General features: G+C 51.7%; 2 protein-coding genes across 3 annotated transcripts; one reads left to right on the forward strand and one right to left on the reverse strand.

The window, feature by feature from the left end:
- Positions 1–1,575: 1,575 nt before the first annotated feature.
- On the reverse strand, positions 1,576–36,463 carry GIT2 (GIT ArfGAP 2). Its single transcript, XM_056859248.1, has 20 exons — positions 36,396–36,463; positions 34,206–34,339; positions 32,561–32,673; positions 30,643–30,748; positions 28,962–29,048; positions 28,717–28,847; positions 28,228–28,322; positions 27,147–27,192; positions 24,407–24,458; positions 22,798–22,870; positions 22,258–22,355; positions 21,012–21,123; positions 19,651–19,793; positions 18,007–18,156; positions 15,495–15,746; positions 11,693–11,785; positions 9,502–9,584; positions 8,686–8,862; positions 4,098–4,161; positions 1,576–1,799 (listed from the first exon to the last, which is right to left on the reverse strand). The coding sequence occupies exons 1-20, from the start codon at positions 36,445–36,447 to the stop codon at positions 1,587–1,589; spliced, it is 2,274 nt and encodes a 757-aa protein (XP_056715226.1). The 5' UTR covers positions 36,448–36,463; the 3' UTR covers positions 1,576–1,586.
- A 1,259-nt stretch (positions 36,464–37,722) lies between these two features.
- Positions 37,723–55,938, forward strand: ANKRD13A (ankyrin repeat domain 13A). 2 transcript variants are annotated; one of them, XM_056859297.1, is made up of 15 exons: positions 37,723–37,806; positions 42,204–42,339; positions 43,705–43,829; positions 45,248–45,293; positions 46,671–46,814; positions 47,336–47,531; positions 48,753–48,819; positions 49,870–49,951; positions 50,671–50,732; positions 51,324–51,454; positions 52,809–52,966; positions 53,212–53,325; positions 54,001–54,152; positions 54,656–54,723; positions 55,715–55,938. In XM_056859297.1, the coding sequence occupies exons 3-15, from the start codon at positions 43,740–43,742 to the stop codon at positions 55,911–55,913; spliced, it is 1,509 nt and encodes a 502-aa protein (XP_056715275.1). In that variant the 5' UTR covers positions 37,723–37,806; positions 42,204–42,339; positions 43,705–43,739; the 3' UTR covers positions 55,914–55,938. The 2 variants fall into 2 exon arrangements, with proteins under 2 accessions (XP_056715275.1, XP_056715276.1); XM_056859298.1 differs by having other exon boundaries at positions 42,207–42,339.
- Positions 55,939–69,539: the final 13,601 nt, after the last annotated feature.

The raw sequence follows: 69,539 nt of genomic DNA on the forward strand, positions 1-69,539 counted from the left end.
TGCAGACCCAGGACCGTTTCTTTGGACGACAGTTTAGTCACACAGCTGAGCTTCTGCCTGGGAATACAGAATTTCCCCCACTCTGCGCGCCACACAACTGCTGTGACTCTTGTGGGAAGGGGAAAGGCCTGCTTTTTGCTGGGAGAACCAACCCAGGCCGGTTCCCGTGCGAAATACCAAATCGTTCCTTGGAAAGTGTCACGGGGGCACTCAGCCACTCAGTGTCAGGAGCACCACAACAGAAGGGCAGAGGCCTAGCAGGCTTTCGCCTCCGCCTGAAGCCGTGCTGAAGTCCCACAGACAAGACCAACAAGGCAGGTTTCTCACAACAAAGTTCAGCCTTCTTGATTTCAGGGAGACTTAAGAGGAACGGCACGTGCTCCTTTTAGAATTCCAGAGGGTTCTTCACATTTATACCCATCGTCTGAACGCACATGACCGAAGCAACCACTCCATAGATCTTGGAGACAACTCTCCAAGCATTTCTGGCAACCCTCGTCACCAACAGGCACACCAGAACTTTCCAAGAGGGCCTCAACCTCCCTGCTGGCACCCCATTCCCCACAGCTTAGGGTATCTGCTGGAACCCAAGTCCTGGCAATGGTATTTTCTTAGGATGCTTCGTGCAGAAGGACCACCAGGGCTGGATGGGAAAGTGGCAACAAGAACAAGGGCTCCAGCAGCCACCATGCAGAAGATAAGACGAGGCTGCAGAGGACAAAGAGCAGAAGTGCCTGAGAAGGAGGTTTGTTCCCGGCGAAGACAGCACGCTGGCCTCTCAACCGAGAGCCAGCCCCACACCCTGCCTGGGCAACTCTCCCCGCCCTGAGTCCCACTCACACATGCACAGCCAGCCCCGCTTTCCACCAAAGGTCCCTCCAGACATTCACGCTGCCCCACATCTACTGCTTCTCCCACAAGCCGTCACCTCCGCAGGAAGCAAGATTCAAAGGGGGAGGAGATGGGAGGACAAAAGTGACTTGTTGCAATGGACAGAAAGACAAACGCCATGATCCATGTCCAAGGGGAGGTCGTCCACTGGCCGTCGGTTCAACTCCCGGAAGAGAAAGCAACAGCGGGCCCAGATGGGCTGCACACCAGACAGAGGAGAAATGGCTGCAGCCCGTCTGAAGAGGACCAACAAAGGTTCCTCCTGCAGAAGAGGCGGTCTCAGGAGACCAAGCGGACTGACTAGAGGGGTGGGGCAGAAGCTAGTGGTATGAGCTACTTAGTGGTCAAGGGGTATCCAGCTGCTGCAAGACAGTCTCCGGGAGAGGTGCCTGGCCTTTGACACGGGCATTTGTGTTCATAACTGGGGCCAAGGGTACAAGGTATTCCTCTTCCCCTGCTCCCCCCAATAAATCTTGCAAGAACGTGAGGTGAAGACAGGGCACAAAAACCACACAGTCTCTCTCTCTACACTGGCAATACAGGCACAAAATAAGGCAGTGGGTTACATGGGATCCTGGGAAAGAATTGTTTAGAAAACATGCAAAAAAATAATACTGAAGTTCCTTTAAAAATGGTAATGCACCACCTCAAATATTCCCATGAAAACACGCCGGGCTCCCCGGCCGCCTCCTGCCTCAGTTGTTGTTCTCTTTGGTGGTGATGGTGACCAGCTGCTTGGCGGCCTTGGCAATGTCGTAGGCGCACTGGATCACCTGCTGGGTGACCAGCTGGATGTCGGCCGTCGGGCAGGACTCCGGAGGCAGCGCCTTCTTGCACTCAGAATGCAGGCGGTAGGCACTGGCAGTCAGCAGGCGCAGGGAGGGCCGCACCAGCTCGGACTTGGGTTTCTGGGGAAGACAGGGCACCTTGAGGACAGCGGGCACGGCTGCAGGGTTTGAGGGGCAGGAGGAGCACCCAGAAGCACCCAGAGTCCGACAGTCTACCCTATAAGTCTCAAGAGGCTTGATCTCGGGTTTAGGCGCAAATCTAAAAGCATGGCGAAGACATCTGTGAACACCCAGATACAAGTTCCGGAAAACTAGTAAAAATGGATACTAGTCATGATGCATACCTATTCTCTCCAGGATCAGAGGATCATGCCTGTTACATGAGCTGCTGTGGAACACAGGCAGGACAATGCTGCTGCAGTCGTCTTGCTTGTGGGCTTCCTGGAGGCACCTGGTTGGCCACTGTGTGAACAGACTGATGGACCTTGGTCTGATGCAGCATAGCCTTTCTTATGTTCTAAGGCTTTAAGAGGGGAGTGAACATGTTCAAGGAAGATAGGGCTATCCATTGCTTCTAGTAAAAATGGAACCTAGTCATGATGCATCCCTATTCTCTCCAGGATCAGAGGAGCATGCCTATTCTAGCAGGTGCTTTGGAACACAGGCAGGATGGTGCTGCTGCCGTCGTCTTGCTTGTGGGCTTCCTAGAGGCACCTGGTTGGCCACTGTGTGAACCCTGCTGGACTAGATGGGCCTGGGTCTGATCCAGCAGGGCCTTTCTTATGTTCTTAAGTCCAGACCAGTTTCAGCTCCTTGATGCAAGGATGTTTAGGCTCGCACCTCGATACAGTACTACGCAACATTAAAAAAGCCCCAAGCTGTAGATGTCAGTGGCAACACTGTTCTCCTTTCCACATACAAACTTGGCAGTTGAATGTCTTCTAGGGCGGGAGCCACCAACAGACCCAGGAGGGACTTTTGCAAACTTGGGGGCAGGCAGGATTAAAATGAGGATTAAGATGCGGGGTTGGAAGGATTAAGCGGGATGCTTCCCAGGCCAGCAGGATTAAAAAGATATTGGCCCGCTGCAATCGCCTGATGAAGGCAGAGCGGGCTCATTTATCTCCAGCTTGCCAAGGGCACCACAGGATCAGTTTCGGGGTGGGGGGTGAGATGGGGAGATTGGTCTGAAAAGAGGGCTGCAGCAATGCATAAGCAAGGAAGAGAAGGGAAAAAAGGGATGGTGCAGGAGGAAGTTTTGTTTCACTTAAGGATCCTCAAGTGACATTTATTCATTTATTTAAAACATTTTTTGTACCGCCTTGCCACCCAATCAGGGCCCACAATCAAATTTCCCACTGCACCATATTTTTTCTTCTCTTCCTCAAATCTGCTCAAGCCCCTAGCAGGCTATACTATCCTGAATGATGCAGGACATCTCTTCTGCATCATTCAGGATATTATAGCCTGCTAGATGGAGCACCCTTCTGCTCAGGTCCGAGCCAGACTGAGATCTTGCCCTCCAGTTCTCACTGTGAGCAACAACAGGAGTGCGGCACCACAAAGCAGGAAGAGTCATCTCCAGCCCCCAGGGGGGGGGGCATGCGCCAACCAGAAAAGTGGCACAACAAAAGATGGGCTTCTACGTACTTCATACAGATTTGACTTTGCTAATTAACCAAATAGACAAAAAAAATCTCCCCAGCACACCTGAAGAGGCCTAAGGGTGCTTCTGGAAGCTCAGAATGTTGACAGCAGATGAGCCACAGGAAAACTTCCCAAGGCTGCCTTGCCCACGAGCAGAGCACTTGTGCTGCCCAACGTGCCCGGGCTGTCTTCAGGTCTCCAACAATCCTTATAGAATCATAGAGTTGGAAGTGACCACCAGGGTCATCTAGTCCAACCCCCTGCACAATGCAGGAAATTCACAACTCCCCCCCCCAAACACACCCAGTGACCCCTACTCCATGCCCAGGAGATGGCCAAGGTGCCCTCATAGAATCATAGAGTTGGAAGGGACTACCAGGGCCATCAAGTCCAACCCCCTGCACAATGCAGGAAATTCACAACTACCTCCCCCCTCCACACCCCTAGTGACCAGAAGATGGCCAAGGTGCCCTCCCTCTCATCATCTGCCTAAGGTCACAGAATCAGTATTGCTGACAGATGGCCACCTAGCCTCTGCTTAAAAACCTCCAGGGAAGGAGAGCTTACCACCTCTCGAGGAAGCCTGTTCCACTGAGGAACAGCTCTGTTAGAAAATTCTTCCTAATGTCTAGACAGAAACTCTTTTGATTTAATTTCAACCCGTTGGTTCTGGTCCAACCTTCCCCGAAAGCATCCTGCCTCCCAAGCAGCCAGGCCAGCAGAGGCAGGGAATACTCCCCCCCCCCACTTTAGAGGGCCAAGGGTACTCACTTTTGAAAAGAGGTCGGCCATCTCCGTCACTGCCACGTGGATTCTTTCCGAGCAGGGGATGTAACTACAAGGAGAAGCAGGAAGCAGCTGACTCAACCATGGCAAGATGCCCCCCCCCCAATGCCGCAACAGGTGAAGTTAGTTGCACCCTGAAACAAGGGTGCCCACACAGCCAGGCCCGCCACTGCCACACACTCTGAGGGGCAACATAAGGGGCAGATGTGCATGCTTGCAAAGCAGCAAGGCCGAGACCCCAAAGGGAAAAGCCGCCTCCCCAGAGGGCAGGGGCTTCCATGATGGATAGGTGGGGGTGGACAAGCTCCTCAATGAAGCCACCATCCCCAGACCAGACCCAGGCTCCTCATGCAGGAGCTATAGCCCCAGAAGATGCAAAAAGTAAATTAAGGAGGCTTCTTGGATTAACAGTGAGTGAGACAGGAATGTGTAAGTTGTGGTGCTACACAGAATTCTTCGTGTTTAGAAGAGACCCTGTGATTCAGTGTATGATCTACCTCACTGGGAGCAGGCACTCATGCCAAAGTGATTTATTTTGGCCACACAGTTTGGCTTGTTTCTCAAGATCCGGGGACCTTTCGTTGCTGATTCTGTGCTAGTCAGCATCTTGGTGTGTGTGTGTGTGAAAAGGGGCTGCCTCTCCAAAGCCACACCCAACGGCCTGAGGCTGCTGCAGCCGCACCGAGCGCATCACAGCTCCTGCCCAGTGGGAGCATCTCTTGCACAAGCCCCGCTGGAAGGGCAAGGACCTGTGCAAGATTCTGCCACCTGAAACGTGGCGCTCCTTCTCGTCAGGCAAAGAACGGATGCCAGGCGTGGCAGCACAGCCTTTCGGATGGCAATGTCACCTCCTGAGAAAAGCCCGTCAGACATTCAGGTGTTTTGCCGGCTGCTGGGGAGGAGCAAGAGATTAGCAGGAGAGGACGGGACGTCACTCCCTGAAGATTTTCTTCCTAGATTGTGCCATTCTAAGCAGGTGGGGCTTTCCTCTCCGTCGCCCATCATTGCATAAAGGAAAGATTAGCAGTTTCAAGAGGCATGAGGCAATTCAGGGTGCAGGGCCCCTCGGGGCACAGCTGCCGACGCAAGGTTGAGATGTTGCAAAAGACACACAGAAGCCGAACTGCGGGTGCCAAGAGCGGGTTTTGAGCCAGCCCTTCCGTCCCTCAGAGGGCAGCCTGAGCTTGGATAGCCAGGGACGCCTGACAGGCCAAAGGGCAGCAGGAGAGCAGCCATCCTACCGGCAAAGGTCTGCAGCTCCACTGAGTGTATGTGTGTTGGGGGGGGGGGGCAGGATCTGTCCCAGCAAATGACCCTGCCTTTGCAGACAAAATACAGAACTGCCTCCCAGAGAGAGGCTCAGGGTTCCTTTGCAGCTGGTTTGCATTCAGTGCACGCGCTCTGGCCTGTTTTCAAAAAGCGTTCAGCGACTCATTCAGGGAATCGTGTGGACTCTTAACTCATCCTGATTGCATTTCAATTTGGCATATTCATGTGCTGATTTTACTGCCAGCCAGCCACATTTTAACTACACTCCAACATGCTCACTCTCCCTGCCTTCGCAGTTTGGGGGCTACCTAAACGAACAGATCTTGCAATTAATATGACCAGCTCCAAAGTATTTCTGCGACACCCTTAGCTTTGTATTTACAATAACCCCCTGAGACTGTTTTATGGCTGGAGAGCAGAGAGCCATTTTGGAGGTGCCACTCAATGGGGAGGAGCAGAAGTGGCACCGACGTGCCCTGTTGTGCCCACAGCAAAGGCTGGCCAAGTTGGCCTTAAGTGATTCTCTGCTTTGCGCAGCACCTGAAATTTATCTCAAACACTCCTGTCACAAAGACTCCTGGGAGTTGCCCTGTACCACTCTGCCTGCAAAGGAGCTGTGTGTCCCTTTTGGCATTTGAGAGGGGCATGGCTGGACTCTTGCTGGTTTCTGTATTTACAACGTGTGGCCACAAGAGCAGTCATCAAAAAGCCTCTTCCCAGGGACTGTGCTGTAATTGAACACCAGCAAGCGCTGTGCCCGAGGATGGTGGTAAGGTATGGTCCTAACACCATGGCCCGATACAATCTGCTTCCCAGCCCTCTCTTTTTCTATATCTTCGTACAACCGGCCCGATGAAGAGGTTCTGGTGAGCTCAAACGTTTGCACAATATTTTGTGCCCATCTGGTTGGCCCTAAGAAAAGGTATTGCATGGACGGAGTTCAACATTACAAAATGGCCTAACGCGGAGTCTGATCACTGGTCCATCTAGCTCCAGATGGTTCCCTCTTACTGGCGGCTGCTCTCCGGGGTCTCAGGCTGCAGAAAAAGGTCTTTCCCAACACCTGAAAGCCCCTTCACTGGAGAGGCCACTGGCGATTGAGCAGATGCTCAGCCTCCGAGCTGTGATAGATTCAGGAGGGTTAAGTCTTCAAAATCCAAACATGGGTGTTTTAAGACTTTAATGCCGGAAGAAGCATGGCCCAGCTGGATGGGAGAAAGGATATGTTTGTTGCAATGAGGAGGACTCTGAAAAAGCAGCCTCCGCCCCGCCCACCGCACAGCCACGAACCAAGCCTGGCCCCCCACCCATCAGGCCTTGCTGCTGCTGGTGAGAGTTTGGGCGGGGGGGGGGGACATCAAACCAACCTCTGCAAGTTAGTCCACACGCAAGAGACGCCCCCTCCTCACCACACTTGACCGCCACCACCCCTTTTCCCATGCCTCAACCGCAGGCAAGTCAGTTATTCAGAAGGTGCCGAGGTGTTGAACACGAGCCAGGAAAGCAAAGACACACAGGGAGAGGAGGGCAGGAACGATTATGCAGGAAAGTTGCCTGGACGCTTGGCTCACATACAATAGACCCACGCAGCAGGTTGGCGCTCCCGTTGCATGGCCAAGTAGAGTGGGGGGCGTGGCCAAGTAGAGTGGGGGGCGCGGGGGCGGGGAGAGAGCCTGCAGGGCTCTGTACAGATGCTGTGCCAGAGAGGAAGGGTGGGGGCCTGTGTGGAGCAAATTGTGGGCCCCGCTTCCTAAATCCTGATGGCTGAGACAGCTTCTGAGTGGTGCCTCAGTTCTAGGCCTGGGGGCTTCATGGACACACACTGTTCCTAATCTGAACTTAGTGGCCTCGATCTGTCCATCACATTTTTATCTTGTGGGCTCAATCTGTCAGCTTACTCTCCCTCCAGCCCTTAACTGTCACAGGAATGCCGTGAGGTGGGTTAGGATGAAAGACAGCGACTAGCCCAAGGTCATAATGACTGAGCAGGATTTGAACTTGGGTCTTGGGGTGAACTGCACAAAAGCGAGCCCAGAAAAAGCACCCTGCGTTTGTGATAACAGGTGGGGGGAGGTACACATGAACACATGAAGCTGCCTTATGCTGAATCAGACCCTTGGTCCATCAAAGCCAGCATTGTCTACTCAGACCGGCAGCGGCTCTCCAGGGTCTCAGGCAGGGGTCTTTCACATCACCTACTCGCCTAGTCACTTTAACTGGAGATGCCGGGGATTGAACTTGGGACCTCCTGCGTGCCAAGCAGAGGCTCTACCACTGAGCCACAGCCCCTCCCCTAAAGGGTTCGAAGGCGAGCAGACTATGTCTGTCTTGCTGATGCAGGAACGATCAGTTCAAGTAACCAAGGCAATGGGAGGGAAGACATCGTGGAGAGGGGGAGGGAAGCCCCAGAAGACGCCTTCCCACGGGAATGACAACGTGTCACTCAATCACGGACTGGAAGCAGAATGCCTGGTGAGGGGGCTGCATCCTTTCTTGCATAACCACTAATTGCCCGGTGCTTGGGGGAGGGGAGAAGGGTGTGGCATAACCAGAGAGAAAGAGAAAGAGGGCACAGTGCCTGGGAGGCAGGGACAGAGGCCAGAGTACCAGGAAGTGGGGTCGGGCTGCCGGAGGGTCAGAGGCTGCAGGGAAGCTCGCTCGGCCCACGGAACCAGGGCGCCAAAACAGCCCAGGCTGTGCCTGAGCTTGGGCACGCTGGCACGGCCTAACAGCCTGGTCGCCCAGAGGAGAAAAATGAGAGAGAGAGGGAGAAATAAAAGAGGCGTTTTTTGGCATTCGAGACAGCAAGGTGGCCTGTCCCGGCTAGGGAAGGCTTTGGCAGAGCCAGGCAGCGGCACGTGGGACGCGCAACCCACGCGCACGCCCATTTCAATGTGCCTCTTGAAAACTTCCCCATCAAAGCCCAGTGCCACTTCTGCCCCTCCAGCTCCTCCAAACTGGGAGGGACGTGGCAGAGGACACGGGCGACTACAGCGGAAGAGACTGAACGCAGACACTCCAGGAGACCACAGCTGAGGCTGGAGGGACAGGCATCTCCTCCGGGTCAGATGTGCGGGGGACCAGGTTGCACATCACACCCAGCCCAGAAGAAGGAGAGAAGCTGAGGGCTGTGTGGAAGTTACGGCTGCCTCTTAGGGCTGGTTTCTTTTTTCTTTTTTAAAGGAGAAAATGACCAGGGCCTACACGACTCCAGCGACAGACTGGCAAGCGGCCTGATCCTCTGGCCGGCCAAGCAGCCTCGTGTCCTGAGAAGGATGGGTTTTGCAGCGTCTCCGTCCCTCACCTGTCGTGTTTGTTCTCCTGGGCTGCCCTGAGAAGCTCCTGGATGTTCTTGGTGATCTGCTCCGTTTTCTGGATGACGTCCTCTGTACTGGGCAGGCTGGCGTCAGGGTCCTTGCTCTCAGGGGTGGGCCCTTCCCCATGCCAGAGGGCGCTTCGCTGCCGAGCTTTCCTGGAGGGCCTGCCAAAACACACAGCTTTGTGCTACTGGGTTCATATCCAGCTTGGTGAATGTGAAGACTATGGATCAGATCCTGTGAGCGATAGAGGCCCGAAAAACAACTGGAAAAGTTGAGAAACAAACCTATTTTTAGCCCAAAGCTTCCACCCCCACCTGCTTCTCCAGTAGAAAAATTTGAGATTTTGAGGAGCACTGGAAAACCCATTTATGACCTTTTCCTCTGCTGGAATTGGCAAAATGATTTTAAGACAAGTTTTTGCTCATTCCGGATGTGTAGTATGAAGGCATTTATGTAAGAATCATCAGCAAGAGGGAATGGGAACCATCGGCAACTCCCAGGGCGGGGCTCTCCCATCCCCTGGCCCTGCTTCCTCCCGTCTCTGCTTTCCACTCAGGAATGGAGTCTGCGGACTGCCCAGGCACTGTGCACAGGTTTGCAGTCTTGGCATCTTTCAGCATCATCTGGTGTTTGTTCAGACTGACTGGAAAAACATCCACAATTCCTGCCACCAAGCGTGCCCTCCCCACCCTGGCTGGCACTGCTGCCCATTTCTCATTCAATGTGGCTAATCCAGAAGGACATTTGACGGGGTGGGCACGCAAAGGGCTGGCCCAGAAAGGTGAGCCCTAGATACGCACCCCGTCTCGTCCAGCTCCAGCCCAGGGATGGTGTTGTCGTAGTCGCCCTCGGGCACACTGCTCTGTTTGTCCAGTTTGGAGGCCTGGAAGGAAAGCGGGAAGAGGCAGAGTGAGACCCGGACCCCTCCCACCAAGAGAGAGCAGGCAGGCACAGCTCCACAGATGCCCTCGGCCCTGAGGGAGGGAGGGGAGCTCCAGCCTGCGTTCCCAAAAGGCCACTCCAGCCTGTCTGTCAGTGATGGCCTTTTCCTCAATCACTGGGGGGGAGGGGCTTTAAAATAATTCAGACCCTCCCTCTGGGGGTCATTAAGAGGTGGGCCTCCCTAACTTCCCCACTAAAGCAGTTTGTGTGCGTGTGTGTATGGGGGGGGTGTCAGCCCAGCTAACGAAGTTACCGTCTAGAAGCCCCCTCAACTGAGTGATTTTAGCCAGAGTGGAAGTCTGAGACTTAAACTAAATCGAGCAACCTGCCGAGAACCTGCTCACTTGAAGTCACGGCAATGCTCTTCCTTGCAAGCTCCTGGCAGAACATCTGCCTCTGCTTTACATTTGCCTCACTGGCGAAAAGCCACTGAGAGGGTGGAGAGAAGCATCTTCTCGATGGCCCCACAATCCATTGCGAATTGGCCCCCAGACTTCCTCCCCACCCCCGCTTCCTCCTCCTGGGCAGCCCCTCTCCCTTTGCTGGCTGCATTCGCCTCAAGGCCCCTGGCTAACTTGCTCCGGCTTCAAGGGGCCCCTCTTCTGGCAGGGGAACCGCAGCCCCGGCAGCCATCGGCTCGACCACTTCAGTGTCACAGCAGGGACAGCCGCCAGCGAGGTCTCCGCTTCCGGACCCCTCCAGCACCGCCTCCCCTTCCCCTCGATTCCTCCTCCCTCCCCTGCCCTTCTCCTGTGCCGTGCTGCTCCAGACACCTGGAAGAGTCTCCCCCACCCCATCATCTGCTGAGCCCTTCCCTCTCCACTTTCAAGTCTCTGTCAGGGTCAAAGAGCCCCTGAACAGCTGCGGGGCCTTCTCCACCCAGGCCTACGAATTCATTTCTGTGACTATTCTGAGCTGCCGGCAAAGAACATCTGAACACCACCAAACAAAGCGTGTCCTTGGAGGCTCATCAAGATGGCCTCCCGCAAAGGCATCTTCAGCCCATCAGCCAAGCCCCTGGGCTGGCTACAAAGGACCGGCCATAGGAACACAAGAGCCGCCCTCCTGGCTCAGACTGAAGGCCCCTCCCCTTGCCCATGTCGGCCAACCACACACCCCTACAAGCCTAGAAGGAGGGCGTGGAAGCCACAGCTTCCCCAGGACTGCCCTGCAGCAACTGATGCCTGGGGTACACTGCCCCTGATCATGGAGGTTCCATTTAGCTGCCATGACTAACAGACGTGGATGGACCCCTCCGCCTTCCGTTTGGCTAGCCCCCGTTTAAAGCCATCTACAAAGAAGAAGAGTTGGTTTTTATATGGTGACTTTCTCTATCGAATAAGGGAGAATCAAACCAGCTTACAATTGCCTTCCCTTCCTCTCCCCACAGCAGACACCCTGTGAGGCAGGAGAGGCTGAGAGAGTGGTGACTAGCCCAAGGTCACCCAGCTGGGTTCATGTGTAGGAGAAGGGAAACAAATCCAATTCACCAGATTAGCCTCCGCCGCTCATGTGGAGGAGTGGGGAATCAAACCTGGTTCTCCAGATTAGACTCCACCGCTCCAAACCACCGCTCCTAACCACTACACCACGTTGGCTCCAGCAGCTGCTGCCCTATCCCATGGCAGAAAGTGCCCCCACTTAACTAGGTGTGGTTGAAGGAAGCCGTTTCTCCTGCCTGGCCTTCCCCCCACCCTCCCCGCGCAGCAGTGTTCAAGCCTCTTCCCAAATAGCTGTTAGCTACGAGACAGCAGTGGCCGCCCCAGATCTCAGCTGGTAGCCGTGGGTCAGTCCAGAGAGTGCTTCGCAGATCAAGTGTCCGAGAGAGAAGGGGGTGTGCGTTGTGGCTGAAGGTTCTGGGTGGCTGAGATAGGGAGGGAGAGCTGGAAGGGGAAGAAGTGAAGCAACCCTTGTGGCGCCAAGAGAGAAGGAGCGCAGGGGGGCAGCCCCATGCAAGAAGTTGGGGGGGGGGAGTTCTGCTAGCAGGTGGGGAGAGGGAGAGAGACCTCTCAGAGGGCAGCCTGCCACTCTGGGGAAGAAGTACTTAACCCTTCGTGTGCTTTCGTCTCTTGACCAGGAAAGCATGGAGGGGAAGGAGGGCATGGATGAAGAGGTGGTGGTCACCAGCCTACTCCTCCCAATCTAAAAACAAGGGAGAGAGAAAGATACTCGGGGGGAAAAACACACACACCACACCGCTCTCGAGACTCTGGGTGCCAAATGCAACTCCAGAGTGACTCAGCGCCTGCCTCCCTGAGGTCTTCTGCTCCACAGCAAACGTGTCTGATGAAGGGTGCTCCGACTCTTGAAAGCTTCTACCCCAAGAACTGTGTTGGTCTGTGAGGTACCCTGGACTCGAATCTAGCTCTTCCACTGCAGAGGGAGGCAGAGCCGCCCACGGAAACGACCCGCAGCAAGTGAACCTTGAGCCAATTACTAATTTTTTATTTTATTTAGTCACTTCATTTCTAGACCATGAGACTCAGTGAGTCTCAAGGAGGATTACAAAACACAGAAAACCATTCAAGCAGCCAGCACAAGACATCCGGTAACAATCAAGCTAGGCGGGGATCACAGAAATTAGGAAACAGAAAGCTGCCTTAAGGAAAGGCATTGCACAAACAAGGCTGAGTGGTTCTGCCCTTGGGCAATGTAATGATGCCAAGAATGCCAAGCCAAATCGGGGCTGGTTACTTCATCCCCACGGTGGCAAGAGAGGGCTGAATTCCTCCCCACACCAGGCCCACCGAGAAACAAACCACCCTTGATGCTCGTGCAGAGCCAGGGGGCTGAGTCACATGACCCTGTATCTAGTCTCCCTCCGGTTTCAAACATGCCAATGGCTTTGATAGCTGGATGTTACTCCCGAACACCATGGGCCTCTTGTCTATGTACTTGTGGAGCCGTTCTAGAGGACCTAATTTATTACACCTTATTCTGTCCTCTCTAGACAGAGCACAGATCTAAATTTCTTGAAACGTTTTTAAAGGGCCTAAATCGTTTTTCGGATCCAGAGAAGCTGCTCTTTCTCCTATCAGACGCCAACCCTGATATTTCCTACAAAGTGTCACTCTTTGCTTTGGCAGCCAAGAAAATCCAAGCTAAAGCTGTTTTTAATCAGGGAATTTAACGTATTTAATTACTAGCTTCTTGGGGGTCAGACTGTTTTAAAGTTATTTTAACCTTATATTAATGTTATTTTAATGTTTTATATGGTAGATTGTTTGTGGCCAAAGGCCATCACAATAAACTTTATCACCTATCACCGTATCTAGCACCAGGCATGCAAACCACCACTCGCTGGGGCAAGGTCAAATGTCATGACGCCCACAAGAACGTGAGCTTCTCTCCTTCTTCTCCGCCATTCACATACAGTGAGGGAAAAAAGTATTTGATCCCCTGCTAAATTTGCCCGTTTGCCCTCTGACAAAGAAATGACCAGTCCATAATTTTAATGGTAGGTTTATTGTAGCTGTGAGAGACAGAATAACAACAGGAAAACCCCCAGAAACCCAGAAGACAAAAGTCAGAGATTGATGTGCATTATAATGAGTGAAATAAGTATTTGATCCCCTATCAACCAGCCAGATTAGGGTTAGGGTTCTGCTGTCGACAGAAGCAATCAATCCATCAGATTCCAAACTAGCCACCATGACCAAGACCAAAGAGCTGTCCAAGGATGTCAGGGACAAGATTGTAGACCTGCACAAGGCTGGACTGGGCTACAGGACTATTGCCAAGCAGCTTGGTGAGAAGGTGACAACCCTAACCCTAACCCTGTCAACCTCCCTCGGTCTGGGGCTCCATGCAACATCTCATCTCGTGGAGTTGCAATGATCATGAGAACGGTGATGAAGCAGCCCAGAACTACACGGGGGGAACTTGTCAATGATCTCAGGGCAGCTGGGACCATAGTCACCATGAAAACAGTCGGTAACACACTACGCTGTGAAGGACTGAGATCTTGCAGAGCCCGCAAGGTCCCCTTGCTCAAGACAGGACATGTACAGGCCCGTCTGCAGTTTGCCAATGCACATCTGAATGACCCAGAGGAGAACTGGGTGGAAGTGTTGTGGTCAGATGAGACCAAAATCGAGCTCTTTGGCATCAACTCAACTCGCCGTGTTTGAAGGAGGAGGAATGCTGCCTATGACCCCAAGAACACCATCCCCACCGTCAAACATGGAGGGGGACATATTATGCTTTGGGGGTGTTTTTCTGCTAAGGGGACAGGACACCTTCACCGCATCGAAGGGACGATGGACGGGACCATGTATCGTCAAATCTTGGGTGAGCACCTCCTTCCCTCAGCCAGGGCATTGAAAATGGGTCAAGGATGGGTATTCCAGCATGACAATGACCCAAAACACACGGCCAAGGCAACAAAGGAGTGGCTCAAGAAGAAGCACATTAAGGTCCTGGAGTGGCCTAGCCAGTCTCCAGACCTTAATCCCATCAAAAATCTGTGGAGGGAGCTGAAGGTTCGAGTAGCTACACATTAGCCTCGAAATCTTACTGACTTGGAGAGGATCTGCAAAGAGGAGTGGGACAAAATACCTCCTGAGATGTGTGAAAACCTAGTGGCCACCTACAAGAAACGTTTGACCTCTGAAATTGCCAACAAGGGTTTTGCCACCAAGTACTAAGTCATCTTTTGCAAAGGGATCAAATACTTATTTCACTCATTATAATGCACATCAATCGCTGACTTTTGTCTTCTGGGTTTCTGGGGTTTTTCCTGTTGTTATTCTGTCTCTCAGAGCTACAATAGACCTACCATTAAAATTATGGACTGGTCATTTCTTCGTCAGAGGGCAAACGGGCAAATTCAGCAGGGGATCAAATACTTTTTTCCTTTCACTGTACCTCAAACCACCTACCCACAGGAACTTGTGAGATGAAGGCAGGGGACAAAGAAAGGAGGTCTGGGGAGAGAGATTTATGTACAGGGCTGCACGCACTGCATGGCTGTAGAAGGCTGGCCCTTGTGGAAGCCTGGTCTTATTGCCCCCACCTTCTTGCCAGGCCACCCCACTGCTCCCTTTGCTATCTGAACCACTGATCCCGCGAACTGATTTCAAAGGGGACAGCACAATTCCTTGCAGAGGAAACAAGTAAGTGAACTCTGCCCCTCAGCTAGGTTGGCCCCACGGTCTTGGCAAGAAGGGCTCCCCCACTGATCCTGGCCAGCCTGCGCCAAGTCTGGACATCCGAGGCTTAGAGTCAACAGCCTGTGGGTGGGGCCTGGAGATCCCCTGGAATTACAACTCATCTCCAGGCTACAGAGATCACTTCCCCTGGAGGAAATGGCTGCTCTGGAGGGTGGACTTGATGGCATTATACCCTGCTGAGGCCCCTCCCCTCCTCACACCCCGCCTTCCAAGATCTCCACCCACCAAATCGCCAGGAATTTCCCAGTCCATTGTTGGCAACCCCACTGAGGCTGCCCTTTCTACTCCCTAGGCCGACAGCTGTTGACTGCCTGCCGCTCTCTGGCCTTGACAGCCACGACCTTTGGGCTGCGCACCCTTGAGCAGGCAAGCATGGGTCTCAATCTCCCTTCCCTGCCCTTGGCACACACACACACCCCCAGCATTTCACATGTGCTCCTGACCTAGGGCGTTCAGCTTAAAACAAGACAGAAGAAGAAGAGCACTGCAAAGCACACTGCAGAAGCACCCTGGCCCTCAGGCATGGAGGCAAACGACTCCTGCAGGCAGGTGGGCCACAAGGGCCCAGAGACCCCACTGTGCCAGAGGGATGGGCCCAAGCGGCAGCCATCCACGCTCATCATGGGGAGGGGGAGGAGGGAGGGCAGGCAGGGGGGCACCAGGGCACCCGCTTTACTTACATGGGGCGGGAAAGGCTGCAGCCGCGCGGTGACGTGCTCTTCGGGGTACGAGACCTCGGCCAGGGGCAGGTAGGGCTTCTGGCCCGATCCCGTCTCGTACATCGACATGGGCCGGCTGCTACGCGCAGAGGGCCGGCGCTTCAAGGAGGCGTGGCTGCTGGGGTCTACGTATTCAGGACTAGTTTGAGCCTGGTAGGCACTGGTCGTGGCCTGCCTTCGGAGGGTCGAATTCTCACTCTGCAGGGTCTGAAGCTGGAATAAAAGGTTTTATCCGAGTGGGGCTTCGGATCACCCTCGCACAAAAGAGTCGTCAACAAAATAAGAACTCGGGCAAAGCAACTGGGGCATTTGCAATTAAAAAAAACCCAACTAGCTGGATTTTTTTTTTTTTTAAACCACAATTCTAAAGAATTTCCTTTTGCTCAGGACAGGGTGCGTTCTCAGATCTGGTTTTGATTTCGCAGGAGTGGCGGTCAAACCCGCTCCTGGAAGTAATTACGGAACAGTCCGATTCCAGGCCAGCCTTCTGCGTGGCACAGCTCCAGGACCCCTTGAGCAGCACCCTGGGAAAACAGCTCTTGACACTAACTGACCCACAGCAAACTCAAGGAACAGCAGGGAAGGAGGAAAACAGCCACATCGCAGCAGGGAGACAAGGAAGTGTGGGCAAAACCTTTTGCAAAGCAGGACAGCAGCAGCAGGCCAGTAGACAGAAAGTCAAAGAAGCCAAGTCAAAGTAGATTTCCTGCAACGCCCTCAAGGAAGCAAGGGGCACAACAGGCCGGGACGCCTCTCGCACACAACCTCCCTCTGCATACTTCCTGGCACACCCTGAGGACGCTGCCCACCCCAACAGTCCCTGAGGTGCTGCAGACATGTTCAAGAACCACCAACCAAAGCACATAAATGCCCCATCTGTAAAAGCTTCCACTTCCACAGAAGTGCAAAACAACCCCAGGACCTTCGGGTTTTACTGGATGCTGCAGTATCACTCCCCCCATACACAACCTGGAGCATCCTTCCAAATCCCCCTACAGCAGGGGTCCCCAACATAGTGCCCATGGGAACTATGGTGCCCGCCAACACCTTCCTGGTGCCTGCCAGGTGTTTTCAGAAAGTGGGCAGGGCCAGGTGGAGCTTTTACTGCCCAGCAGGGCTTCTGATTGGCTGTGCAGATTTTAAAAAAATAGCTGCAGCAGCTGCTGTCACCCACAGGAGGAGGAGGCCCTGTCTTCACCGCATGGCCTGAAGGGGCCGGGGCTGCTGGTATGCAAGAAAACATTTTTAAACAATATGCTCAATTTTAAAAGGCACCTCGAAGAGTTACTATTCAAGTTCGGTGTGACCTCACTTCCTGACATTGTGAGGTTCGCTCCACCTCCTGCTGCAGCCATTTTGTGGTTTCGCCCCCTCTCTATGCCAGAATTCCCATGGTGGCTGCAGGCTCGAAAAGGTTAGGGACCCCTGCTCTTCAGGGATTGGGCCCCACAGATCTGGTCCACTACGGCGGAGGTTTCCTCGAGGGCAGGGGTTCTTCCCCTGGCATCAGAACTCGTGCTCCATGGGGAGGCTCCCTGCAGTGGGGGGAAGCAGCGCCTTCAGCAGAGCGGATCTGTGGGACCCAACCCACAGGATCAAGGTGGGCTTTGTGCATCTGCTGTGATGGGGGCCGGCTGCACCGCCTTCCCACTTCTGCAGACCACGGGGAGGACATTGGGGAAGGAGAAGGCGGTGGCGGCACAGGCCGGCTTCTGAGCAAGACACCAGTGCGGAGTTTCCCCGAGTCCTTTGAAAGGGCCGACGTATGCTCCCCCCTGGTATTCGCGAGCCTTGTAAGTCACACGCACAAAGCCCCGGTGAGAGCCGCTGGCTCAGCCATCCTGTGCCCTGGGCACGGCCCCCACCAAGCTGTCTACAGCTGCCCTCAGAAAGAAGCGACCAAGGAGGGCTGCCGCTGTGGCCCAAAAGGCTCCTCATGGCCTTTTTCGCTGGGGAAAGAGAGCGAACTTTCCTGCAGCCGGCAATCTGAGATAGGGACTTGCCCAAGGCCAACAAGGAAGTCCAATGGCAGAGGAGGGCTGGGGACTCCCAGTGAGGGGCTCCAGAGGGAAAATCTCCCACACCCTGGTGGGAAAACAAGCTGCTGTCTGGACTCCTGACAGACGATTGGCAGGGATGCCTCGTCTCACAGTGAAGGCCAACGTCAGGGGAGTTGGTAGCGGTGCCGGGGTGTCAGATCCACAGGGTACAATCCATTGGGACAATCTCCTGCAGGAGCCTCACTGAAATGGGCAGGAGCAGAGCTGTGCAGCTTCCGCTCATTTCAAAGGGGCGCACGCAGGAGAAGCTCTGGTTGCAAAAAAAAATTGGGCGGGGGGGAAATCTGGGTTGCCTGCTTCAGGCAATGACTGGGGATGGGTTTTTTCTCAACGGTGCTGCCTTTTCCCCTGTGAGGCTGAACCCGGGCCCGCTCCACCAAGCATTCGCTCTCCCCCCTCCTCTCCCGTGCTACCTTCTTCTGCATGATCCTCAGCTCATCGCTCAAGTTGACGTTCACCTTCAGTAACTGCTGGATTTTCGCCTCCGAAGCCACCAGGGCATTTTTAACCTGCAGGTATTCCTGTGCCGTGACCGGCCCATCGGATAAGTCCGAGTCCAGGCTCTGGAGAACGAAGAGGACACCAACGTTCCCGCTTTACACCCAGACAAAGACCTGAGGCCAGACAGCACTGAGGTCCAGCAGCCCAAGCAGAACATGCGGCGGGCGGGCGAGGGGCGTGGCTTCACCTTGCTACTTGCAGCAGCCATAGGCCAGGATTTTTTTCACAAGAAAATCCCGAGGCAGGGAGCCTCAGTATCATTAGAAAACCAGCACTGAGAACGGGCCTTGGAATCTATTTGCACACTCCAGTGACAAAGATGCTCTTTGGGGCCAGAGGCAGACGTGCCAGGCCACTCCCCAGGGTTGAACGAAATGGCAACGCCAGCTGGAACACTGAGCCCCCCGGACCAGAGAAGCTCCCCCTCTGGCGGCTCCTCAAAGCGAGGCAAGGCAGAGGGAGGAAGAAGGCACAAAGACCGTCTACAAGTACTTGAAGGGCTGTCATATGGAGGATGGTGCTGAGTTGTTTTCTGTTGCACCAGAAGGTCGGACCAGAACCAACGGGTTGAAATTAAATCAAAAGAGTTTTCGTCTAGACATTAGGAAGAATTTTCTGACAGTTTGAGCGGTTCCTCAGTGGAACAGGCTTCCTCGGGAGGTGGTGAGCTCTCCTTCCCTGGAGGTTTTTAAGCAGAGGCTAGATGGCCCTCTGTCAGCAATGCTGATTCTATGACCTCAAACAGATGATGAGAGGGAGGGCATCTTGGCCACCTTCTAGGCCTGGAGTATGGGTCACTGGGGTGTGGGAAAGGGGGAGGTAGTTGTGAATTTCCTGCATTGTACAGGGGGTTGGACTAGATGACCCTGGTGGTCCCTTCCAACTCTATGATTCTATGACTGCTGGGCCAGACCCGTTTCCTTTCCTACAGCGGCCAGCCAGGTGCCTGAGAGAAACCTGTCAGCAGGTGATGGCGGCAACTGCTTCCCCCCTCTAATAACTCTGCTCAATATTTTGCACTCAGGTTAACACCGGTGGGTCTTGGGCAGGAATGCCCTTCTTTCAAGAGCAGGTCAAATGCCAGGGGAGGGTTAACACAGGAAACCCCCTTGGTCCATCGAGGTCAGTGCTATTTACTCAGGCTAGCACCAGCTCTCCAGGGTCTCACTCACTGCCAAATTCTTTAACTGGAGATGCCAGGGATGGAGTCTGGACCTTCAGCATGCCAAACAGAGGCTCTACCATGCGCCACGGCCCCTCCTACTGCACCCATCCTGAACACTCACAAGGCTGGGACCGGCACGGAAACATGCCGTGACCTCACTCCAGGTCAAGCCACCTAGCTCAGAATGCAGCGGTCAGCAAAAACTAGGAAGGCCTTTGCCGCTGCAGCTGCTAACTAGCTTTGTGGCTCTCTTTCCAAACGTCACTGAGTGAGGACCACCTGAACAGCAGTGCTCAAAATGCAGACCGTTCACAAGCGAGAGGCAGCAGCCCCCTAGCAAAGCCCTCTGCAGTTGGCAGCCTCTGCAAGGACGGGGATGGGAGGGGGCTACCTTTTGGCGAGCCATCTTGGCCACGCTCATGCCGAGATCCACCTCCTCGTCGGACGCAACGCTGTCATAGTCGGGCTGATCGTTCTCCTGACTCTCTGTGCTGTGCTGGCTGCTGATCGACTTCAGGATGAGTTCGACGTTTTCTGAAAAAGCCAAAATGCCGATGTTTAAGAAAGTCTGCTTTTTCTCTCAACAATCCAGCCCAGAAACACAGCTTCAAAAACTGGAAAGAAGGTAAACAGAAGAATCAAGGTGCTCCCCAAATTCCTTGGACTGAGTCACTGCTGTGTCCTAGTTAGGAGGAACACAGCAATGCTGCCTGTTTCATGCATGCCCTGGTAACATCTAGATTCGATTCCTGCTATGGTCTCTACATGGGTCTGCCCTTAAAGATTGTCCAGAAGCAGCTGTTGGTACAGAATGCTGTAGCCAGGAGTAGGCCGTAGGGACCAGATCACTCCAGTCCTGTTCCATTTACATTGGCTTCCATTCTTGCTTCTGGGCTCAATTCAAGGTGCTGGTTTTGACCTTTAAAGCTTTTTACGGCCTAGGACCAAAAGCCAGTGTGGTGTAGTGGTTAAGGTGTTGGACTAGGGAAACTCAAGTTCAAATCCCCACTTACACCATGGAAGCTTGCTGGGTGATCTTGGGCCAGTCACACACTCTCAACCCCAACCCTGGCTAGTATTTGGATGGGAGACCCCCAAGGAATACCAGGGGCATGGTGGCAGGCAACGGCAAACCCCCTCCAACAGTTTCTTGCCTTGAAAACCCTACAGGGTCGCCATAGGTCAGCTGTGACTTGATGGCAAAAAAAGGCTTAGGGCCAACATACTTTAGGGCCGCCTTCTCCCATGTGAACCTACCTGTACCCTCTCGTCATCTTTGGAGGCCCCGCTTCAGTTCCCCCAGCCATCTGAAGTTAGGCAGGTGGCAACCTGAGAAGGCTTTCGGGGTCACGGCACCAAAACTTTGGAACTCCCTCCCCCCAGTGAGACTTGCCTGCCTCCCTCTATCGGTTTCTACCGGTGGGTGAATACTTTTTTGTTTCATTTGGCATGCCCCCAATTACGGTTATTGGCCTCCTCCCTGTTTCTGATGTTGTATGTTTGTGTGTTTTTAGTAAACTATTTTATAATTTTAAATATTTTAAGTGTTCTTTTAACTCTTTATGCGTTTGAATGGTTTTATGTTCACTGCTTTAGGAACCCTGATTGGGTGGACGAACGGCATAAAAATGCTTTAAATGAATACAAAGGCTGAACAAGGCAGAGCATCCGAGGGGTCAGCGGGGAAGGGTCCCGGAGCAAAGCAGGAAGTCAGCTCGACCTCTGCTGGCTGGCGATCCATGCAGGACTCACCTTTGGAACTCGGAACAGGGTTCCCCTGCTGCCTCCGCTTGGCATCCCCCAGGATGTCGATGACGAGGGTCGCGAACTCATGGGCATTGAAGCGGGCCAGCTTCTGCCTCCCCTGGAAGACAGAAGCCTGTGAGACCTTGCAGGATCCGGGGGGCGGGGGCTGGCAGGAAACGAGAGCAGGGCAAGCTCCAGCTTACTGACCCTCTCCAACTATTCTCAGAGGCTGAGGAGGCGGGACTTGCCTTGGCAGGAGCCTAGCTGATTCCACTCCACAAGTTCTTTGTGTTTAAAACTCTGTCTTTAACAACACTGTCTACCGTCATTTACAGAGGTGAAGCTAACTGGTCAGTATGTCCCTGTGCCCCCTCCTCCCAAGTCCATTTTACAACTCTGAGTGATGATAGTCATTCCCTCCTCTGCCTTCCCTCCTCCCCAGAAAGGGGAAAGGCAGTTCAAGAAAGCCCAAGATCTTAGGCTGGAAACATCCCAGGTGTTTTGTCAGCTGCACTTTGTCACTTTACTCTGCTCTGGTTAGACCTCATGTCACTTTACTCTGCTCTGGTTAGACCTCACCTAGAGTATTGTGTTCAGTTTTGGGCACCGCAATTTAAGAAAGATGTAGACAAGCTGGAAAGCGTCCAGAGGAGGGCAACAAAGATGGTGAGGGGTCTGGAGACCAAATCTTATGAGGAAAGGTTGAAGGAGCTGGGTGTGTTTAGCCTGAAGAGGAGAAGACGGAGAGGGGATATGATAACCATCTTCAAGCACTTGAAGGGCTGTCATATGGAGGATGGTGCCGAGTTGTTTTCTGTTGCTCCAGAAGGCTGGACCATTACCAACGGGTTGAAATTAAATCAAAACGGTTTCCGTCTAGACATTAGGAAGAATTTTCTAACAGAGTGGTTCCTCAGTGGAAAGGCTTCCTTGGGAGGTGGTAACCTCTCCCCTTCCCTGGAGGTTTTTAAGAAGAGGCTAGATGGCCATCTGTCAGCAATGCTGATTTTATGAACAGGCAGTTCATGAGAGGGAGGGCACCTTGGCCATCTTCTGGGCATGGAGTAGGGGTCACTGGGGGTGTGGGGGGGAGGTAGTTGTGAATTTCCTGCATTGTGCAAGAGGTTAGACTAGATGACCCTGGTGGTCCCTTCCAGCTCTATGATTCTATGCTGGCATCTAGGACACTGGGGGAAAGACACACACACCAGGGGGTGACCAGGGGGTGTGGAAGGACCACAGGGTAACATACCTGGTTCCTTGTGGAGGAATACTCCGGATTTACTGGGAGAAAGGGGACCACCGTCGTCTCGGTTACCAGCGTGCTGTGGTTCTGAGTGGCAAGCCAAACTGTTTCAGGGAAAACAGACAGCCAGGGTTGGCTATGCTTCACTTCCCAAATGCAAAAGGTGCTGAGGGTAAAGCTGGCCCACTTGGGGACCTGGCAGCCTGTACACCCAACCCAAAGGCCTGGGGACAGGGCTAGCGTTGTGTGATACAGAGCAAGACACTCTGCACGTGCTCAGAAGTATCTATTCCTTACGATTACTTTTTGTCTTAGAAGACGGTGCCCTAGCACTGGGAATAGGTTTGAGGGCTGAAACCTGGCTTATGATAGGCCTTTGTTCCATTTCTAAACCATATTTTTATTTTTCAAGCAAATATTCCCTGACAAGGGAGCTAAACATTTGCTTTTATTCTGATATAAAAACTAAAGTTAGGACCACATGTTACAATGTACCCCCATTTGCCCACTTCTCAGCCCCACTCCTTGCTGGCAATGGAAAGTCACCTGCGTCTGTCTCCCGCCTGTCCACCTCGTCATAGACGTCCATGGCAAGCTCCTCGAACAAGTGGTTGCTCAGCTGAAGTGAAAAGACACACGTCCCATTTAGAAGAAGATTTGTTTTTTATCTGCCGAATTTCTCTACCACTTAAGGGAGAATCAAACCGGCTTACAATCCTCTTCCCTTCCCCTCCCCACAACAGACACCCTGTGAGGTAGGTGAGGCTGAGAGAGCTCTAAGAGAGCTGTGACCAGCCCAAGGTCACCCAGCTGGCTTCATGTGGAAGAGTGGGGAATCAAGCCTGGTTCTCCAGATTAGAGTCCACCACTCCAAACCACCATTCTTAACCACTACACCACACTACACAAGACTCCACTGCGGCGACTCCCCGGGACAGGGACAAAAAGCATGTTCCTGGGGGCACAAACGGGGAGCCAGCTGGACAGCCCAAAGATCCCAGGGACAGTTCTGTGCCGGCAAAGAGCTTGACAGAAGATGCATGAGAAAGAAAGGTGTGTGCTGGTGCAGCGGTCGGCACTGGCAAATTTAACTGCAAGAATACACATTGCGGGGGGATGGGAAACATTAAATTTAAGCGTCCGCATGACTCTGGTATAATGTGAGAACAGGCAACTTGCTGGAGCTGATGAGCTGGCAAGTGAAAGTAAACCCACTGAGACCGCACAGGACATCAAACGTTTTCAGAGCAGAACACACACACCCCAAGTGGTACCCAAGCCGAAGTGAGCTCCGTCAGGGCTACCCAAATAGCCTGGCTGGCTTTCGGCACACAAAGAGCATCACCAGCGACAGGGAAAAAGACTGCCCGCTTTCTCCATATCACATGTAGGTTTATAAAGTTATCCTTTCCCCACTCCAGTGCACTGGAAAACCTGATCGTCTTCAGCCTCTCTTTGTAGAGAAGGTGCACAAACCCTCTTCCCACCTCTACATCCCTTCTGAGATGGAGACCCCTGGACCAGAAGCAGCATTCCAGACGCAGCCACCACCACAGATCAGGGGCTTTACATTACAGGCCGTTTTATTTTCAGTCCCTTTTGTAATGATCCCCAACATAAAATCAGCGTTCTTCACAGCTGCCACACAAACTGAATACTAGTTTTCCTTCTGCTCACAGCCGTGACCCCAAGGTCCCTTTCCTGATTTATTCTTGGGGCAGGCCCTCGGTTTGCCTTAAAAAAACTTGACAGCTAACATATAAAAGCCTAAAAATCAAGAGGAAATCCAAACCCTCCTAGAGCTCATTCTTTAAAAAAAGTACACCGTTGGATTGCAACAGCCCCATGGCGACCCCCTGACGTTCCCCCTCGAGAGGTTTTCAAGGCAAGAGACCAACAGAGATGGTTTGCTGTTGCCTTCCTCTGCGTAGCAGCCCCGGTCTCCCTCGGTGGCCTGCCAGCCAAGTGCCGGCCCGGCTTAGTTTCTGAGCTCCGATAAGACGGGGCTAGTCGGGGCTACTGGGGTTGCTGTGCTCCTTCCTTTACCCCTAACCTTTTCCAGAATCAGAAGCCGCAGAAGTCTGAAGCTGGCCCCCCACCACGACCTCCTCAGCTGGCCTCACAAGCTGAAACGCTGAGAGGTGGCGTCACTTACCGACTGAAGCTTCTTTTTTGCTGCTTTGGCGAGTTCAGACAAATCTAAACTGCTATGAAAACGAGAAGTGGTCACTGTATCTGCAAGAGATATCGGCTCTCTTATGAGGAGCTGTGTGCCTTCGACCTGACCCCTTGTTTCCGCTCACACTCCCTTCATATGCTCCACTGCAGAAGGCACGTTCCTGGCGGGGGGGAGGCACTTCCACTGGACAAGACCCTTCCCTGTAAATGAGCTGCTGCAAAGCGCCCAGCGAGAGGAACGGGGCTCCACAGCAGAGGGACCACCTCAGCAACAGACGAGGGGAGTAGAAGCAGAAACAAGACCCAGGGCCCTGAGCCAGCGGCAGAGGCAAGGATGAAGCACAAGGAGGGGCAGCGGAAAACGCACGGTCACATGCCAGCATCACACTCTTCATGGCCCAGAGCACAGGCTGTCATAATAAATCAAGCAAAGTCTCGTTTATTGGGCTGTGGCAGAAATGAAGACAGAATTTGTAGGGCAAAGCCCTGAAGGGGGCGAACACAGGAAGTCCCCAAGACAGACCACTCTGCAGGTACAGGACAGCCCCAAGAACAGTTCCCGCAGGGGACCCAGAACACCCACAGCAGAAGAGCCAGAGGGAGACCGCCGCCCCACAGCTTGGCAACCCAGAAATGCCAATGATCCCATGCACACCGCCTCTTCTCACTGCCTTTGTCTCTTCCTTCAGTCCCTCTGTTGTCCCTGCCCCACCCATTCCCAAAATTTAGACTGAACCCCCCCCCCCGCCCTGCCCCGAGGGCAGGGACCTGAAGATACCTAATCCCACAACCCAGTCTGAAGTTGTCAGTAATCTGACCAACAGTGCTGTGAGCTGCTCAGAAGATTAGCAGGAGAGAGAGAAGAGTTCACCGCCCAGGGCCACAGGCCCCTCGAGGGGGGCCACGTGCAGAGGCACCAGCTGTGCATGGCCTGGCCCTGATAGACAGGACTGCCCCCCAAAGGAGCCCGTGGGTCCGTTCCAGCCTGGCTAGTCTCCAGCTGAGTCTCAGGACAGAAACTGCCCAGGGAGATTAGCTGTCCCAGGAAAGAGAGTCAAGAGGAGCACGGCACGGGGGATCCTCCTGGGTCTGTCAGTGGCTTCTGACGATCTCCGTCTAGCTCACTCGTGGAAGCTGGGAAGCCCTGCAGCCATTATGCCCCCCATCTCATGGGGCAAGGCTACAGGAAGGGGCCAGGTGATGTTTCTCCCCCTCAGAACTGTCCTGTGGGGCTCCAGATGTCATCATCCCTGTTATTTACCCTCTACACAACCCCAAGGGAGGCAGCGAGATCGTCTGGAGGAGTCAGCGGAATGCTGATGGCACCCTCAGCATCAGGTGTGACGGAGGGCGAAACGACACAATACGTTCAGCTATGGGCTGACTCGATTCACCTTCTCCACAGCCACGTGGCAACTGCAGGGAACTTACCCAAGCTCTGCAGGGCCTGGTTCAGGGGAGGACGGGTTTCAGCCTCTCTTTCCCCCCCCCCTGCCTTTTTCCCGAGCTGAAGGCGGCCCCCAGAACAGGGCAACGAGCAGCTGCCTGGGCCACTTTAGCTCAGGACAATGTTTTGTGTGGGAGGGGGAGGCCGCAGTGCCAATAAAAATACAAATGGGGCCCTGTGGCACTTGGGTAAGTTCCCCACAGCTGCTGTGGGGAAAGCCAGGTGGGTCAGGGGAGTGTAATGTGTAGTTTGGCCCAGGATCTCTGTGACTAAGTAATGGCGAAGTTAGCGTCGTCTAAGAATTGAGTGTTTCAAAGGCAGCTCCAACATTTCTGAACTCCCTCTCAGTAGAGTCCGTCCAGTCTGCCGTGATTTTGAAGGGGATGAGGGAAAACTCATCTCTTCTGTCAAGCTGTTCAGCTCGCTACCTTCTGTCTTTGCGCTGATACAAGTAGCTTCTGAGCTTGCAGGTTTAAATTGCACTGGATCGATTGGGCTACGGTTTGGCTACATGCTTTTACTGCGGACGGAGATTACCATAGGGGACTTCAAGGACATTTAAATATAAGCAAACAAAATTTGCAAATGAGTTGTTTAATGTTGCCCCAGAAGGTCGGACCAGAACCAACGGGTTGAAATTAAATCAAAAGAGTTTCCATCTAGATATTAGGAAGAATTTTCTAACAGAGCGGTTTCTCAGAGGAGCAGGCTTCCTTGGGAGGTGGTAAGTGCTCCTTCCCTGGAGAGTTTTAAGCAGAGGCTAGATGGCCATCTGTCAGCAATGCTGATTCTATGACCTTAAGCAGAGGGAGGGCATCTTGGGCATCTTCTGGGCATGGAGTAGGGGTCACTGGGGGTGTGTGTGGGAAGTATTTTTGAAATTCCTGCATTGTGCAGGGGATTGGACTAGATTACCCTGGTGGTCCCTTCCAGGTCTATGATTCTAAGAGTCAAACCAAAAGCATAGAGGCATACTTACAGCCGCCTGAATTTCCAATGCACAGCAGTAAGAAGAAAAATACATCACCCGTTACATTTGCCAACACTCTCTGCCTTATTTATCAGTAGACAGGTAGCTCTGTCCCACCCAGCAGGGCAGTTTCTAGCAGACCAAGCGCTTCAAGCAGGATGACAAAAAGCAACATCCTTTTTAACCACCAATGAACTTCTTGGTCCTTATCCTGTCTTCAGCCTCACTGATAAAACCCTAGTATTAAATATTAACAAATCAGATTGTTCCACACTCTCAGTGCCCGATCAGTAACCTTACCTGTCTGCCATCTGAGGTATAATGAAATGCTGCCCACTTTTGTGATCTGAAACAGAAGTTTTGAGACCGCGTCAGGGGCTGGAGAGGCTCAGGCTCCATCTCAGCTTTCCAAATGCCACAGCTGGATAGTAGGTGGACTGTTGGGCAGGCCTGGAAGATTCCAGTTCCTGTCCCCACTTAACCACAAAGTTCACAGAGTAACTTGAGGCCTGAAGGCCAGCGTCAGCTGGGTCGGCTACTGAATGCCCTCTGCTGCCCCTTCCAACACCCACCCTGCACACTGAAGAAGAAGAAGAGTTGTTTTTTATATGCCGACTTTCTCTACCACTTAAGGGAGAATCAAACCGGCTTACAATCCCCTTCCCTTCCCCTCCCCACAACAGACACCCTGTGAGGTAGGTGGGGCTGAGAAAGCTCTAAGAGAGCTATGACTAGCCCAAGGTCACCCAGCTGGCTTCATGGGGAGGAGTGGGGAAATCAACCCAGTTCACCAGATTAGCATCTGCAGATCATGTGGAGGAGTGGGGGATCGAACGTGGTTCTCCAGATCAGAGTTCACCGCTTCAAACCACAGCTCTTAACCACTACACCATGCTGGCTGAGCATGAGCAGAATCCCCAAGTCCAAGAGGGTGACTCTCCTGGGACAAGACTCAGCCCCACTAAACTAGCCGGGGCATGCAGACATCAGGGGAAGGACACCCGGCCATCACCCAGAGGACCCTAACCCTCACTGGCAGGTGACCACCCCCCGGCCTCCAGATAGAACACCAGCAAGGAAAATTCAGCTTCGCCCAGCCAGATATAAAAGTTGACCTTCACCTCCACATTGTCAGAATTAACTTTCCCCTCTAGCTCCCCCCATCTCCCCCCTCCTCCCCTTGTCTTGCTTGGCTTTTTACAAGCCAGAAGACAGTGGTCAATCTCTCTTGATCGATGAGTGATGGAAGACTGTAGCAACTCCAATCACTCTAGAGCTGAAAAATGGACCTGAGGCTGAAGCAGACAGAAGGACCTGTGGTCCCCCAAGTCAAGACCCCAAGCTCCCCCACCCCCTTTCCCAAAGCCAGAGCGGCCCTTACCAGGTCTTCGGCCACAAAGGTAGAACGCCAGCCGGTCAGTCAGCTCGTACTGGATTTCCACCAGGCGTTCTGCCAGTTCATGATACCCACCTTGCCTGTTGGGCCCGAGGGGACGAGAAATCAAGTCAGAATTCAGTCAGAACAAAATCAAGTTTATTATCATTCCAGTTGCAGGCCTCACCAAGGTTATGATCCTAACCGAGAAGAGTGGGACTGTTCACAGCACCAGGAAGAGGCTTCCAGGCCAAAAGCCACTGAAGGATCAAGACTTTATTTCATCAGGGTGAGACTCCAGCACCACCCTTATATCACACATCTAGTCGTGCCCCCAAAGCAAAGGGGAAAAGGCGATGCACATGAAATGGTTCATGCATCATTTAGCGGCAAAATTCAATCTGCCCTCCCCCTCCACGCTCCACATTAGAATAGAAGAAACGCTCTCTTTGTCCAGAGAGAAAAAAAGCCCCTTCGAGTGCCAATACTGCTCACTTTGCATAGTCAACGGGAGTCTTCCCGCTGGAGTCTTGCGTGCCAGGATCCGCCCCGTACACAGCCAGCAACTCAGCTTGTAAAATCTGACCGGTTTTGGCAGCCACATGAAGCGGGGTGTTCCCTTTCTCCTGCAAAGATTTTTAACATGCATTTGCTCAGAAGCTGTCGTCTCAAATTCAAAAAGGATGACTACATGCTCTAAAAGGAGTTTCCCGCCGTGCCAGTAAAAGGCATTTTCTTACCGGGTTGAAAAAGTTGGCCTGAGCTCCCAGAGAGAGCAGCCGCAAACACGTCTCCAGGTTCCCAGTCCTCACGCTGGAATGCAGTTGCTGAAACCAAGATAAGGACAGGATTAGGCCTCCATTTCTCATGCTTCTGATATTATGTTTCCTTTACCACCACTGAGGACCCCGCACTTAGGACAGCCATCTTGCTGCACCCCCCCAAGCTCCGCTTAAACTCCAACAAGAGATCACAGGGCTCGCAACAACCCAACAGACACACAGAGAGACGCAAGGGGTCCTTTATGCAGAGTCTCTGAGACCTTAACTCCAATCCAGTGAAAAGTGAAAACAGATTCACAAGAAGCATTTCCTGGTCAAGAGACAACCTCCACAAAACCAGAACCGACAGGTTGAAGTTAAATCAAGAGTTTCCATCTAGACATTAGGAAGAATTTTCTGACAGTTACAGAGGTTCCTCAGTGGAACAGGCTTCCTCGGGAGGTGGTGAGCTCTCCTTCCCTGGAGGTTTTTAAGCAGAGGCTAGATGGCCATCTGTCAGCAGTGCTGATTCTATGACCTTAGGGAGGGCACCGTGGCCATCTTCTGGGCATGGAGTAAGGGTCACTGGGGGTGTGGGGGGGAGGTAGTGGTGAATTTCCTGCATTGTGCAGGGGGTTGGACTAGATGACCTTGGAGGACCCTTCCAACAATTGTTGCTGCCTTAAAAGTGTGCTTAGGAGCCCCGTGGCGCAGAGTGGTAAACTGCAGTACTGCAGTCCAAAATCTGCTCATGACCTGAGTTCGATCCCGACAGAAGTCGATTTCAGGTAGCCGGCTCAAGGTTGACTCAGCCTTCCATCCTTCCGAGCTCAGTGAAATGAGTACCCAGCTTGCTGGGGGTAAAGGGATGATGACTAGGGAAGGCACTGGCAAACCACCCCGTAAACAAAGTCTGTCTAGTAAACGTTGGGATGTTACATCACCGCATGGGTCAGGAATGGCCCGATGCTTGCACAGGGGACCTTTACCTTTTTTTAAAAAAGTATGCTTGGTGATGGGGGAGCAAGGCCAGCTACCTGGATTCTCTTGCCACTTCTGGAGGCATAGCCAGGTGGTGCAGCTGAGGGAAGGGGGAAAGCCATGGGAAAACTCCCCTCCCTTATAGACTGACAACCCCCAGTTCACCCCCAAAGAAGAAGAAGAGTTGGTTTTTATATGCCGACTTTCTCTACCACTTAAGGAAGAATCAAACCGGCTTACAATCACCTTCCCTTCTCCACAACAGGCACCCCATGAGGTGAGAGAGCTCTAAGAGAGCTGTGATTAGCCCAAGGTCACCCAGCTGGCTTCATGTGTAGGAGTGCGGAAACCAACCCCGTTCTCCAGATTAGCCTCCGACGCTCATGTGGACAAGTGGGGAATCAAACCTGATTCTCCAGATCATAGTCCACCGCTCCAAACCACCACTCTTAACCACTACACCACGCTGGCTCCCAAGCTAACATGTTGTGTTGACTGGGTAGACAGTGCCTGACTCCTGCCACTGCGCAGGCCAGACAAAGCCAAGCAGAGGGAAACGCATTTGGTGGACAGCAGGCTGCACAGCCCTGCCCTGCTGAAACGGCAGGTGCAGCCCCCACTCCACCCCGAGCTGGAGCCACGAAGGCTGCTCACTGCCTGCCTACAGAATGATCCCTACCTTACTCAGGTCTTTGGCGGTGACACTGTCGTCGTCCCGACATGGCAAGCGATGAACGAAGGCCAACATCTGGTATTTCGCTCGGATGAACTCTGCTTTGTTAGGGCTGCAAAGAGGGTCAAAGAGGGAGAGAAGATGCAGAGGGCGCGGACCCTCCCCACGCCAACCCGTGGGCAACCACACCCCGCTCAGAAGCTCCTACTGAATGGGAGGGGCTGTGGCTCAGTGGTAGAGCCTCTATTTGGCATGCAGAAGGTCCCAGGTTCAATCCCCGGCATCTCCAGTTAAAGGGACTAGGCAAGTAGGTGATGTGAAAGACTTCTGCCTGAGATCCTGGGGAGCTGCTGCCGGTCTGAGCAGATAATACTGACTTTGATGGACCAAGGGTCTGATTCAGTATAAGGCAGCTTCATGTGTGTTCATGTGAACATGCCCTCCATTAAGGGTGCGGGGGCGACTGTGGCTCGGGCACAGGATTTCCCCATAAACGCCCCCACAACACAGAACAGCCTCCTGGAGGAGGTCAGCCCTTCTCTCAGGATTTCGGAGGTGACGGAATGCAGAGCTCTACAGGCAGAAATTAATCTGCAAGTTTTATCGTTGCAAATGCTGACACTGGGACTGGAGTGGGTTTATTACTGTGACTGGACTTTTATTGGACTGTAAACTGCTGTGAGCCCCATGTAGGAAAAATCATGGAATATACATTTAAAAATAAGTAAGCAATGAGTTCCTGCAAGTAAGCCAAGGCTTGCCGGGGGGGGGGGGGGCAGCAAATGCAGAAATGGGGCCCACCACAGAACAAGGCACTGCTGCTCCATCAGACAAGGGCTGACAGAGCAGCAACACCAGGATTCTCACGTTCAACCCAACATGTTTCTAGTTCCCACCCAATCCCAGGCAGGCCAGTCAGACAAGGAGAGGAAGAAGCTGTTTTTTATATGCCGACTTTCTCTACCACTTAAGGAAGACTCAAACCGGCTTACAATCCCCTTCCCTTCCCCTCCCCACAAGAGACACCCTGTGAGGTGGGTGGGGCTGAGAGAGCTGTGACTAGCCCAAGGTCACCCAGCAGGCTGCATGTGTTGGAGTGGGGAAACCAACCCAGTTCACCAGATTAACCTCGGCTGCTCATGTGGAGGAGTGGGGAATCAAACCCGATTCTCCAGATCAGAGTCCACCACTCCAAACCACCGCTCTTAACCACTACACCATGCTGGCTCTCTCACAGCATCTTACAGAGCTGGAATCTTGAAGGGGACCTCAAGGGAGGATTTTTTTAAAAAAAATCAAAGGCACGCAGAAGCTCTACACAATATTTTCTCTGCAAACCACCACCACTGGGATGCCACGGAGTGTTCACAACAGTGGCCTGTCTTGAGCAGGAAGGGCGAGGGAACGTTGACAAGCAGTGCTGTTACCCCCAAGGGATGCCAGTCAATGCAGCATTGGGGGGAGAAACCATTTAATGCAGCCTGAGGAGAGGAAGCTTTGAGGAGAAGGTGGCAGAGGTTTGGAAAAGAGATGCCGTGCAAGGGAGAGCTGGGGGGCAGGTGGCAAAAGAGGGGGTGTGACGGGGGTCTCATTCAAGTCTGGATTGGAAATAACTGACCAACTTTCACCCTGGGCAGGGCCGCTTTCTTCAGCAGAGAGCTCTGGAGAGTCAGACCAAACAACTGAAATCTCACTGCTGTGCTCACATCAGCAGAAGGTGACCCCGGGACCCTCCCTCCCTGAAGAAAGGGAATGCCCTGGTTTTGTGGACATTTGTCACCTTCACTGCCAACAAAGGAGGCAGGATTAGGCCCACGCACATCTGTAGTTGCTTCTGCCACGGTTTGGCAAATGCAGATGTACTTTCCCTTCTGCCCCCCCCCCCCAGGGAAATGCCAGGCAATGCCCTAACGGTCCCACTTACTGCACTTTGTCCTGGGGGTTTGCTTTGCGCCTTCCGCTCATGACCGATGCAGGATCCAGCAACGAATGCTCCCAGATGGAGTTGGCGCCGTTATTGTACAAGGTCTCCACCATCTGTAAAAGACAGAACGCAAACCATGAGCGCTGAACAGCGGCAAGGCAGGCACCACACCTCTGGCAGAGGGGATTGTCACGGCACAGACATGTCTGAGTGGGCTTTTATATTTTTTTAAGCTGGTTTTCAAAAGTGCTGGAGTGGATGCTCTTTTTGTTTGTCTGTTAAAGCAGATTCAAGTACAAAGTTGAAATTGTCAGGGTAAACATCACAGCACAACAGAAATTTCCAAGGATTCAAACTGTTTGACAACTCGGCCTTCAGAGCAAAGTTCAGGTTTGGGGTTTACCAAAGAGAAGACTTCAGTTCCAGAATTTCAGCTGCCTCGTTGTCCATCTTCAGGAGGCAGTTGAAGACGGTTTTATTTAGGACTGCCTTGGATGGATTTAGTTTTTTATTGGCAGTCCTAATTGGCATTTCTAAATTGTTGACTTTCTAGGTGGTTTTAGAATTGATGTTTTATTGTTTTTTTATTGACTAATAATGTTTCACTAACATAGTGAGCCGTCTGGAATTCCACAAGAGAGAAAGGTGGCTAATTAATGTTTTAAATAAATAAATACCCCCCATCAGAATTTCACCCACAAAAGCCAACATGTGAAAAATGAATACTTTGCTTAGCTCCAGCTCAGCTCCTCCAGCCCACCTCCGAATGCAACACCTACCACTTGGGGGCCCCTGCATGGACAACTTCTTGCATTTCAACCCAATTTCCAAGCTCAACCGTCACAAAACCATTTAACCCCCCCAAGCAAACCCACATCCCTCTTCCTATTACTCTAGCAATCAATAATCAGTGCTTTATTGTATAGTGCTTTATTGTATAGGTCATGTAGCTTGCCCTGGTTACCAAGCTTTCAGTAGAGTATCAAGGTCCAAGCAGCTGATTGTTTTACAGTGCCTGGAAAAACCCTTGACAGGATGCACAAGCACATTTCTCTGTAAACAAACAGCACCAGGCAGATTATATGGCCCTCAAAGGATGGGGAGGGTATCCTGCCTCACAGCACTGAGGGACTCTCAAGGCAGCTGGGACCCCATGTTGTTTTGTCTTGTACGTTATGCAGTACACTATTCAGTTGTTGTACGTTGTTTCAAAGTCCCCCCTCCTGACCAAAGAGTTGCTTCTACATCACAGAATGTTCAAAAGCTTGGTAGGAACTGAAGAGGACAAGGCACGGAATCCTGACAAACAGTACTGCTACGATGGAGGAAGGGGTACCATCAGACTCTATGTGAACCACTGCACTTCTCTGCACGGTTCCACCAAACAGCAGTTTTTAGACCATCTATTTTCGGGGGACACTTTCCTCCTCAACTACTTTCTTGTGCATCACGGAGAATTCTGGGACACGCTCAAGGATATGCATACAGAGCACTGGCTAGGCAAGGAAGCTTTCCAAAAGAAAACCCTTCCGCTACCCCCCATCCCCACAGGGCCGGAAATGCCCACAGCAGGCACCTGTATGCCAGGTGGCCTTGCTCACTTTTGCAGGCACCTGCAAGAAAGGACGGCCAGCCTGCAGCTTACCTGCAGCAACGTCGGGGGCCACGGCGTGTGCTTGAGGTGCTTGACTTGGGAGATGTGGCGGCCCAGGCTCCGGTGGACGCTGCAGCACTCATCGCAGATCAAGACCCCCCGGTTGATGGATGCCCAGCACGGGTCTGAAAGAGAACGCCAGCGGCGGTTGAGCACACGGAGCAAGCGGAAGAGGCAGGAGCCCAGTTAGAGCCGCTCAGCCGACAGGAGGTACTCCTTTCGCTCAACCTCATGTGCTGCTGGGCAACAGGAAGCAACAAGCACACAAATACAACCATTGCCCAAGTTAGTTAACCTTTTTTTCAACCTAATTTTTAAAATTTACAAATCAGTAAGCTCAAAAAAAAAAAAAAGCTGGACCCATTCCGCCTGCAAGGAGGGGCATGCGCTGACAGGAACACATGAGGGCCGCTCAAAACAGGAAGCGTGAAAAGGCTCAAGTCAAACTTAGTCTTTAGTCACAGGCGGAGGCCTTGGTGAAATGGGGCAATATGGGAAGTTTGCTGCCAAGACACAAGAACTCTTTATAGGAAGCTGGAAGGGGGAGGGGACTGCTACTTGGCATTGAGAACTCCAGATCTTTACATCAACAGGTGCCTCATAACTTGAAAAAGTGTGGAGCAGCTGAGACAAATGGCCAGTCGGGTCCTCACAGAAGTGCCCTCCCATAGCCAGAAAACCCTTCTGTTGCCTGTCTTATGTGACAGGATTTCTGCAACAGCCAAATACGGCCATTCCCACGGACAGACTTAGGAAGAGCCCGTCAATATCATGGGCCTGGCAGGTCAGGCTTCCTCCCAAACACTGCTTGACTGCAAAAGGCACCTTCTGCAACGATGCTCAGTGCATATTCTCTTGGTTGCAAGATACATCCAGCAGGTCTCAGGAGAAGCTGTGTGTAAATTTTCTAAATAAATAACAAACACATACTGGCAGAACTCACCATGGCACATGGGCCGGATGCAGCCCCCCCCCCCCCCACCTCCACAACTTGGGCTGGCCCCCGGCAGCTCTCGAAAAGACTGTTTTCGAGTTGTCAAGCCATACGTGAGAGTGTGGATTGGGTGTACAAATGTCTACTTTTGTACTGAACACTGAGTCTAACTGTAAGAGCTTCTCTGCCAGAGGTTGCCCGCTTGACTGCGGAGCACAGCACTCCCAGGATGACAGGAACAGCCTGCTCCACACAGTCCTCTTGACATGTGTATGCCGCTTGGACTTGGTGTGCGAAGGGCATCGCCAAGATGCCAATCTCAGGGACAGACCAGCAGGCCAGCAGCATCGAGGACAAGCCCGATTCTCAAACTGCACTTAGGACTGCCAGGCAGAGGCTGGGACGCCAGCAAGGAGGTCTGGTGGTGCAGGAGCTGTGCCCTGGGGGGTGGTCGGGCTGCAGCCAGAGGGGGGCACGAGGGGGCAGTCAGCTGAGAGTGGGTCTGGCATTGCCCACTTGCCTGTGGGTGGGGTGGGGGGCTACTCTGCCACTTCTGCAAGTAGCTTCCTGTCTGCAGCTCCTTTGCCAGGCGGCCCAGCTCCTCCCTTCCAAGCGGAGGGGAGAGGAGGGGGAGAGGGCTGTCTTTAGGAACCCCCCACAATAGCCCTATGGTGCAGAGTGGTAAAGATGCAGTGCTGCAGTCAAAGGCTCTGCTCATGACCTGAGTTCGATGCCGGCAGAAGTCGGGTTCAGGTAGCCGCCTCAAGGTCGACTCAGCCTTCCATCCTTCCGAGCTCAGTGAAATGAGTCCCCAGCTTGCTGGGGGTAAAGCGTAGAGGACTGGGGAAGGCACTGGCAAACCACCCCGTAAACATAGTCTGACAAAGTAAACATTGGGGTGTGGCATCAACCCATGGGTCAGGAATGACCTGGTGCTTGCACGAGATCGGCAGCAGCTCTCCAGGGGCTGAGGTGCTTCACATCACCTACTTGCCTAGTTAACTGGAGGTGCCACCGGGGATTGAACCTGGGACCTTCTGCCTGCCAAGCAGAGGCTCTGCCACTGAGCCACAGCCCCTCCCCTAATGCTGACACGCGCTTCAACACACACACACACCCCGCACACCCGAACAAGGGAATGCGGGGGAGACGCGGCAGACGCCTGCCCATAGCAGGGAGGCGCTCTGCACGCGCTCAGAGGCAGCGGAGAGCGGGGCTTCCTCCTCACCCCCCCCCCCAGCTCTTACCCGGAGCGCTGCAGTCCGCGCAGACCTCGCTGCTCCGCAGCCGCTTGGACATGGCCGCGCAGGGCCCGGCGCCGATCCGGAGCCGCCGCCGCTAACGGGTCCCTTTGCGCGCCGCCAGCCACGGGCCAGCCGCCCCGCGCATGCGTACGCCAGCGGCGCGCTCCGGCTTCGACAGCGCCATTCGCCAAGCCGCTCGTGACGCCACTAGCGGGCGCCTGGTCATCGCTCGGCTGAGAGGGGCGGAGGCGGCGACCCAGAGACGCCTGGCAAGGAGTGGGGAGCGGCCATCTTTGCTGCTGGCAATCCCCTCACCCTTTCTTTAACAGAGTTGTATGCCGGAATGTTTAGGGTTAAAACACCAGTTAGGATTACAACACTGACGCAACATTTTCTCTATTTTTAAGACGGGATCCCCCACCACATATCTGAGCTGTGACTCACGAAAGCTCGTATTTTAATGTGTGTGTGTTAAGTGCCGTCATGTCGCTTCCGATTCATGGCGACCCTATGAATCAATGTCCTCCAAAATGTCCTGTCTTTGACAGCCTTGCTCAGATCTTGCAAACTGAGGGCCGTGGCTTCCTTCATAGAGTCAGTCCATCTCTTGTTGGGTCTTCCTCTTTTCCTGCTGCCCTCAACGTTTCCTGGCCTTATTGTCTTTTCCGGCGACTCCTGTCGTCTCATGACGTGCCCAAACTACGACAGTTGAGTCTTTTAATAGGTGTTCCTAATCTCTGAGGTGCTTCTGGGAGACACCCAGAATCCTCCAGGCCCCGACGAAGCCTCCGTCTCCGTCAGGGAGAAGAAGCGACGCGGCGCCCTCGCTCGGCTTGGGGCTGCCCTCACCCAAAATGGCGGCCGAGGGGGCGCCACGCCCACGGGCCGCCCTTTCCCAACATGTCTCCGTGGCGCGGGCCGGCCGCCCTTGCCCTCACCCAACATGGCGCCTGCGGCTTCTACGGGAGCCCCCGAGGGACAGGCGGCGGTTGCCCTCCCTCCCTCCCGCCCACCCGCCGCGTCAACGACGGCTGGGCTGGGCCGGCCCGCGCGGGAGCCTCCCCGGAGGCAGGCGGGGACTGGCCGGGCTCCCTTCCTGGTAGCCCAGGGCCGGCAGGGGGTGGAAGGCCGGGGGGGGGGAGGTGAAAGGTCAGGGGGGGGATAAGGGGCGGGGGTCGCCTGGCCGGCGCCCGCAAAGGGTCGAGCAATTGAGGCGGGGGAGGGCCCCGAGGGGCCGGGGGTGGCTCGCCTGGACGGCCCCCCTGGCCCAGGGGGGCCTGCGACCCCCAGAGGGGGCGGGGAGGGGGCCGGCATGAGCTCCCCGGGCAGCAGCAGCCCCAGCGGGGGGTTCCCTTTGCACGCCTTGGTCTGGCACAACGACTACCGGCAGCTGGCAAAGGTGCTGGAGGAGCAGGTAAGGGGGAGGGGCTGCCTCGGCGGACTGGGCAGCCTGGCACGTTTGCATCCTGCCCTGGCTTGCTTTACCTCTACAACAGCCTTGGGAGGTAGGCTAAACCCAGACAGCACGGCCCACACAGGGAGGGTTGCCAGCCTCCAGGCACTAGCTGCAGACCGCCTGCTGTTACAACTGACTCCCCGGCGACGGAGATCAGTTCCCCTGGAGAAAAGGGCCACTTTGGCAATTGGACTCTATGGCACTGAAGTCCCTCCCAACCCCAGCCCTCCTTAGGCTCCGCCCCCAAAGCCTCCCGCAGGTGGCAGAGAAGGACCTGGCAACCGTACCCTCAGGATATTGTCGAAGGCTTTCACGGTCAGAGTTCATTGGTTCTTGTAGGTTATCCGGGCTGTGTAACCGTGGTCTTGGAATTCCAAGACCACGGTTACACAGCCCGGATAACCTACAAGGACCTACCCTCAGGGTTACCAGAGAGCAGCAGTTTGAACCCAGGTCTCTCCCGGGGTCCAGATGAACGCTGGCTCTGCCATGCTGCGCCAAAGGAGCAGAAGAGGGACCGGTGGCTCCCGTTTGCTCCTTGGTTCGCTTCTCTGAGTGGTGCCTGGGACCCCTGGGATCGAGGCCTGGAGAGCCATGCCGAGGGTGCGGTGGGATACCCTGTGGGGCTGGCCAGTGTGGAAAGGAGCTACGTCTGGGTTTGCAATCTCTTCACTTTGAGAGAGGACGACTGTGTGCCGTCTGTACCTTTTCCAGACTCAGTTATGCATTGAGGGGCAAATTTAAGATCAGCGTTAAAAAAGGAAAGAGGGAGAGACAAATAGAAAACACAGAGCGACTTCATACCCCAGGTGTATTATCGAGTGCCCCTAAATAGGGGGCAAATGGATCAGTGTCTCTCGGTAAAGTTCAAAGTAAGGGTGGAGAATCCAAGAAAAAATGTTTGAGGTCATCTGAGTTTTTGCCCCCTTGGACCTGCAAACATACCTGTTAACGGAAAAGGACCAAGAAGGACCCTGAAGCTGGGGGAAAGGGAAAAGATTCCCAGGGGTTCGCTTCATGAGCTACAAGCATCGTATATTAACACAAAATGCTGTGATGCCAGTCCATGGCTCAGTGATCGAGCATCTGCTTGGCATGCAGAAGGTCCCAGGTTCAATCCCCGGCATCTCCAGTTAAAGGGACTAGGCAAGGAGATGATGTGAAAGACCCCTGCCTGAGACCATGGAGAGCTGCTGCCGGCCTGAGTAGGCAATACTCTGATGGACTCTGATTCAGTAAAAGGCAGCTTCATGTGCTCATGTGTTCAAAGCCCCCAGTGGGGTATGGTATGGGTCTGCCCAATGATCAGGAAAGAACAGCTCCTGCCAGCTGCTCAGGAATCCCATTTTGAGAACTCCGGCTCCAAGGCATAGTTTTCCAGACTGTGTTGCCAGGTATCCTGAGGTTCCTTGGAGGCTTGTTATGGTTCCTCGCCCTGCAGATTTCTCTAAAGGACACCTTTCCGAGCACTTCCAAGTGTTGTTGTGCACCATGTGGTCTGTTCACATGGGCAATGGTGCAACCCAATGGAATCGGCCAATGCCTGACATGTCTTGAGTGCATATATTGGAACACACCCCAGTTTCCTCTGGGTGCGCTGAGCTTCCATGACTGGTGTTAAGGATCTAAATTGATGCAGAAGATTTAGGAAGTCTTTGAAAACCCCTGCTCTGATGGATTTGTTGGGTGCGGGAGGTGGACTTTCAGACCTTTGCAAACCTAGACTTCTCCTTGTATTTGGGCAGCTAAGCAAAAAGTGTTGCCTTGTTCATTTGCCCTACTGTTCCCCAAAGGTGTCCAGAGCAGGATACGTGACACAGGATTTGAATCCGGGTCTTCCCATTCCAAGTCCAGTCACTACTGTACCACACCTGCTTTCCCTGTCTCATCCTCTCCTCTGTCACTCCAACTGTCCTCAAAAGCAGCAGCACCTTCTGCCTGGTTTTCCGAGACTGATTCTAACAATGCAGTGGAAAGGCAGCTTAAGAGCAGTGCCGGTGGTGTTGAGCAAACATTTTCAGCTGCTTGAAAGGAGGCAGGTGTGATGGATGTGTTTGCCTGTTGCATCTGAAAGCAGCCAACCAACTGGAGCAGAATGCTGGCACCACAAGAGACCTCTGCCAAAAATCATGCCACTTCAGACTGTTGTCAGGGCAGTTAACCCGTCCCCGACCCCCCGGCACTGCCACAAACAGGCACTTTTTCTTCTGTCTGCTCAGCCCGTTCCCTCTCTATCTCTCCCCCAAGCAAAACCAAATATTTCCAAATTGTGAGAAGTGATTTCTGTTTGGAGAAGTTGGCCGGTGTGTTCACTTCCTTCCCTTGGTGGAGCACGGGGAATGATTTTTGAGCAAAGTTAGGCAAGCTCTGAAGGTTGGCTGGGGCTGTAAGAGACTTCGCTTCACTGCTGGCTGGAATTCCATTCCTGCTGAGAACAAATATGCCAACTCATTCTGCCTGATAGCTTTTAGGAGTCCCTTATGCTCATAGAGATGCCCAAGTTAATTTTAAATAAATGTGTAATATTTGGAACACAACTGTGCTTCATGGTTTTATGTGGCATAAGCCAGAAAGCACAGCTACCTGACCCAAGGAGTTTACACTTCAAAGTGGGAGGCCATCTAGCGCAGTGAGTTAGGTTCTGGCATGCAGCTGTAAGCCCGAATGTTGACAAAGCTATTAAATGGGGCCTTCGTAGCTGCTTCTCATTCAAATGAAAGTTATTGAACATCCCAATTGTAGTGTGTGTATCAAACTGTAGTCTGCAAATCACATTTAAACAATTTTTAGTTGATCAATTTATCATGTAAGATGAAATGTATCTTCATGTTACCAAACCTCAGTTAGGGCCTTCTGGTATCTCAACAAGAACTTGAATACATTTTGGTTGCATTTAAGTTCAACCAATCGACACCTTTTCAGTTGATTGTCTGCATTTAATCGATGAATTCGTTAATGGTTCTGTGGTCCTAACTTTATTACTTCTGCTTCCCCGGGCTCCCTTGGCAAGTGTGGTTCAGCACCTCGCCCACAGCAGCAGGAAATCTGCACATGCCCCGTGTCTTCCTTGGCACTCTATTGATTCTTGCTCTCTTCCTTTAGTGATAGAAGCTCTTCTGTTTCAGATTTCTAAGGCTAGTAGTGAAAGACCTGCGTAAGGTGGGAGCGTGTTACTGTTTGCATGCTTGTGGCTCTTTCCGCCTTGTGTGTTTTGCATTTCGTGGCGGTCTGTCAAGAGATCTCATTGTCCTCTTGTGTGTGTGTGTGTATGTGTGTCACCCATGTGGGGATGCTGTTCCAGAGGCCATCTGTTTCCATAACGTCACCAAACATTTTACAAAGTTTGCTTTGTAAAGGTTGCCACCCACTCTGTGTGCACTTGGGCGTTTGTGTCATAGCTTCTTTTAGTATGTAGGGTGACAGCAATTCCTGGTACAGAAAAACAAAGGCTGGAACTCCGGTTTTGGTTTTAAAAATAGTGATGTGAGGCTAGTTAAGCCCCTGCAGGAAACAGGAGAATCCCATGAAGCCCTCCTTTGGGGAGTGCTGCCTCCTAGAGGTGCTGGAGAGGAGAGGGACCCATCCCACTGAGTCCTCGGCAAGATCATAGCCTGCAGGAGGAGGCCTTTGCCCTGCTTGGGAGAGAATCCTGCAGGAAAGATGCGGCTGGTAGAAAGAAAGCAGGATAGTGGAACGTTTCCTGGAGGAATGGTTAAGGGTCTATTTGATTAATTCCAAGCTCTTCCCCTTTAGGTGCAGAGAACATCTAGGAAACTGTGTGTGGGAGCTGTGGAAGAGCTTACTTACGCTTTCCCCGTAGTGTTCTGATTTGAATAAGAATGTCAGAAAACCAGAATGTGGCTGGCGAATCTTCTTCCTGCATGCTCTTCCAGGGCCTTTGCAGATACCATTGTCAGTCCCTGGCACCTTTCACTTAAGAGGATCTGGGGGTAGCTGGAATGACCCACAGTTGAGATCCAGTCAGAGTCGCCACCGCTGGGCTCGATGGTCCAGTGGCCCTGGCACGATAGGAGCCAGCTTCACATACGCAGGTTTTGATAACATCCACCCAGTTCTATTTAATAGTGAAAAGTGGACGCTGAGTGTTCAGAAAAAGCTTTCCCCAAACTTCCTTGTGTAGGATTTTAAAAAATGAGACCTGTTGGGATTGCTGTCTGGTTTTACGCTTGCCTGTCTGTGTCCTGAGAAGCGACACAATCACAGCCCCGCAGCTTCCTGCACAGAGTCCATGACGCATTCCGCTGGTCTCCATGAAGCATCATTGTGATGAACGTTTGTGCTCGGTCCCGTGCGTCATGGCTGCCTGGGAAGAGGTCTAACTCTCGGCTCTTTAGCAGGATGTGGAGCAGCAGGATCCTCGTGGCCGGACCCCGCTGCATCTTGCCGTTTCTCTGGGATACATCGAGTCTGCCAAAGTCCTGTTGCGGCACAAGGCAGATGTCACCAAAGAGAACTCTTCAGGATGGACGGGTAAGAGGTTGCCACTTCACCTTAAACGAACAGCAAACGTGAGAGTGAGGAAGAACCATTAACGTCAACCTTCCTTCCAAACATATATAATTAAAACAATTTTAAAAGAGTTTAAAAAACAGTTAAAGTACATACAAAACATAAAAACATTGGTTAAGAGGGAGGGCTCATTGAGGGAATGCCAGACGAAACAAGAAAGTCTTAACCCTCTGGCGGAAGACAGCAACTCAATGGGACAGACGAATCTCCCTGAGGAGAGAGTTCCAGAGCTTTTGTGCCTCCACACTGTACTTTTGGCTGAAGAAAATGGGCAGATTTGGGAGCTCCTGAGATTCAAAGACAGAAAGTCCAGGGAACTAAGGAAGGCCTGGAAGCTGTGTGTGAAAAGGGCACCTGGTTATTTGGATTCAGCAAGTAGATCAGGGGTCCCCAACCTTTTTGAGCCTGTGGGCACCTTTAGAGTTCTGACACAGCACAACCACGAAATAGCTGTCACAATATTTATTTATTTACAAAATTTGTACCTTGCCTTCTGCCCTTATAAGGGCCACCGAGGTGACGTACAATTTAAAACATACATGATAAAATCACATTGTAAAATCCTTAAAGTCAGCCCTCCCAATATACATTATTAAAATAATTTTAAAGAGAGTTTAATAACAGAGTTACAGTACATAAAAAACAATTAAAACACATACAAAAGATAAAAGCATTGGTTAGGAAGGAGGGATCACTGAGGGAATGCCAAATGGAATAAAAAAGTCTTCACCCACTGGTGGAAGTCAGCAACAGAAAGGGTCAGGCGTATCCTTGGAGAGAGTGTTCCGGAGCTTTGGGCGCCATGAACGAGAAGGGGCCCTTCCCTGGGTTGCCACCCACCTAATTTTAAAAGCGAGGGGCACCCGAAGCAGGGCCTTCAAAGATTACCGAAATGGTCGGGTGGGTTCATAAGGGATTAGGTGGTCCCTCAGGTGTGTTGGTCCCAAACCGTACAGGGCTTTGAAGGTCAAGACCATTGACCTTTGAATTGTGCCCAGAAACAAATTGGGTACCAGTGTAGATGGGCCAAGACTGGAGTGATACGGTCCCCACAATCCACAAAATGGGTGCTGCAGCTCACCTTAAGTCACGCTATGAGGATCCTGGCACTGGTGGCAGCTGCTGCAAAAGCAAAGTTTTAAAAAATCTGCACAGCCAATCAGAAGCCTTGCTGGGCAAATGCCCCACCTGGCTCTACCAATGTTGTAAAAACACTTGGGGGACTCCAGGTAAGGTGTCAGTGGGCACCACTCTGGGGGCTCCTTAAGCAGAGCTTTGATTTCCAGTCTCTTCCTGCTGATTTGTCTCCGTTTGTCTTTCCTGCAGTCTTGCACGAGGCAGTCAGCACCGGGGATCCCGAGATGGTTCATATGATCCTGCAGCATCGGGATTATCATCAAACGTCCACAACCCTCGGTGGGGTCCCAGAACTGCTCCAAAAAATTAACAAGGTAAAGAGGTTGGGAGGCATGAAAGATGCACCCCGTCCGTGGTTGCTTTAAAGTCACACTCTTACGAAAAACTATTTCATCATTTAGTTCTGTTTCCCCCATAAGAACACCAGAGTGGTCTCTGCTAATAATCCACCAAATTTAGCATTTTGCCTCCAAACAATGGCCTGACATTTTTACCACACAGTAATATACTTTTGAACACTGTAGTTAGACTCCTGAAGGCAGAGTCCTGAGGAGACGGCTCTCTTGGTGGTACTGATAACACTGTCCCCAGCATTTACTTCCTGCTACGCCAGTCATGCTATGAAGCTGCCTCCCGCCACATACATTATATAATTAAAGTTGCACACAGGACAAAGAGTGCAAAACGAAATCAGTTTATAAGGGGCATTTGTGCTCTGTCCAGTGGGACATCCTTTGTTACCTCTTTGTTTTAAAGGGTTTTTTTAGTGCACTTTCTTCCCATGCTTCCTCCAAGGAGCACATGGATTTCTCTTCCTCCTCTTTACTCTTACAACAACCCTGTGAGGTAGATTAGGCAAAGAGATAGCAAGACAGTGACCAGCCCAAGGTCACCCAGTAAGTCTCCTGGCAAGTGGGGATTTGCCCCAGGGTTTCCCTGATCCTAGTCCAGCACTCTAACCATTGGGTGGCGCTGGGCACACATGAAACGGGAAGCCTTGGTCACATTTGCAGTGGGAACTTTAGCTTGGTAATAGAGTGGGCCCCCAGTTAAATTCCTAGACTTCCCTCTGAAGGGGGATGTAAGGGGCAAGGCCTGGAAGGACCACTGCCCGAGCTCCTGGAAAGCTGCAGTCAGAGCTTGCAAAGATGAGGCCAGATGGACTACAAGCCTCATCTGTTAAGGGAAAGGGAATTATGAAACAATCCTTCTGCAGTTCCAGCATGCAGGCTTGTGAAACAGTGAACGTGAACCCTCCAGCCTTCCCAGATCTCCCCAGCCCTGGTCCCCCTGAGGCACACCCTCCTTGCCCTGAAAAGGCAGAGAAAGAGAGGGCACAACAGTTTCCTTGGGACTGTAGGGCAGCTTTCACCTTTGCCTTGTTTCAATAGAGGTTGTTTTTTTACATGAAGGTTGTTTCATTGGCCTTATTCTTTCTGAGAAACCCTTCAAGAGCATCGCTGTGAAGCTGCTAGATTCCGAAAATCTAGGTTCGCCATTCCAAAATGTTGTAAAGTCTGTTAATCCCCAGCGTCTTGAAGTCCCACTCCTTTGGCAGCCATGGCTAGCAGCCCATGATCAGTCAGTCCTTTTTTGAAGACCACTTCTTCAAAAGACCACTTCTTCTTGGGTATCCTGAGGCAGGGAGTTCCATAAGTTTATATTGTTGACTTTCATAAGGCCCGCCTTTTGTTGGACTCAGCTGTGCTCCTCTTTTATTTTTCTGTGCCAGACTCCAGATTTTTACGTGGAAATGAAGTGGGAATTCACCAGTTGGGGTAAGTCGGAATCAAGCTGTCCGCCTTCTTCTTCGAGGCAGTTTATGCCCCTTTGGGTTTAGCTGACTCTTCCCTGGGTTGCTTGCTAGCATGGGGTAATGGTTTCCATTCCAACGAGATCTTCTGCCTGCCCAGACAGCCCCGGTTCTTGTAACCTGCCCCAGACCATGCCTGCCTTCCCTTCACCTCCTCTTTGTCAGTACAATAAAGGGCCTTGTTTTACAAACCTAGAGCCTTTGAAATGGGCTGAAAGAATTTACAGTTGTTTGGCACAATGTGAATTTACTAACTTTGGATTTCCTTGTGGGGTTTACTTCTTGTCACCCAGGCAGGATATGCAGACAGAATGATTGTTATGTTCTTATGATTTTAGGTATTGGAGCACCTTTCTCTTGAGAACAGACTCCAGCCATTTTGATTTTTAAGACAGTTTGGTGCAGAGAGAGGGTGTGATGGGGTTTATAAAACTGCATATGGGGAGCAGAAAGTGGATGGAGTGATTTTTTTCTCTCCCTTTCACATAACACTAGAACTGGCTGACGCCCAGTGAGGTTGATGGACATGAGAAGATTCAGGCAGGACAGATGAAAGGAAGATCAGTACACTGTGAGCACAGTGAGGGGTAATGGTTGGAGTGAGGGGCTGTGGCTCAGTGGTAAAGCCTCTGCTTGGCATGCAGAAAGTCCCCTGGTTCAGTCCCCAGCATCTACAGTTTTTCTTAAAAAAGGATCAGATAGTTAGCGATGTGAAAGTCCTCTGCCTGTGACCCTGGAGAGCCGCTGCCAGTCGGAGTAGACCAGGCTGTCCTGGGTTGGCTGTGGGCCTGCCTCACCATAAGCAGCTTCATGTTTGTTGAACAAGGAGACCCCGACTGAAATGCTCACTGGCCCCAAGATGTGCTGTGTGACCTTGGGCCAGTCCTTCTTTCTCAGTCTAGCCTACCATACAGAGCTGTTGGGAGGATACATTGGAGGAAGGGAGTCTCATTTACGTCCCCTGAGCTCCTTGGCGGAAGAGTGGGTAGAAAATAAATATATACAATACACAATTAACGGATGGAATCTGCTGCCAGAAGATGTAAAGTAGATGGTTTTAAAAAGGGGGTTGGACAAATTCATGATGGAGTGGTGTAAGTGTTTATGGTGGATCCTCCATGCTCTGAGGCAGTATACCTCTGACAGCAGGGTAGGCTGTTGCCTCGGTGCCCAGCTTGGAGACTCCCTATTGGGTCCTCTGGCAGGCCATTTCAAGAAATGGGCTCTTGGACTAGGTGGACCTTCGATGTGATCTGCCAAAACACACACACACTCCTCCTCCCGGTTTTCTTTTAAAAGGGGCCTCACATCCGGCTTTTGTTCTCTCTCTGCCTCCCGACAGTTCCCCTGGTTTCCCGCGTCTGCCCCAGCGACGTCTGCCGCATCTGGAAGAGTGGAGCAAACCTGCGAGTCGATATCACCTTGCTTGGATTTGAAAACATGAGCTGGGAACGAGGAAGGCGCAGTCTGATCTTCAGGGGGGAAGGTGGGTGGAGCCTGGGAAGAGGCGGAGGGAAGGGGAGTCGCGAGGGACTCGTGGGGGGTTGTTCTGGCTGTGGGAGTCTGGAATTCAGGGGCCCGTTGTCAGACTTCATTGGTCCAGAAGGCAGCCTTGCTGCAGGAGAGCCACGCAGCCATCATTAGATTAACCTGAGAGGCAGTGTTGCGTAGTGGTTAGAGTGTCAGACTAGGATCTGGGAGTCCCTGGTTCAAATCCCCACTCTGCCATGGAAGCTTGCTATGTGACGTTGGGCCAGTCAGACACTCTCAGCTCTGACCCTACCTCACAGGGTTGTTGTTAGGGTGAGAGGAGGAGGATGAAAGCCGCTTAGGGTCCCCACAGGGGAGAAAGACGGGGTATAAATGAACAAAATAGTTAAATAAATGGAACATGCAGTTTTCGGGCTTATGGTTGATTTGGGCCAGGGGTTCATAGGGGGGTCTCCAAGGGCTGCCCTTCCAGTTACTGGCAACAAGACTTTTGTGGCCTTTGCCTCCCCACAACAGATACTGGAAACTGGGCAGAGCTGATTGAGGTGAACCATGACCAGAAGGTGGTCGCAACGGAGCGCTTTGAAATCACCCAGCAGATCCAGCGCCTGACCTTGGACTCCATGACCCCCAAGAGCAAGGAGGTGGAGAGGCGGCTGACATCCCCCATCATCAACACCTCGCTGGACACTAGGAACATTGCCTTCGAAAGGTAAGGGGAGGCTGGCAGCTGAGCAGGAGTGCCACGCAAGTCCTGGCGGGGGAGGGGGTCATGGAAGAGGCAGCCCCCCGTCACACGGGACCACATCACGTAAAAACAAAGTGAAATTGCTATTCCTTATTCTTTATGCAAATATATACAGGGCTGTCCTGTAAGTGTCCTCCTTCACGTTCTGAGGCAGCAAAGCTCTGAACCCCAGTGCCAGGAGACAAAATAAGGGAAGGCCTCGGCCTCTATGCCCTGTTGTTGGCCCTCTAGAGGAAATGGTCAGCCACTGTGTGAGACGGGATGCTGGACGAGATGGACCCTCATTGGTCTGATCCCGCAGGGCTGTTCTGACATTCTTATGAAGGCCTTGGCCTCTATGCCCTGTCATTGGACCACTGGAGGTCCATCCGGTACAGGATCCAGTCTCACACAGTGGCCGACCAGTTCCTCTGGTCGGCCACTGTGTGAGACTGGATCCTGTACCGGATGGACCTCCAGTGGTCTGATCCAGCAGGGCTCTTCTGTTGTTCTCATCTTTCCCTTGGGACCAGTTCTGGCCAGGAATGCTGGACTGAGAGGTTGGGAGCTGGTGTTGCATGGTAGCCAGTAGACAGAGCTCCTCCTGGAAGGTTCCTGGTTCCAATCTGATCTTGGTCATAAACTTAGGAGGCAGCCTTGGGCAACACCCCCCCCCCCCCCGAGTCAGTCCTCCCATCTGCAATTTGAAAATAGCCAGATTCAAGTCCAGGAGCATCTTAGAAACCAACAAGATTTTCGGACTGTGGGCTTTCAAGCTGCCTTTGTCAGATACCTGATGAAGGGAGCTTTTACTCTTGAACGCTCATACCCCAGAAATCTTGGTCTCTTAGATTCTACCGGACTCAAATCGAGCTGTTCCGCTGCAGACCAACATGGCTGCCCTCTGAAAATGTGGGAATAGTTCCAGCAGCAATTGTGAGGGTCGTCACAAGATACTTCATGCAAAGGCTCTGAACATGGCAAGGGCCACATAAATGCCGTTGTCGTTCTTGCGGTGGGCCCTGGACCTCTGTCTGGTAGCTAGAAGACACACAAGTCCTTCCAGTTGTGTTACTGGGATCTGCAGAACTTTCTTTGGTGAGGCTACCAGGTAGATGTTGCTTGACTGCTGTGAAAAAGGTAACCGGCTTCAGGAAAACTGCTGTTTAAAGTGCAGATGTTTTCATAGTCTGCTTTCCCCTGTAGAAATACGTCTGGCTTCTGGGTCTGGAGAACAGAGAAGTCTGAAGTGGTTAACACTTACGAAGCAAAGGTAGGAAGCAGTTCTGTGCCCCTGAGATCGAGTCCCTCTCTCCTGAGAGCTGCACTGCATTGCATCTCCATTCTGGCACAGAAAACTTCCTCCAGGCTCCTGGCTGTTTCTCAGCAGCCCTAAGGAAGAGGAAATGGCTCACCCATGCAAGGCAGTGGAGAATTCTGGCTTGCTGGTGCTTGACAGGGCACATGCTCGAGGCCTGTAAAACCATGACTGGTCTGTGGGCTAGTGAACGGGGTGTGGCCCCCATTCAGAATACAAAAACAGCCAGCAGAGAATGAGATGTATTCTGTGGATTTTATAGTAAGCAAAAGGAAGTGGCGATGGGGCTGTGTGGCTCAGTGGCAGAGCATCCGCTTGGCATGCAGAAGGTCCCTGGTCCAATCCTTTGCATCTCCAGTTGAAAGGACCAGGTAGTAGGGGAGGTGAAAGACCTTTGCCTAAGAACCAGGAGAGCTGCTGCCAGTCTGAGTACACAAGACTGACTTTGATGGACCCAGGGTCTGATTTAGTATAAGGCAGCTTCATGCATGTTAATGTGCACTCAATAAGCCTCTGGAACTCTCTGCAACAAAATGTTTTGATGGCAGCTAGTGTCAGTGGTCCTTGAAAGGCATTGTGGTAGCCACACGGAGGTAGGCCTGTTGAGTGCTGCTAGTCATGACTGTGTTGAGAGGCAAGGACAAACAGATAGCGGCTTTTCCCCATGGAGCTCTGCCCAGAGCGTCCTGCCGCCCACTGTAAGCTGAGCTAGAGAGGCCTTTGGGCTGGCCCTGCGTGGTGAGGGTCTTCTCTGGGACTGCAGAATCTGCAGACCCTCAGAGGACAAGCCGGCTTGTCAGCTGAAGGATTCCTATCTGTGCTGCTTGGAGGCAGGCAATGAATTGATTTCACTTGCCAGCTGATGGCACATGGCATCTTTCAGAGGTGCCCCGCGAGCCTCAGCCCATTGACAGCGGGCAGAGGCGAGGGTCTGCCAGTGGCCTTTGGGGGCCTCTGTTTGGCAAAAGCCTTTGAAGGTAGCTTCTTCTTCTCATTTCCCCCCAGGTCTACACAGCAAACAATGTGAACGTGGTGACCAAGATCCGAACAGAACACTTGACTGAAGAGGAGAAGAGGAGATACAAAGGTAATTTCCTCCTGCCATTGAAAATGTCGAGGTCTGGGATCTGGGGCTGGACTTCCTGTCATATTCCAACCCAACGACAAAACACATCCACTTCCTGCTTGGTGTTTTCTGGGCATTGAGACCCGATTCTCCGGCTGAATTGCATGCCCTGGTTCATGCAGCATGGGGTGCGGTTGTGGGGAGGAGCTGGCTTTTTTGGGGACCCTGCTGCGTACCAGTTTGCCAGCTGCCATTCAGCACTTCTTTCGAATGAGCCTTGAAGTGAAGCATTATGGATAATGGCCCAGCACAAACACTAGAAGCGACAGTATTGACAGGTTTACCAACCTGTTCTTGAAGGACGGACACAGTAGCCGCCAGGCAACTGCTTTTCCTCTCCCCCCAGCAGTTGTGTCGTGAAGCAGCCCCCGTGGGACAACACCCCTTTCCCCTGGCAGTAGGATCGTTCACAGATTTATTGCAGAAAGTGGTGTGTGGGGGGGGGGAGTGGTGGATCCTGCCCCTGGCCGGTGGAGTGAAGCAGCCCCCTTGCAGTCTGTGCCCTTCCTCCAAATGAGCAGTTGCAGAAAATCCGCATGGTGAGATGGGGGGGGACCTCCAAATGCCCCAGGTGGTGTTGCAGGAATGAGACGGATGTGAGAGTGGGGGCGGGGGAGGGGTGGCTGAGTGTGCCTTTCAGCTGACAGAGCCAGCGCTGCTAACGGGCTCTTTTCCTCAAGCCGACAGAAATCCCCTCGAGTCCTTTTTGGGCACCATTGAGCACGAGTATGGCGCACAGCAGGTGAGTGAAAACCGTCTGGACCCAGACCTGTTGAGCATCGGAGATGAGGCTTACTGATGACTTTGGGGACTTCAGAATAGCAGGGAACTGGGGCGGGCGATTGTGTAGGTATCAAGGAGGAACAGTCAGCGATAGTGTTCCCCCCAGAGAGGCGGTAGCATGTTGGAGAACTGTGATGCTGGCAATCTGGATGCACCACTGTGGGTGGCTTCCAAAGGGGCCCAGATATGTTCATGGCGGAGAGGTCTCCTAGCCATGGTGACAGAAGGCAACCTCCATCTTCAGGGGCAGTCAACCTCCTGGCAGTCCCAGCGCTAGGAGGCAACGTCAGCAAAAGGCCGCGGCTTCGGTGCCCTGTTGACCCTCCAGAGGAGCTGGTTGGCCATTGGTTTACTCAAAGATGTTCTCTTCTGCTACAAAGGTTTATGGCATTTTCTATCTGTAATAAATACAGACCAAAATTTGGAGAAAAAAACCATTGTCCAGCCACAGGAGACAGTGGGAACTGCAGGGTATAAATATATTGATTCAGAAATTATAAATCAATGCTGACATGGTTTACTCACCATCCTTTGCTCCTCCCTTCCACAGGACCTCACAACAGAATATGCCACAACAAACAACCCGACGGCCATCTCTCCAGAGGAATACTTCAACCCAGACTTTGACCTGAAGGACAGGGACATCGGAAGGCCCAAAGAAGTGACCATTCGAACTCAGAAGTAAAGCCGCTGCCCTGCCAGGCCCTGCCTTTGGATGATTTGTTCTTGCCATGCCGTGCATCTGGGTGGCTCCTCTCTTTGCAGCCCTGCCTGCAGATCCCCACTTGGTTTCCCTCTGGAGCCAGCAACGCTTCTACCGGAAGCGAGAGTCTCTCAGTGCTGGGAGAAACGAAGCTGTTTCCTGCCCGGTGGAGCTCAACCTCCGATCCACGATGCGGGCTGGGGGGAGAAGGGCTTCCAGGTCTCGAATGAGGCTTTTAAAACATACCCTGAGCCCTACACTTCTCACCTCATACATTTCCCAGTGACTCCAGCCCCTGCCATCTTTGTGTGTGGATGATTAACCCCACATAGACCCCCGTGGCGCAGAGTGGTAAGCTGCAGTACTGCAGTCAAAAGCTCTGCTCACGACCTGAGTGCGATCCCGACAGAAGTCTGTTTCAGGTAGCCGGCTCAAGGTTGGCTGAGCCTTCCATCCTTCCGAGGTTGGTAAAATGAGTACCCCGCTTGCTGGGGGTAAAGGGAAGATGACTGGGGAAGGCAAACCACCCCATAAACATAGTCTGCCTAGTAAACGTCGGGATGTGACATCACCCCATGGGTCAGGAATGACCCAGTGCTTGCACAGGGGACTTACCTTTACCTAATTAACCCCACAGGGCAGAGTAAGCAAGAGGTCTTCCCTGTGTGATCCATCCTTACTCTCCCAAATGGCAGAGAAGTTGGTAAACCCGAGTCAGTGCTGCCGGCAGGGGTTCATCTGATTGAAGACTTCTTTGTGCAACCCCCCCACCCCATCCCTGCACATAGAAAACTAGCAAGGAGGAGGCTAGGATAGAACTTGCTTTCTGACCTCTCATTTTCTGTGTTGCAGGAATGTTTGTAATTTGCCCCTTCCCCTCGCTGCATAGTCTGAAGCGGCAGAGTTCAGGCACCACCTTACTGCATCCTGCTCTGTGTTTAAGTCCAATAGCGCATCAGAGGCCAACAAGATTTTTGGGGTATGAGGTTTCAAGGGTCAAAGCTCCGTCAGATAAAAGATATCTGACGAAGGGAGGATTGACTCTTGAAATCTTATGCCCCGAAACTCTTGTTGGCCTCTGAGGCACCACTGGGCTTCAGTCCAGCTTTTCTACTGCTAACGAACACAGTGAGCCCCTGAAGCTGTGCTGGTTTTGGGTGCCAGGCCTGGAGATGCTTAACTGGGGCAGTCCTGTCCAATCCTGGGGGGCTTGCGAGGGGGCGACATGAGCCGATGCAGCGTCCCGCCGCCTGTGGTGCCTGACTTTCCCTCCACCCACGGCAGATGAGCCCTTCCTGAGCCCGCCCCCCCTCCCCCCCGTGCCTCTTTCAGGTTTAAAGCAACCTTGTGGATGTCGGAAGCGTTTCCGCTCTCTCTGGTGGAACACGTCACTCCCATCATCGACCTGATGGCCAGGACCAGCGCCCACTTTGCTCGGCTCAAGGACTTCATCACCTTAGAATTTCCTCCTGGATTCCCAGTCAAAATAGGTACTGACCCTTTTCTTTTGCTTTGTGGGTTTCCTTTCCCCCCAGACTCTCGTCACACGCTCCTAAATTGTGCTTGGTTTGGGCTCTCTTTTAGATTAAGTTGGAGGAAGCTGAATAAGGTGAGGGCCTGGACTTAGTTAACCAAGGAAAGACTGTTGCCTGCTTGGAACCCTGGAGAGCCACTGCCCATCAGGTGAGCCTCAGAGCCCAGCCTTGCTTGACATTTCACCTCCTCCGCCCCCCAGAAATCCCCTTGTTCCACGTACTGAACGCTCGGATTACCTTTGGGAATGTGAACAGCTGCAGCACCACAGAAGAGGCACCGCCCGAGACCTTGGAAGGGGCCCAGCAGCAGCCAGGTAAGAAAGCCGCACTGGGTGTGTGTGTGTGTTGTGGAGCGCACCTGTGGGTTTGCATCCCTTTGGCACTTGAAAATCGTGGCTTTTGATTTTGAAACGGGACCCTTGCAAGAGCCCAGGTTCTCTGCTTGGGGCACCCTCCAGCCTGGCTCCTGTAAGCTCATCTTGGGCAAGGGGAACTGGATGTCTCATAGCAGAGTAGGCAGATTTTCTGTGGTTCTGTATTGTGGGATATAGCTGTGGATAGCCTTTTTTCTCTCACCCCCCCCCCATTTTGATAGTGATGAAGAAATCCTGCCTGGATTAACCAGCCTGCCCTGGTTTCTGCCTTTCCTATGAGATGTGCTCAGGTTTCTCTGCTGGGTTTGTGTGCAGAGTCCCCCTCATTGTTTTTCTTGTAAACAGAGAGAGGAAGGGACTGGGCTGGGGGAGCAGGGGTAGAGGGGAAGCCCCAAGAGGGTTCCAGACGTGCAGCTTCTGCAGGTCGGTGAAGGGTTGAGCATTGGCATCATCACAAGGGGCTTCTGGATGAGGACGGTCGCAGCTCTCCTCTTTGCTGAATGGGTTGGAAAGGGGTGGTGCCTCAGGTGCCAAGAGAGGCCCAAGCTCCAAGAGTCACGTGTGCCAGCCAAAACCTGTCTGTTCACCATCCCTCTCTCCCACAATCTGCTCCAGCCTCTGCCTTTGCGGTGGACCAGTCCGTCTTTGAGATCCCAAAGTCCTACCGCGTTCAGGATGATGGCAGGAACGTGCGGGTGCAAGACGAAGACAACGAGATCATGCAGTTTGCCATTCAGCAGAGCTTGATGGAGTCTAGCCAGAGCAGAGTGAGTCTGTGGCGCAACCGGGAATGCTTCACCTGCGCATGGAGGGAGTGGGGGTGCTGCTTTCCTACCTCTCCTGGTCCCTGCAGAACACCTGTGGCCATTTTGCTGTGTTGGCTGCAAGAAGGAAATGGCACAGGCTTGTGGAAAACACCCTAGTCCAAGTATTTGTTGTCTGAAAAGAGCCCCTTGAAGAGCTTTGCTGAGAGCTGGGGGAGCCTGACCCCTCCCCCCAGCACAGTAGTGGGCCAGCCCCACAGTCTGTGTGGAAGCCTCCGAAACGAGGCTCTGTGGATGCCCCAAAGCTGAAATTACTCCTGCTTCTACAGCGCCTGCATGAGAATTTGCTTCCCCCTCCATCTCTCTAACGTTGGTTTCCTTTTCCACCTGCATTCTGGGAATGCAAAGGCCAGCCTTTTCTCCCCTCCCCAGCTGACCCCCGGTGTGTGCAGATAGGGGCAACCTGCATGTGTCTAACTCTGGGACTGTTCTGTTGTCTTTTCCAGGAGGCCTTGAGGGCCACCTCCAACGGGGCGGTTTCCTACTCGCAGGACCTCAACCTTCAGTATCAAAGGTAGCCTCATTTCTTGCTTAAAATGAAGAGCCCCTCCAGGGAGCAGCCACGGGCAGGGTCTCAAAGCCCTGCAGAGCCTGGGGTACCTGGTGGTGGTGGCTGGCTGCTACCAGAAGCCTCAGTGGCCTTGTGGAGGTAATCTCCCCACACACACACACACCCCTGCCCTTCAGTCCCTAGCACCTCTAGAGGCTCTTGGGAGGGGTGATTGGGGAGGCCCTTCGCCCACATCCTAGGGGGTGTTGCTGTCAGTCAGAGCAGCAGGCGGCTCCGGGCTCCATGGCTGCCATGGGATGCACGTTCTGAGCAATTCCAGAGGTTCTCTTACTGCAATTCCAACCGGCCAGAAGTTTGCACCTCTTAACGTCACGCTTAGTTGCGCGGCAGCCATCGTTTGTGTCTGCGTAGCTCGGCTGCTGTGGTGTGCACCACACGGGCCTGTTTGTGTTCTCACACTGGTGGTGGTGGGTAATCCGAGGGTCCTTTGGTCTGTTTCAGTGTTTTCATCTGAGGGAAACAGGGGCTGTGTTGGGAGCCAGAGGGCGAGGGCCCCAAGGGAGAGGCTGTGCATAGGGATCTCCCTCTTCCGTTTCCACGCAATACCAATATGATCCACCCTAATCCCTTACAGGGCGCAGATTGGATGAGGTGCACATGGGGGATGCACGGCTTTTAGTATGGGCAGGCCGCTTATGAAGACAGCAAGCTGTTTTAGGCTGCGTCAGTCGCTTTAGCTCAGCCCATCTTCTCTGACGGGCAGCTGCTCAGAGAGATCCTCTTTCTCCACCCCCGCTGGCCGAGGTCCTTGCATTAGAGATTGTGCGAGTTGAACTTGGCCCCTTCTACCTGCAAATCTGGCTCCCCTGGCCCCGGAGCCTCCAAGAAGGTCTGCTCGGACATGCCGGGCTCTTCTCCCCCACCCCTCCGAGTGGCCTGGCAGGGCTGTCTGTCCTTTGGCAGCTGCTTGAAAGCGTCCCTCTGTCTTGTCCAGGGCCTTGCAGGAGAGCTTCCTGGCGAACACCAGCCCCGCTGCCCCTGCCGCCCCGCTAAGGGATTCCTCCAGTTTTGACCGGGACTTGCAGCTGGCCATGGAGCTTTCTGTCCGCGAGCAGCAGGAGCTGAAGCGGCGGCAGGAGGAGGAGGAAGCCGAGTTGCAGCGAGCTCTCCAGCGCTCCCTCCTGGAGAATTAGGCAGCGGGGACAGCCACAGCACGTGCCAGAAAGAGACGGTGAAGTAGTTCCTGTTGAAAGCCTTGAGGACTGCGCTGGCTCAGCAGCCCAGAGTGGGAGCACTGGAATTGCCGCCCGCAGTTCAAGGGAGCTGCCAGAACACCGTCCCTTGGAGCACCGTACACCGCCACCTGTTCCTTCTGTGTGCTGCAAAGCTCAGGCGAAAAGGCATCCTTGGGACTGCCTTCACTGCCACGACCCAGATGCCTTCCTGAAAGGACAGGTGGGATCTCCGCAGGGCGTGGCACCACTGGAGAGCTTGACTCATGGGCTGGCCATGGGGGAGATGCAGCTCTCCAGGTTTGGTTAGGCTTTCAGGGATCCCATGGAGCAGGGCGCTTCTTTGTTGGGGACCGGGGAGCTCCCTCTTCTTGAACCCGCCTCTTCCTCCCAGTTGCCAGCCTCTCCATAGCCATTCCAAACCAGCCCATTCTTGCACTCCAAGGCAAGAATCTCTGGCTCTAACTGGTGCTTTGTACAGCTTCCTTTTGGGTTGTTTTTAAAGTCACTTTCCAGAAACTTCCTCCCTGGTGAATTGCAAACTGAGCAAGGTGTTGCCTTACTGGAACCCACGCCCCCTCCGAGCACCTCACTTCCTTTTGAGATGGGTCGATAAACAACTGCCTGCCTGGAGGACTAGCCTCTTCAGGAGTTCGTGCGGCCTTGCTTTCTGCGAGCTGTAGATCCTGCTGCCCTGATGGGCCGCACAGGGGCTGCGTGTGTGTGTGCGCATGCCCATCCCTCTCCTCCCCTACCATACAGTCTCTTAGCCTCTCCTCCCCTTCCGAAATCACAGCTTTCGGGGTGGGGGCAAAGACCAGGAGGCCTCCTTCCTCATCACTCCCCAGCACTTTCAGACAGTGGGCAGGGGGATGATAGCCATTGGGGGCAGAACCTGGCCAAATCCCTTTGGTGTTGATCCTGTGCTTGAAGCCAAAGGGTTTTTCTTTTCTTCTTGTTCAGGCTCCTGTGCACTGCTGCCCTAGAGCCCTTCCTGTATATGCTGTGCGCTGCCAGCACCAAAGGCAGCCTGGCCTTTATGAGCAGAGGCTGCCCCTCTAGCACTTGGGTCCCACCTCAGGGTGTGAACCCTCCCCTGCCCCACTTCCAGCCCTTTTGCAATAAACCTGCTGGGGAGGTTGCCAGGCAGCAGCGTCTTCCGCAAGGCACAGGGCACTTGGGACTGGCCTTGTTGAACACTCTTCTGTTGTGCCAAGCACCGGGGGCTGGCCGGATGCTGCCTCACAGGGGCCTCTTCTCCCTCCTGCCGGGGCAGATGCCGGCGGCATCCAGAAACCCCAGCAAGTGGGCCAAGTTCTTGGGATGCATTTGTCACTGGCCTGGAAGCTTCGTTTCTCTTGAAAATAAAGAGCACGTCTCCTTTGCAAAAAGCACTTTGTTTGTTTGGTACTGTGGATCCTCCTCCCTGTGTGAAATTGGGGGAGTCAGGAGGAGGCCCCCTACTAAAGAACACTTCAGAACAATGGATCCCCCCCCCACTCAGCTGAATAGGGACATAGGATTCTGATCTCACTCCAGGTGCTAGTTTTCTGCCCCTAAGCATTTCTGCCTTGTGCCTCTGCATCCTGACTCCTTTCTTTGAAACCCCCTTCCACCTTCAGACTGGGATACAAGGACTCAGGGATATCCATTCCTAACCCAGCAGTGGGATACTTTTTTATTAGGACCAACTGAAAAGTAGAGAGCGAGCTTTGAAATGTTTTTTCTCAGAGCTCTTCTGCAGTCCAGGTGTTGGGAACAAAAACCAAATAGTGGTGAGAGGGAGAGAGAAAAAGATCTCTAGGGCATGATAGGAAATGTCTGCAGGCTGAGATAGTCTTAAGCTGGAGACCAGGAGGTGCCCCAGACAGGTTCAGGTCAGCTTTCCAGTGGCCCCAGAGGCTGACGGCACCTGCATGCTGCAGTTGGTGCTGGAGACCGATCCGAACCCCTGCTGGCTTTTATCTTTTCAAAGGCTTCTCTGATTTAGTACTGTTTCCTGCAACTTGACATCTGTTTTTCGTCTAGCATGGTCTAATCCAAATAAATAATCACACCACCCCTGTAGTGATGCAACTGGCCGAGCTATCTGCTCCTCACCCGCCAACGACCTTGCCTGTCCCTCCAGGCAGTCTGCAGCCAAGTTGTTATAGCCCCAGGGAGCAGTTCCTTCCTTTTGCAGGGTGCGATGTCCTGACCTGGACAGCCCCAGGCTGGCCTGGTCTCATCAGATCTCAGAAGCTAAGCGGGGTCTGACCTGGTTAGTATTTGGGTGGGAAACCTCCAAGGAACTCCAGGATTGTGATGCGGAGGCAGGCAGTGACAAACCACCTCCGGACATCTCTTGCCTTGAAAATCCCCCGGGGTTGCCATAGGTCAGCTGTGACTTGAGGCACACAAAAATGATAGCGTAGTGTGGCAGGGAGTCCCTCTTTCCAAATGACTACTTTCCAAATGACCTCATGCAGATCCAAGAGATGGATGGGGGGCGGGCTGAGCCAGCCTCAGCATAAAAGAGGAGGGGAAAACATTCCCCACCCCTCAGACAGGGATTTTGGTGGCTCATGTTTATGTTATTGGCTTCAAAGGTGACCTTGGGGGGAATCCCCTGGGTTCCCATGATAAGGAGAATAAATCACCACAATTTTGATAATTGCAAAGGGAAGAATCACTTCGGCAACACCCCAGACTGTCATCGTGGTCCCTTGCGCAGGCAGACAGCTGGAGAAAACATGTTTGCGAAAAGTTATCGCTGAGTCCCTGAACTCTGAAGGGACGGTGCAGATTGGAAAAGTTGGCCTGACCTTTGGTGTAGAATCACCTTCCTGAGAAGGCCAGGAACCAGAGAGGATATACAGGAACGATATGGACCGGTTGCTTAGTTGGTATTCTTTATGCCAATAAAGGTTTGTTTGTTGTGTGTGTGTGTTAAGTGCCGTCAAGTCGCTTCCGACTCATGGTGACCCTATGAATGAAAGTCCTCCAAAATGTCCTATCTTTGACAGCCTTGCTCAGATCTTGCAAACTGAAGGCTGTGGCTTCCTTTATTGAGTCAATCCATCTCTTGTTGGGTCTTCCTCTTTTCCTGCTGCCCTCAACTTTTCCTAGCATGACTGTCTTTTCCAGTGACTCTTGACTCATGACATGACCAAAATACGACAGCCTCAGTTTAGTCATTTTAGCTTCTAGGGTCAGTTTAGGCTTGAATTGATCTAGAACCCACTGATTTGTTTTTTTGGCAGTCCACGGAATCCGTAACACTCTCCTCCAACACCACATTTCAAAGGAATCTATTTTCTTCCTATCAGCTTTCTTCACTGTCCAGCTTTCACACCCACACATAGTAATAGGGCAGTGGTCGGCAAACTCATTAGTCAAGAGAGCCAAATATCAACAGTACAACCGTTGAGATTTCTTTTGAGAGCCAAATTTCTTAAACTTAAACTATATAGGTAGGTAGTCAAAAAGGGCAAGAGTCCAGTAGCACCTTAAAGACTAACAAAAATATTTTCTGGTAGGGTAGGTACACTGTTTATTAACTTAATAAACTTTAATTAAAGTTTTAAGTCTTAATTAAACTAGGTACACTGAATAAAACTTGATATCATACTTAATAATCTTATTTATTGAAAAAAATTAAATTGTACGTAAGGTATCCATAAAATTAATCATGACAATGACTGACAAACAATGTGAACAATGGCCTTGCATCTCCTTGGAAAGTTTGGGTAAATCAGGTTTTTATGTTGTTTTTAATTTTAGGCATGATTCCAGGTTCTCATCAATAAGACGACTTCTCAATTTACTCTTGATATGAATATGTAGAACCGAAAAGGGAAAGAACTGCAAACACTAGTAGAGGAAGGGAGGGGGGAGGAATGGAGGAAGGAAAGAAGGAACTGGGAAAGGAAAGAAGGAAGAAAGAAAGGGGGGAGGGATGGAGAAAGAAAGAGGAAGGAACTGGGAAAGGAAAGAGAAGGAAGGAACTGGGGAAGAAAGGGTGAAAGGGAGGAAGGATGGAAGGAAGGAAGAGTGGGGGAGGGACAGAAAGGAAGGAAGGAACTGGGGAAGGAAAGAGAAGGAAGGAACTGGGGAAGAAAGGGTGAAAGGGAGGAAGGATGGAAGGAAGGGTGGGGGAGGGACAGAAAGGAAGGAAGGAACTGGGGAAGGAAAGAGAAGGAAGGACCTGGGGAAGAAAGGCAGCCTGGAGCTGGATTTTTGGGAGCCGCCTGAGGGGGACGAGGAGGAGGAAGGCGGCGAGGAGGGGAGTTTACCCCTTCCAAGTGGGCTGGTGATTAAGGCGCGAAATCCACCCCCCCGCCCTGGAAGTTCCCCCGCAAGATCCCGGCCGGGCAAGACGCGGCCTGCGCGGGGGGGCGGGAAGGCGATGCGCCGGACCGGCTCCAAACTCTCAGTCTGAGGCGCGGGGAGGGCGAAGCGAGCTCGGTCCTGGCCCGGGAAGCATCGTCGCCTTCCCCGCCCAGGGCCAGGTGGAGCCAACAGGAGGAGGTGGGGGGGGTGAGAGGTCGCCCAGCTCCGGTTGCCCATAGAGACAGAGGAGGGAAGGCGGCGGCGGCCGAAACGAGGACCGGACAGCCACGCCTCACTCCTCACGGGGGAGAGAAGGAAGGGAGGAGGGAGGGAGGGAGGGAGGGAGGAGCCCCCTCTCTGCCAAACCAAGGCGTGCAGCCGGGCAGCAAGAAAAGACAGGGGATGGTGGCAGCTGTCGTTCTCCGGCCGCCGCCACCATGGTGGGAGGCGGGGACAGCGCTGGGGCGAGAAGGAGGAAGGGCCACTCTTTCCTCTCTCGGAGACCCTCCCGCTGCTTCGGCCGGCCGAGGGCGCTGCTTCCGCATGTGGGAAGAGCCGCACTCAGGGGCCCAAAGAGCCACTTGCAGCTCGGGAGCTGCGCTTTTGCGACCCCTGTAATAGGGAATACGATGGCATGAATTAATCTAGTCTTGGTGGCCAGTGACACATCCTTACACTTCAGAATCTTTTCTAGCTCCTTCATGGCTGCCCTTCCCAGTCTCAATCTCCTTCTAATTTCTTGGCTGCAGTCTCCCTTTTGGTTGATGGTGGAGCCAAGGAATAGAAAGTCTTGAACAATTTCAGTTTCCTCATTGTCAACCTTAAAGTTTTGTAATTCTCCTGTAGTCATTACTTTTGTTTTCTTGATGTTCAGCTGTAGTCCTGCTTTGGCACTTTCTCTTTTATTTATTTGTTATTTATTTATTTATTTATTTATTTATGAAATGTCGCTGCTGCCTCTTCAGGAAACTGCTTGAGGAGGCTTGCAAAGTAAAACAAGACAACAAAGCCATAAAAACAATATAAAAATCACCAGTGTAAGCCACGGGCTTGGAACCAAAACTTCCAGCAGCCTAAAATGACAGTCAGAAAACAGTCAGAAAACAAGCAGGTGCTCTGATTGCAACTCTGTACACATTCAAATGTTTTATGCATTCAATGTCACAGCAGTAATGCCAGTTGCTCCTTCAGAAAGAAAGATCTTGCGGCCCCTCCCGAGGAGGGGGATTGGGCAGCATCCGTGGACATTCTTTTCCCAAATATACATCAACTATAAAAAAATAATAATCAGAAAAAGAAAAGCCAGTACTTGAGGTGAACATAGAGCAACAGGGTGTCTTGAAACCAGTCTGAAATGGCTGGTGCATAAATAATCCCTCTGGCATCCCGGAGAGCTTGGGCAGAGGGGTCCGCTCTGATTGCTAGGTGATCTGATTGCTATTGGCTGGAGATCAGATGTAATAGCAGGAGATTGCCTGCCACCACCTGGAGCCCCTTAGGTTTGCCAACTGCCAGGTAGTAGCAGGAGATCTCCTGCTAATTCAACTGATTTCCAGCCAATAGCAATCAGATCACCTAGCAATCAGAGCGGACCCCTCTGCCCAAGCTCTCCGGGATGCCAGAGGGATTAGATCAGAGGGATTAGAGATCAGATCACCTGGAGAAAAATGGCCGCTTTGGCAATAACTCTATGGCAATGAAGTCCCTCCCCAAACCCCGCCCTCCTCAGGCTCTGCCCCAAAAATCTCCCGCCGGTGGCGAAGAGGGACCTGGCAACCCTAGGCAACCCTACACCCCCTCCATCTCTTGGATCTGCATGAGGCCAAAATGGCCCAGGAGCGGCTCAGGGTCCTGGAGGAGAAGCGGGACTTTTGGGGGTGACTGACACACCGGGGACTGCACCTGGGCCCTTCTTCCTGCCAAGCAGGTGCTCTGGCACCGAATCACTGTCCCCCCCCCCCGCCGTGTAGGGTTGCCAACCTCCAGGTACTTGCTGGAGATCTCCTGCTATTAGAACTGATCTCCAGCTGATAGAGACCAGTTCACCTGGAGAAAATGGCACCTTTGGCAATTGGACTCTATGGCATTGAAGTCCCTTCCCTCCCCAAACCTCAACCTCCTCAGGCTCCACCCCTAAAACCTCCTGCCAGTTGCCAAGAGGGACCTGGCAACCCTACCCCTGTGTGATGTCTTGTTGGGGAGCTAACAGTCTTGAGAATGCTACCTTGGCAGTCCTGCCCTTTACCTGTTCTGCCTAGTAACCTAACATTTTCCTCCTGGACCACAGGACTACATTTCCCAGTGTCACTGGTGCTAATGAGCACCATGACCGCTGACTCCTCCTCTGCACTAGCTGTCAGCCTCTCTAGATAGTGCTTGATGTCTGCAACCTTTGCATCAGATGGGCAGGTCACCTCACTGTCAAAATGCCTGTCCCAGCCGGATGCCTGACTTACCATGGACAAGCAGACCATTTCCTTTTGCCCGGGGTTTTGGCTGAGGGCTCTCGTCTTTTCCGGCTGTTGGTATGATGTCCTTCCAGCCGGGGGACTGTTTGCTGACTGTAATTTTAGGCTGTTGAAAGTGTTGGTTCCAAGGTTGGTTCCAAGCCCTTGGCTTACAAGGGTGATTTTTATACTGCTGTTTTTATGGTTTTGTTCTCCGGTTTTACTTTGTGAGCGTCCTCAAACCGTTTCCTGAAGAGATAGCTGAGATATTTCAAATCAGATTCAAATTTCAAATACCTTTATTGGCATAGTACAATCTGCAGTATATAAAAGGATAAAAGTTAAAGTAAAATAAAATTAATATAAATCATTCCTTAATGTTGTGATTCTGCTTTCGATTATATTCCCATTGGTTGACTGCTATCGTCAGAAATTTTGCCACGTTTTCGGTTATCTCAAGATCCTTATCAGCTAATAGTTTGTAAAGTATTTTCGTATTATTTGAGGAGAAGTTCAAAACTATAGGTTTTATGAGGTTTCCTCTTGGAGAATCATAAAGATGGCAGTCCAAAAGAATATGAGACAGGGAGTCGGGACATCCTGCGCCACATCTGCAGATACTTTCAGCGTAAGGTGTTTTCAGGAATCTGCCACGGCGGATCGCTGAAGGCAATGAATTAGTCCTAGCTTGCATAAAGACTTTCCTGAGTTTAGGATTGTCAAGACGGTTCAGGTAGTTTAAATGGAAATTAGGTGGAAGTCCAAAGTATTGAGGTGAGCAAATTGGCTGCGTTAAAGGAAATTGGCGCTGGAACTTGTGATTGGCTAGTCTTTGTTTTATTAGACTTAGGATATAACTCTCGCTGGACAGAAGCAGGGAGTCCAGGTCGATGCCTATCTGGGCAATTTTCTTTTTTATCTTGATTGTCCATTCAGAACGTTCAGTCCAGTAGGGGTCTTCTAGTAGGTATTTTAACAGGGTTGATTCTCCCGCATGATAATGGATCCATAGCCAAAATTTTATGCCAGATGACCAGCCCCTAAAGGTAAAGGTCCCCTTTGCAAGCACCGGGTCATTCCTGACCCATAGGGTGACGTCACATCCTGACGTTTTCTAGGCAGACTTTGTTTGCGGGGTGGTTTGCTAGGGCCTTCCCCAGTCATCTTCCCTTTACCCCCAGCAAGCTGGGTCCTCATTTGACCGACCTCGGAAGGATGGAAGGCTGAGTCAACCTCGAGCCGGCTACCTGAAACCAACTTCCATTGGGATCGAACTCAGGTTGTGAGCAGAGCTTGGACTGCAGTACTGCAGCTTACCACTCTGCGCCACGGGGCTCTTCAACTAGGCCCTAGTTGTTACTAATTTTTGATTTGTTTCGGAGCAGACAGTGAGATAAGAGACACAATTTGGGAGCCCTACAAGATGTCTGAGAAAATGGCCTTGGATCCGTTCCACTTCATCTGAGTAGGCATGAGTCCAAATTGGCAGAGCGTATATATTTCAAAAATAAATACCAACTAAGGAACTGGTCCATATTGTGTGATGCAATCATTCCTGTATATCCTCTCTGGTTCCCGGCCTTCTCAGGAAGGTGATTCTACACTGAAGGTCAGACCAACTTTTCCAATCTGCACCGTCCCTTCAGAGTTCAGGGACTCAGCAATAACTTTTCACAAACATGTTTTCTTCAGCCGTCCACCTGTGCAAGGGACCACGATGACAGTCCGGGGTGTTGCCGCAGTGATTCTTTCCTTTGCAATTATCAGAATTATGGTGATTTATTCTCCTTATCACCTGAACCCAGGGAATCCCTCCCCGATCATCTTTGAAGCCAATAACATAAACATGAGTATGGAGAGCAACAGGGTGTCTTGAAACCAGTCCGAAATGGCTGGTGCATAAATAATCCCTCTGGCATCCCGGAGAGCTTGGGCAGAGGGGTCCGCTGGTGTGAGGCCCACCCGACTGCCTGCCCACCTCAGCTCGGTGCCCTTCTTTCTGGAGCAACAGCCCAGCAGCCTCGGTCTTGCCAGGGGTTTCTGCTATGCAGCTGAGGGGGGTCACCAGGGACGGGGTCTAAGATGATCCTGTTGCTGATCTTGCTGCTGGTCTTGCTTCTGCTGCCCAGCTCAGCCTGTGGGGTGCTGAAGAACAAATGCCCCTTGAATCTGATCAGGGATGAGAACAAGCCCAGCAATTATTACAGACCAGGAGACCTTCTCATTGGCGGGCTCCTCTCGGAAACCCCTGTCCAGTTTCAACCGACCATCTTTTCCGAGCCTCCCTTCACCAGACTTGAGGGGTAAGTCCTTCCGTGGTGATGGATTTAATGCCACCCCACTCACCTCTGGTTTCAGGGACCCTACTCATCCTTGTCTACTCAGGACAATTCTTGCTTCCTAGTTCCAATTGCTAGTCAAACCGTCTCCCATAGTTTTGTTCCTCTTTTGCGTTTTTGGGAAAGGTTCTGGGGGTGTAGATAGATAAATTTATTATTACGGCATTAGCCAGAAAAAATACAAACCTTGTCAATAAAACCCATTACATAAAATAATCTCTTTGTAAAAAACACAGACAAAATTATACCAATTAAAAATAACCTTATTAACACTAGTAACCTTTTCCGAGCAGATTTTAACTGCTGCAGAACAATACTTGGCTACCTGTAAATAACACAGAGAGTCTCCCTCAGTTTCTCTTCCTCCGGACTGGATTCTATTGTGTTAATGAGAGGAAGAATTAGCTTCTGACAGATTCCCTCGTAGTAGATACACCTAAATGGAACATGACTTATACTTTCCATTTCACCTGACCTGCAAGGGCATCCCCACTCAGATCTTGATAACTTCCTATATTTTCCCTCCAGTACTGCTGAAGGCAAGGCTGACCCTCTAGCCAGGGGTTAGGGCTCTCCTTTGCTTATTTAGCTCTATAACAGACAGATATTCAGCTGGAGCTAGACGATAGCGTGTTCTAAAAGGAGCCAAGTAAACTGGGGAACTCATAAGCTCTATCTTCTGTATCGAAGATCTTTTGTCTAACTAGAAGCTTTGCTTGCTCTTCTTTTTTTCCCTTTTTTTTCTTTTTTGTAGCTCTAAGAGGGATTGAGGTGCAAAACGAAGGCTCTTCCTTCTTTTTATAGACTGTGTCCACCATCTGGATCTATAATTGTCCAAACTAAGCAGTGGTAAAAATCCCTCTGATGCCTCATGAGCCTTTAAATTTCGGCTAGGGTGAATCTTTACTCCAGTTTTAGCATGCCCGTTTCCAGGCGAACCCAGGAATTTGAAACAAGGCAGGGGGCTTCTAAAATTGTGCGAAGAAATGTGGACTGTACCTTCTCTGATGGCATATAACTAGATTTAACTGAGCCTAGGATTGTGCCATATAACATTTGGCTAATTGATTTAGCCCTGAAAGGTTTTAGAGCCGCAGGAGTGTAAAAGGCTCCTTTTGTCCTAAAATTTTTAGTCTTCATATCCTTAATGGCTCCCTGCCAGGTGACCATCCAGGAGAATTTACTTTTGTGGCAGGTTCAAAAGCTAGCACCATCGACTACATTCTAGTTTGTACCTGCCTATTGGGGGGTGTAAAAGAATTTAAAATCCTTCCCTATCTAGAGGGAGATCATCTTCCTCTATTTTTGCATTTACGTATTCTGTCAAAACACAGTCACCTTATGCCAGGGAACCCGGTAAATTTACCTCCTGGCAATCATACAAAGTGCAGAGCAAGTTGGCCAATCCAGCTTTTTGAGAGACTATTTGGAGAGGCAGGACCTCCAGTCGCTTTGCGAAGCTTTTCTCAACCCCTCTTTGGAGCACTCTCCAATGCCTATATATGAAAATTTAGTTCTGGGGGTGAATGAACACCAAGATACATTTCATATCTGGCCACATGGCGCAGGTCACATTGACCCACTAAGTATAACAACTTGTCAGATTCAGCCAAAGGAACGCTCACCCTCTTTGCTTTGAAGCCATGAGAGCAAACACATGCTGGGGCTAAAGGGCTCCCTCCTAGCTACACACCATGTGCCATTCAGTGGACCACATCCACCCCCCTGTCCCCTGCACAACAGCTGGTCCAGATGACAAGCGTGGTTTTGGTTCATTTGCTTTGGGAACCATCTCAGGACAGGCTGATGCAGACTTTGGCATAGCCTGGGGAAAGAAACAGAGGAACATAAGATCATAAGAAGAACCCTACTGGATCAGGCCAATGGTCCATCTAGTCCAGCATCCTGTCTCACACAGTGGCCAAACTGCTCCTCTTGAGGTTCAACAACAGGGCACAGAGGCTGAGGCTTCCCCTGATGTTGCCTCTGTGCATTGGTGTTCACAGGTTTACTGCCTCTGAGTTCCCTTTAGTCACCATGGCTAGTAGCTGCTGATAGACCTGTCCTCCATCAATCTGTCTACTCCCCTTTTAAAGCTGTTTATACCTGTGGCCATCACTGCATCCTCTGGCAGCAAATTCCAAATTTCAATCATGTTAACGTTGGAAGGGAGAAATGTGCCCCCTAACCTGGCCGCCATCCGTGGTGCGAGATCTTTGGGCTTTTAAACTATGGGATGCTGAAAGGGCTGGTCAGCTTTAGCTGAAAGCAGGAAAATTAGATACCCTGCCATGACAGTACCTTTGCAACGTGACTGGGGTTTGTGCACCTTAGAAGCCATCTTTTTTTGGTGAAGGAAGACAAGTCCCTGCTTTGCAGCTGGGAGAAATTATAGTTTGAGGAAAACATTGTTTTAAAAATCCATGGAAACATTTACTACAGCAAACTGGGAGCATATATGGGGACATAGATGTTCCTTTCCTCCCCCAGGAACTCTGCTTCTGACCCACAGTACAGCCCCAGATCCCCAAGACTTCTCCTTGGATCCCTTTAAAGACTAAGGAGTGGGCACTGGTCCACCAAAGAGCATGAGAAGCAAAGCTGCTCAGAAGTTAAAGTGCCACAAGACCCCCGTTTATTTTGCCCGCGACTGGCCAACATGGCTGCCTTTCTGGGATGACTGACCCTTGAACAGCGAGGGTCCTTCAGGGGCCCACCTTGTTGTCTCTGCTAGTGCTGGGGAGGAGAGGGTTGTCCACAGTTCTAGAGGCAGCACAAGCGTTTAACACTTTTTAAAAAAATAATATTTTATTAGATTTTTCATATTTACAAAGTAGGAAGGGTAAAAGGGAATAGGAACATTTGTAGTGTATAATACATGGTTGACATTTGGGACGGATCCACATCATTTTCATCACTTCATCATTATATTTGTGATTCCTTATAAATTCTAATATAACATTCTCAATCTACTTGTTATTATTATATCATCTAAATTTTCCATCGATATTCTTTCTGCTATAAATGCTATTCATCAATAGTCCTATTGAAAATATTTTCTATCATAAATCAGTATTCCATCCTAATAAAAAACCTTTATTTACATCTTATTGCTCTTTTTGATCTTTCCTGGACCTCCTTATCTTCGAGCGTACGTTGACTAGTCAGCATCCGGAGTGACTAGGGCAGGCTGGTTGTCGTATCACTTCTTTGACGGCATATCTTTTGTAAAATGTTTGCCACTTTCGATTGTGTTCATCCGGTGATTTCTCCTTCATCCAATTTGAAAGTCTTGCCATGTCCGCATATTCATGCATCTTTATTATCCATTGTTTTAGTGACGGTGTCATTCTTTCTTTCCAGTGTGCGCATATACAGTTCTTGCAGCTGTCATTTCATACAAGAAAAGCTCTTTGTTTGTGGAATTTATTTGTACTGGAATCATTCCTAATAAGAAATGTTGAGGCTGAAAATCAAAATTTAAGTGTAATATTTCTTGAATTTCTTCATGTATCTCTTTCCAGAATTTCTGCTCCTTTTTATACCTCCACCACTGATGAAAAAATGGGCCTTGAGTATCTGAACATTTCCAACAGCTTGTTTTGATTTATACATTTTTTGTAAATCTTTAGGCGCAAAGTCTATAAAACATCTATAAAACATCTTGTACCAGTTTTCTCTTAATGTGTGGGAACTCGTAAATTTTATGTCTTGTTGCCAGATTTTTTCCAATATGCTTCTGTGGGGGACTTCATCTCTGGTGATGATGGACTTACAATGTCTTTCAATTCTTGCCATTTTGAAAACGTCAAGTTTTCTTGGGCCCTATCTTTTGGAATTGATATCTTTTTTTCTGGCCACAGCCAATGATGGAATCCTCCGTCCAAGCATGATTTCTCTAGTCTTATCGAATGATCTTCTGGTTTTTTTATCCATTCAGTGATTGCAACTAATGATGCTGCTTGATGATAAATTTTCAAATTGGGTACAGCAAGTCCTCCTCTTTTCTTTTCATCTTGAAGCACAGTAAATCTTATTCTTGGTTTCTTCCCATTCCAAATAAATTTATTAATAATTCTTTGCCACTTTTCAAGAATAGACTATGAAATTCCAATTGGTAATGTCAAGAAAAGAAAGTTCAATCTTGGTAAGATATTCATTTTAATCACCACAATTCATCCAAGCCAGGATAATGAAAGTCTTTTCCATCGTTCAAGATCATCTTCAATTTTTTTCCAAAGTGCTTTGTAATTCAAGTCAAATAATGTTTCTTGTCCCATTGGAATTTGTATTCCAAAATACTTCAGACATTTCTTTGGCGTGTCACATTGTAAGGCATCTTGAATTTCCTTTTTTTCTTCTAAAGACAAATTAAACATCAGCATCTTAGTTTTGTGTCTGTTTAACTTGTATCCGGCAAAATAGCTGAAAAGATTAATTTGATGGAGAATTATTTCTGTTGACTCTTTGGGTTGTTGACACATCAATAC

The sequence above is a fragment of the Euleptes europaea genome, chromosome 13 (genome assembly GCF_029931775.1).
Source record: "Euleptes europaea isolate rEulEur1 chromosome 13, rEulEur1.hap1, whole genome shotgun sequence".
In the NCBI taxonomy this organism is placed as follows: Eukaryota; Metazoa; Chordata; class Lepidosauria; order Squamata; family Sphaerodactylidae; genus Euleptes; species Euleptes europaea.

What these genes read in the sequence shown, in the direction of transcription:
- ANKRD13A (XM_056859297.1), top strand. Translation starts at nt 43,740, where the DNA reads ATGGTTCATATGATCCTGCAGCATCGGGATTATCATCAAACGTCCACA. An exon ending in TTAACACTTACGAAGCAAAG is followed by an intron (nt 48,820 to 49,869) that starts GTAGGAAGCAGT and finishes ATTTCCCCCCAG; the next exon opens with GTCTACACAGCAAACAATGT. An exon ending in ACGAGTATGGCGCACAGCAG is followed by an intron (nt 50,733 to 51,323) that starts GTGAGTGAAAAC and finishes TCCCTTCCACAG; the next exon opens with GACCTCACAACAGAATATGC.
- GIT2 (XM_056859248.1), bottom strand. Translation starts at nt 36,447, where the DNA reads ATGTCCAAGCGGCTGCGGAGCAGCGAGGTCTGCGCGGACTGCAGCGCT. An exon ending in CCAAGATGGCTCGCCAAAAG is followed by an intron (nt 18,157 to 19,650) that starts GTAGCCCCCTCC and finishes TTCGTTCTCCAG; the next exon opens with AGCCTGGACTCGGACTTATC. An exon ending in CAGGAGAACAAACACGACAG is followed by an intron (nt 4,162 to 8,685) that starts GTGAGGGACGGA and finishes TTCTCCTTGTAG; the next exon opens with TTACATCCCCTGCTCGGAAA.